Source organism: Heptranchias perlo, chromosome 14 (genome assembly GCF_035084215.1).
Source record: "Heptranchias perlo isolate sHepPer1 chromosome 14, sHepPer1.hap1, whole genome shotgun sequence".
Taxonomy (NCBI): domain Eukaryota; kingdom Metazoa; phylum Chordata; class Chondrichthyes; order Hexanchiformes; family Hexanchidae; genus Heptranchias; species Heptranchias perlo.
In genome coordinates, this window is record NC_090338.1 from 15,565,800 (window position 1) to 15,627,336 (window position 61,537).

Consider the following 61,537-nt stretch of genomic DNA (forward strand, 5'->3'; position numbering starts at 1 on the left):
CCCGACTTTCTATGCCGGTGTTTATGCTCCACATGAGCCTCCTCCCGCCCTATTTCAACTAACACTAGGAGAGGTGGTCAATCCCAGACTGTATCAGAGTTATGTGTCTCAGAGCCAAAGATCTGTTGAAGACACTTTCTTTTTCCAGGGGAATGGCCTCCAGGTGTCCTTAGTGGAACGATCGTCTCCCAATCCTCCCTCCTGGAGTAGATCAGGGGAGCATCACAGATTAAACTAACATATGTGATGCACTCGCCTAAATATGCTAATGAACCCATCCCTGGGATTTGGGACCTGGTCAGCATTCATTCCTAGAGGTGGCAGGGAGTCCTGCTCAGCCCTTGCTATGACTGGAACTCAAGACTTTTGGCCCCTGGCAATTCATGGTATAACACTCCTTTCTTTATAAAACAGAAGATTCTCCAATTTAACATGAGCTCTGTCATTTCAGATCGTCCAATAATATTTAAAATAATAGGTCCCAAGACTGACCCCTTTACTATCCCTCCCGAAATGTTTTTGAGCTTGATTAGTTCCCATTTTGGGATGCCCTCTTTTTCCTATTTTGAGCTAATTTTCTTTCTCAGCTTGAATGTGCACAACACCAATGATGTATGAACTGTGAGCTGAAAGGGAAGAGGAAGCTCATCCGTCTGTAGGTTTCACAAGAGACAACGTCAATTACTTTGTGCAGAGTAATGACTGAGAACCTCAGTTGTGCATCGCTGGACTTGGAGGTTTGCTGCTCAGTCTCTGGACTTCTTCATTAGTCTCTGCCCACAAGGTAGGCAATCTTACTGCAATCATACTTCTTCATAAAGGATTGATTTAAATGTGGTTTGAATAACACATTGCTCAAAGATCTTGTCCCTTTTTGACCTTTTACTCTTTCAAATCAGTTCTTCTGTTGCACCCTGTTCCTCTTTACACTAAACAGGGGCATCAACTGCTGATCTGTTTGGTTCCCTCTCCATAAAACTCCAATAAGGAGGTTTCTTACAACTAAATGACTGCATTTTACACATTTTAAGCTTTCCTGTTTGTTGGTACAAACATTTTTGTCTTTATCTTGATTTGTTTTTTCTGGTTTCCCAAGTGATGCTGTTGTACTGTTTGAGGTTTTCATTGTCCTTCAAAGTTCTGTTGGTTTTCAGTTCTTTGACTAATCAGTGGTGCCCAATTTTAGTTGAAAACATCTGTCAGTGAAGTGGGGAGTAAAAGAGTCAAAGAATAAAATGTAAGAGAACAGATGAATCATGGTGGAAAAACTTGATTGCCAGCCCTTAGTGTGGGCTTGACGACTGCCCCTACTTTTGGTTCAGCTCCTCCAGTGAATAAGATGCAGGAAAAAGCAGAAGCTCTAATTGACCTAAGGATCTGCCTGAAACCCGTTACCTTCTAATTGAGCTTGGAAAGCACAGCAATTACACCTTGCAGTCTTAAATCATCACATTAATTTATCATAGTTTCCCTTTATCAGCACAGTAATACATTGTGTGTGAGATGGTACAATGCTCCTGCCCTTATGAACCAGCCTCTGACCTACAGTGAGCAGCACCATATCAGATACACTACAGTAAAGAATTCTGTTTAGAAATCTATGAACAGAATCATTGCTGCCTATTTACAGTAATTTGGACAGATCGTTGAAGGATGTAGACGTGGTTAATCCAAAACTGTGACACTGAGATAACCATCGACTGCTTCAGGTTACTCACATGACCTCAGTCAGGACCAGTTAAACAAGCCCATGACAATTGCATTATTGTCCAGCATTTTAAAGATCCTTAAAGACATATTTTAGTTTATGTTTCAGAGTTGGCACGATACATTTTATTTGTAATTTCAAACATTAAAATTATTAGTTTCACATAAATTTCAGACCTAATGCTTTAGATATAAGGGGTTAATTTTAACGGGGAGCCGAGAAGATGGCAGGGGTGGAATTCCTGACAGGAAACCCGTAAGTACAGGTTTCCCAGACGTCCTAACGATTTTGACGTAAGGATGTCTTTCATTTTTTTTGTAGGTTTCCCTCCCAACAGGCCAGCCAGATTGACAGGCTGGCCGTCAGTCGGATGGGAGAATCAGAAGGCCCGGGAATCTCGGCCCCCAGGAATTAAAAATAAAAAAACTATCAAAATGGAGGCCCTAAGCCTCCTTAAAAGATTTTACTGATCAACCTGCCTCCTGAGAGCGGGCTGGTCGCCCGCCCATCGACCCGACACCATTAAAACCGGAAGTGGATGGGTTGGAGGCGGGTTTTACATTTTTAATTTTACCTTCCCACTCACCCCCAACCCACCCGACATCCAAGGTGTCAGCTATAGCTCAGTGGTAGCACTCTCTCCTCTGAGACAGAACATTATGGGTTAAAGACCAATTCCAGAGACTTGAGCACATCATTTAGGCTAATACTTCAGTGCAGTACTGAGGGGGTGCTGCACTGTCGGAGGTTCCGTCTTTCGGATGAGATGTTAAATTGATGCCCTGTCTGCCCTCTCAGGCAAACATTTAAGATCTCAGTGTCCTATTCGAAGAAGAGCAGTGGTGTTCTCCTACTGTCCTGATCAATATTTATCCCTCAACCAACACCTAAAACAGATGTTGGGTTAAATTGTTTAACCCCCAAAAACGGGCGCTGGGATCGTGATGCACGATTAATTCGCGCCTGTTGGTTGCAATGCAGGCAGCACGTAACATTCGTACTGTCCGATGATTTCAGTGATTGCTGCGTGCAACCAGCGCTATCTACATTGATTATTGGCTGCATACATCAGCAGGGGACTCCAATATTGGGAGAGGTCAGCACCACTTAAAGGCAGCTGCACCTCTTAAAGGCGCAGTGCACTGTGGCTGCAGGAAGTGGTGGAAGTGAATGGTGAGGTGAATCTGTGCTGCAATATAGTGAAGCATGGTGGAAACTCTGGAATTTTTAATAAGCAACAACTTGGCTGCTCAAAGTTAGCGGGACTCTGATATTTTCAAAATGTGAGATACTGGTCTGAATGGAGATCAGAAATTACACAAGTAAAACACAGATGCAGGTCTCGTCCCTACTTTTAAAAACAGTTAAAAACAGTTGTTGCGTTTTAAAATATTGAAAAGGTTTCTCAAAACTACATTCCATATCCTCCAATTTACACTCCAGACCCGGCCAATCTGAGTTTGTACCGGGCCTGTGAAAGACCGTGCACCAAGGTTCTCTGATGATGCACTCGAGGCCTTGGTGCAAGAGGTGGACAGAATGAGGGGCACCCTATATCCGCAGTGGGGCAAGCGGCCATCCAGACATATGCTCAAGAGGCAGCGGGAGGCAGTAGCGATGAGGTCAATGCCAGGAGCACAGCACCACAAGCATGGATGCAGTGCAGGAAGAAGTTCAATGACTTGACACAAGTGGTCAAGGTGAGTGAGTTCAACTGTCAAATGGAACCTCCTACCAACTGCACCATTAGCCTCATCCACTGGTCCACGCACTACACCCCCATCACCCACCGACCAACAAATTCTTTCAATCAGTATGACCTCTTCCAATCAGATGCTTCATATCATCCTCACAAATTATTCCTGTTGCAAGCCGCACACCCCAAACTCACAGGCCACACACACTGGCAGCTATTCAACCATGACAACCACATCACCCAAACATCTTGCAGGATGCTCATCGATACACGTCCCGCTTTCTTGCAGGAGAAGATGGCTCATAACAGGAGGCAGCAAGTGGCAGAGGCTCTATGGAACATGAACCTGCTGTCCTCTCTCAGATGACAGCATTAGTGTCCTACCCCTACCACTCTGCCAGTGCTCTTGTGTTGCCTGTCAGCTAGCCAGCCCACTCTGTATAGCGTATTGCAACTTTATTCAAGTATAGGAAACCTCCAAAAAGAGGTACAAATGCAGCAGCAGCCAGAATAAATAATCCATCAACTAACCAGTAACTCTTGCATGGTCTCTTTAAATAGCACTGGTGGGGGGATCTTCATGCCGTTTAAGACCTGTTCAGCTGTGAGAGGTTAAGACAGTGCGTTGGCTGGAGCATGGCATTCCAAAATAACAGCGGTCCCTTTAAATCAGCGTTGCACACTGATTAACACCATAATCTCCCTCCTTTATCTGCTGCTGGCATTTGTGAGGTGCGCCTGTGCAAACACCTTTACCAAGATGGTGTCCTGTGCACGTCACGCCAGAGGTGTGCACGTGCATCACGGACGCTATTTTCGGGGCTTAGGTGTCCGTGTAGATGCAAGGCCAAATTCCCCCCCCCCCCCCACGATCTGATCATTTATTTAATTACTGTTTGTGGGACCTTGCTCTGCACTATTTGGCTGCTGAGTTTCTTACATTACAACAGTAACTACATTTCAAAAGTGCTTCATTGGTTGTAAAGCACTTTGGGATGTCCTGAGGTCGTGAAAGTCGCTATATAAATGCTACAGGTATGGTTGAGTCAGAATGCTCTAACAAAGTGCAGGCACAGACACAACAGGCCAAATTCTTCTGTGATGTAATCTTGAATGGCTCAATAGAAAGGAGGGATGGCATTGACCATTATAGTGAGCAATTACCTTTATATCCATCAGAAAGAGTCTAATCCTGGAGGTTATCATTTACTTATTAAGTTTCTACCTGAGATGTAGAAGAACAAGAAGTGCTGCTGAGAGAATAAACACAAAGACAGAGATCTTGTGGATGGAATAGTGTCTCTTCAACTTCATTCTAACTCAGCTCCACACGCACACACCGTGCGCACATGCATTAGAAAGAAAGAACTTGTATTTATATACTGCCCATGACATCAAGGCAGCATTTAACCAAGTGCGCCACCAAGGAACCTTAATAAAACTGAAGTCAATGGGGATGTGGGGGCTCTCCAGTGGCTGGAGTCATACACGGCCAAAGGAAAATGGTTCTGGTCGTTGGAGGCAAATCATCTCAACCTCAGGATATTGCTTGCCACCATATTGGAAGCAGAGGAGGCCATTTAATGCCCATAAATCTGGCGCTGAGCGTTCGAATTTCCAGGCCTTTAAGTTCCAGCCTCAAGATAGACTGCTTCCAACTCCAGGCTGCTGATTTGAATCACATGCAATCTCATTTACAAATAATTTCATTGCTTAATACAGTGTGCACCAACCTGAGGGAAGACTACCAAATAGATCACACAACTGATGTGAAAAATGTAGTGGTGCACAGGTATGAGGGAACTAAACTCACTTTAATTAGACTCAGTTTTATTGATGAGCACATCGGGCTATAAATTGGGCCGCGTATCACCTGTTGTGTAGGCGCGACGCAGCCTCCTAAGGACCTAAAATGGCGTCCGGAATGTGAGCGCACACTTCTAGCGTGACGTGCGACAGACGCCATCTTGGTTAAGGCTTTCGCGCACACGTAGATAACGAACGCCGGCACCATGTAAAGTGGGGAGAATACTTAGTAGATCAGAGTGCAACACTGATTTAAAGGAACGTATGCGATTTTGGAACTCAATACTCTAACCAACACTATTTAAAAGGATCATACAGATGTTTCAGGTTAGTTGCTGGATTACTGGTACAATTGTACATGTTGGTTGAAGCTTCCTACATTTGGAGAAAGTTGCAATATTATATAGAGAGTGGTTTGGCAGGTCCTGCATTACTGTTGGTGGCATTTAAAGCAGTATACGAACAAGGTTTCTGCCAACCATGGGTGGCCCTGCTCGGACTCCCGCTGGGCATTGAACACAACTGGGAGCATGTAGAGAGGCCACACAGAGCAGGTCAATCTGCGAGGTGAGGGAGGCGGGCACTGAGCAGGACGCCATATCCAATGAGGGCCTTCAGGGACCAATTCTCTTACCTCAACCTGAGTGAAGATCATTGCATCCAACATCATTGGTTCACGAAAGAGGTTGTGATGGAGATATGTCAACTGCTGCAGCCACAACTGCAGCTTCAGACGGCAAGGACAGCATTGCCTGTGGCTGTGAAGGTAACTGTGGCGCTGAACTTTCACAGCTCTGGATCCTTTAAGGCTGCTGCTGGTGATATGAGCAACATCTCGCAGTTTGCAGTGCACTGCTGCATAAGGGAGGTCATGGCTTCACCATGGTGCAGGGTGCCATTGACTGCACACATATTGCCATGAGTGCTCCACATCTCAAACTTGGCTTTCTTCATGAACAGAAAGGGGTTCCACTCCCTCAATGTGCAGCTGGTGTGCGACCACACGCAGTGCATCATGCAGGTCAATGTCCACTACCCTGACAGCAGTCATGATTCCTTCATTCTGCGGCAGTCCAACGCCCCACCTATCTTTCAACCGGCACGGCAAGTCAAAGGCTGGTCACTGGGCAACGAGGGCTATCCCCTCATGAGGTGGCTCATGGCTCAGGTCAGGAACGCATGCACACGTGCACAGCAGGCCTACAATGAGAGCAATGCGGTCACACGGAACATCATCGAGTACACCATAGATGTTCTAAACCACACTTCCGCTGTCTGGAGGAGCCCTGCAGTACTCAGCTGAGTGGGTGTCAAGATTTGTCGTCATATTCTGCATGCTGCACAACCTCGCCCTTATGAGAGGACAGCCCTTGCCACCACCTATCCGGCAAGACCCTGAACCAGAGACAGAGGGAGAGGAGGAAGAGGCAGGGGAGGAGAAGGAGGAGACAGAAAAGGAAGTGGAGGAAGAGGCAAAGAGGCAACAAGGTGGACAGATACTATCTACCAGGGCTCTGCGTGCTCACTTTATTAATGAGCGATATCAGTAACATCACCAACAGTCCTACGCTCCTCACCATTCCTCTCCCACATGACCATCCAATCATCCTTCTTATGATTACACTTTGCTTCTTCCTGCAGCTCATCACATAAATAAAAACAACCACCAACTCCGACTTCAAATACAAATTTATAAACTAACACATGAAATGATATAAACAACATTACACTTTTCACCCTTGTGCATTCTCTTAATCTCTGTTGTTCATGCTCCATTCCCAGTGCTCCAACAAGGTGCATCCCCTGTGGCTGGAGCATGGGTGGTGGAAGGCTGCTGACCTTCAATTGAGGAGCGTGCAGATGGCCGTGGAGGATGACCTTGAGCAGCTCTGGTTCGGGATGACTCGATTTCAGACTGCACCATCTCGGCATGGGCTGCAGCAGTCTGGTCTGGCTAGCTGACGGGCAAGAGCAAGGGCACTGGCTGAGTGGCAGGGGTGAGAGCAGGAATGCTGTCATCCTGAGAATGAGAGGCGATCTTATTGAAACATATAAGATTGTGAAGGGGCTTGATCGGGTGGATACGGTAAGGATGTTCCCAAGGATGGGTGAGACGAGAACTAGGGGGCATAATCTTAGAATAAGGGGCTGCTCTTTCAAAACTGAGATGAGGGAAACTTCTTCACTCAGAGGGTGGTAGGTCTGTGGAATTTGCTGCCCCAGGAAGCTATGGAAGCTACATCATTAAATAAATTTAAAACAGAAATAGACAGTTTCCTAGAAGTAAAGGGAATTAGGGGTTATGGGGAGTGGGCAGGAAATTGGACATGAATTTAGATTTGAGGTTAGGATCAGATCAGCCATGATCTTATTGAATGGTGGAGCAGGCTCGAGGGGCCGATTGGCCTACTGCTGCTCCTATTTCTTATGTTCTTATGTTCTTATGTTTGTGTTCCATGGAGCCAATGCCTCTGTTCTGGGGCGGCGCCTCAGCAATCCTGGTGATCTGCTAGACTGCTGTGACGCCCTGGAAGCCCCGTTCCACAGTCGAACCCAGAGCTGCGATAGCAGCAGTCTGAGCTCTAAATGCAGCAGTTAGACCTTGGACGACAGATGTTTGTGCTGCAATGGAAGCTGTGACATCGGTCATCAGAAGCTGCATCATGGTGGGTTCCACAGATGTGCTGATGGAGGTGACCACCCGTTCCATGTGGGAAAGGATGGGCTTCAAGCTCTGTGCAAAGCCCTGCGCTAAGTTCGAGGTGGACTCCCCCATGCCCCGTGACATTGCACACAGGCTTTCTGGCAGGCTTTTCAGTGCACCAAGCATTTGGCTGTGTATTCCCATTGGCCTGGCCCATCGAAGTCATCATCTGATTCCTCGGCTTCAGAACTAGTGTGCCACCTCGCCCTCCAGCGAACTGGCACCTGCGGTGTCCGTTCCCCCCGCCCCAGTTCCTGTGCACTTGTGCCCGGTGTTTCACCACATGCAGATCCCTCCTCTAACCTAGCCTCTAAGCTACACATAGATTCAGTCTCTGAGCTGCTGGATGCGAACGGCAGATCAAGTGACCTTGTGGCTTCATTATCACGGTCTTCCTCCTCCTCCACCTCGGACGGTGCCGGCTCCAGTTCTTGGGCATCTCCAATGATAAAGGGAGACGGGATGAGTTGTGAAGCGGGGGTGGAGAAAGTAAGACGTGCGTGCTGACACCATCTGCAGCACGTGAGTGGGGTGAGGGAGATGTGGGAAACGAGAAGTAGTATTAAGTATGTAGAGACCCTCATCAGCGAGACCTTCAGCGCCGCCAGTGGCCACGTCCGCGGCGACGGCCCACCCAATGATCCCCAGCACTGTCTCCTCCGTGGGGGTGAGGACGTGTAGGTGTGCCTGTCCTCCCCCAGGTCTTTACTGCTGCCAGCTGTTATGCGCCAACTTCTGCAGCAAGTCAGAGGGAAGTGTTTCTGCAAGGTGTTTGGGTGATGTGGCTGACATGGTTGAATAGCTGCCAGTGTGTGTGACCTGAGAGTTGTGGGTGTGTGGCTCACAATGTGAGGGTGAGATGCAGTATCCAAAGTGCAGCCTTGCGTACGGATGGAAAGTGTTTGTTGGTGGGTGGGTGACGGGGGGTATCGTGCATGGAGCAGTGGTGCAGTTGGTAGGATTTGCCACTTGCCACTTGCATTCACTCACCTTGACCACTCGTGTCAAATCATTGTAATTTCTCCTGCACTGCATCCTCGTGAATGGTGCAATGTTCCTGGCATTCACTTCCAGGGCTATTTTCTCCTACTGGCTCCGCAGCTGGTGTCTGGAGAGCCTCCTGCCACCCTACGGGTACAGGATGGCCCTCCTCGTGTCCACCTTGTCCACTAAGACCTCTGGAGCGTCATCGGAGAACCTTGGTGCAGGCTCTCTCACCGGTCCAGCATTAGACTTTCCTTCCACCACTGATTGAATTGACAGTGCACTTCCTCTTTAAAAGCTGCCTTTAAGTAGTGCTGGCCACGCCCCATATCGAGCCCCTTGCTGGTGCGTGCAGTCCCTCAACAGCTCAGGTAGTGCTGGCTGCTCGCAACAATCATGCAGATTATCAACCGTACGAATCTCAAGTGTTACTTACATCTCAATAATCGGGCGCGGGTTAATCGCAAACTGCAACCCCCGCGCCCAGTTTTGGGGGTTAACCAATTTAATCCCCAATGTAACACTTCCCACGTCATGTCTCAAGTTACTCACACAGTGTCTCCCACAGTATTATTTACTGAAAGCAATCTATCTAATTTGCATTTGAATGAATCAACACTTTCTGCTTCCACCGTCTCCTTCGGACGTTTGATCCATAGATTTACACTCACTGCACTAACAGGGTATAAATTCTTCTTTGGGCGGTGGCGCTAAACAGGCGATAGTGAACGGCCGCCTGTTTCACACTCGGTCCAATTTTCTTTTCCATTGAAGTCAGTGGGAGACAAAATCAGGCAGTAGAGCAAAAAAAAGTCACCGATTCGTTCTCACCCGTTCTGCTTCTCTGCCCAAAATCAATTTACAGCCCACTGCTTCCGCAGATTAGTTTTGAATTTACCCCTTTTCAAGCACAGGTGGTGTTCTCTGGTTCCACTGTTCTGAAACAGCTTGTCATGGTCTACACTATCTCGTCCCTTTAGAATCCTAAAAGCAGCAATCATAAGAACTCTCAGCCTTCTCTTTTCCAGTGTGAACATGCTCAATTGACATAATCGCTCCTTATAATCCAATCCCTCCATTCCCTCAATCATTCTGGATGCTCTCTTTATTCTCTCAGCAGGTGCAATATCCTCTTTGTGTTTCGGTGACCAGAACTGGACACAATATTCTAAGTGCGGTCCCACCAATCATTTAGAAAGCGGCAGGATTACCCCACTATTTCGATACAAGATTGAATTTTTAATACATCCCAACATCTGATTTGTTTTACTCACTGCCACTGAACATTGTTGGAATAGCTTCAATTTGTTGGCCCAGATTTTGCTGGAGCAGGGCATCCAACGGCGTCTCTCGTTAGTCAGACTTAACCCTCCACCCTTCAGCACAAAACATTCTTGGCCACTAAGTTGCTGAAAGTGCGAGCTGATAACGTCACAGCGAGGGAAACAGGGCTTCTGGGACCTGAGTGAACAGGGTATCTCCTTAACCAATCAGATTGAAGGATTGAGAAATAAAGAGCACAAAGACTGAGAGGAGAGTGCAAATTAGAGTGGGTGAATTCAATGTCAAATCAGGTTCAGAAAGAGAAATAAAGAGAGGGAAAGAAAGATTGGATTAAGAGAGGGAGAAAAAAGAGAAAGAAAGGAAAAGTAAAAAAAAAAAAAAATTTGACATTTTTAAACATCGACAATTAATACCTGAAGGAATGAGACTTCACACTTGCAATACTTAGGGCTCGATTTTCGCACCCCCGAGTGGGTGCGTTCGTGGCGGGGTGCCACTTAAAGTAATTATTAAGGTTTTTCAGGTCGTTTAGAGACCTGATTAACATGACATTTTAGGAGGGGTGGGATTTTGCAAATAACTGGGACTGTTTCCCGTACTGGGGGAAACACTCCCAGTTCAAATGGATGTGTTGCAGCCATCAGCCTGTGGCAGCTGCAAAGGTCCATTTGACAGGTGGTGGGGGGAGACCCTCACTCATTGCAGGAGGCCACTCTGTCACTTTGGACAAAGTTTGGCCTCCACCACCCTCCTCCTAACAATAAAATTCACCCACTTGCACATTTACCCCGGTGTCCAGACACATTTACCTACCTTGCGGACCCCCTCAAACGTACATCTTCCGGATGGGGGCTGCCATGGCTGCAGTCATGACCTCTTTGGAGGACGAACAGCATCACCAGCCTCGCCGGCAACGCTGTCCACCTCTGACACGTGGAGCTCCACAAAACAGTGCTGTGACACATCCACCTGTACAGCAGGAGGGTGGGCAACGGCAGAGAGAGATGCGTTGCAGAAGGCACTACCCTCGCCACAGGGACTACAGACCGAGGCTCAGCTTCCTGGACCTCTCTGAGCAGCAGTGCACACAGAGGCTCAGATTCATTCGACATGTAGTCCTGGAAATCTGCAGCCTCCTTCATGCCGAGCTGCTCCCGGCTGGCCCGAGCACCATCTTCTTACCTGTCGCTGTCAAAGTCACCACTCTCCTCAACAACTTCTCCTCCGCATCCTTCCAGGGTGCCACTGGGGACATCGTCGACGTGTCTCAGTTGTCTGCACAAAAGAGCCCTGCAAATACACCTACACCCACTCTGCAGTGACACAATGGGTGGCATCAGTTGTGGGTCTTCATCGTGATCCTCAGGAAGGGCATTATTGCACAAACAAGACAAAATTCGCAAAGACGTGGCAGTAGTGGTGACAATATAATATGTAATGTGAGTTGATCAGAAATTAAATGTAGGTTAAAACCATGACAAACCCTCAAACACCCTTGTGCATCCCCTTCATGCTCACGACACGTTTGCCTTACGCTTCCTACTGCACGTATGTGATGCATGCCCTGTGGCTGCAGCACAGGTAGTGGCAGGTTGAGTGAGGCTGACCGTGAAAGAGATGCATGAGAGAGTGAGTATGAGATAGAGCCATGAGATTATATCAGGTTTGGGTTGAGTGGTAGTGGCGGGATGAGTACTGGCGAGGTGAGTATGTGCAGGTAAGATGAGGATGAGCTTTGAGTGGGTGTGAGGAGTGATGTGACAGAGTAGTGTTGGCAGTGCTGAAGGAGATGTGGGGTGGGGGTGGTGATGTGGCAGACGGAGTGTAGGGGAATGAGTAAGTGTACTCACTTTGGCTGACCTACTTAGGTCATTGAAGCGCCTCCTGCACTGTATGCAGGTGCATGATATGTTGGTGGTGCAGGTGACCTCCTCTGCCACCTCGAGCCCGGCCTTCTTGGTGGCAGAGGCAGGCCGCTTCCTCCCGCCCGCCGGGGGAAGATCTCTGTCCTCCCCCTCCTCCTCACCCCATCCAATAATACCTGGAGTGAGGCATCATTCCCCCTGGGCTGCTCCATGCTGTATTTTTTCCTGTTTCCTGCAGCATCAGTCAGTGGAGGACTGCCCCTTTAAATAGGGCTCCTCCAGCTGACAGTCTATGCTGCGCATGCGCAGTCCGCCCACCGCGCAGCTTTCCAGCGCGAAACCCGGAAGAACAGATAAGTGGCTCCAATCAAGCTGCAATCGCGTGCTGAGCACCCCGATTTCACTGGGCGCGTTACCCCCGCGCTCACTCGTCCCCCCACTGCGAACCTGCCGCCCTCCTAATATCGGACCCATAATGTTCAGTTTCAGAGAGGTTGATTGGCAGAAATGAACAATTATCATGTTGTTAAAAAGGTACTTGTGCTTGAAATGACAAGACTTAACTTTCTGTGGCGAATTTAATTTGTAACCACCGCGCAAATACAGCAACTTCACGCCATTCAATGGATTTCAATGGTAAGGCAGCAGGGAGATGCAGTTTCTGCAAAGCAAACAGCGGAGCCCAGTTGCCCTGGAGAAGATGGTGGTGGGCCTTCTTCTTAAACCACTGCAGTCCATGTGGTGAATGTACTCCCACAATGCTATTAGATAGGGAGTTCCAGGATTTTGTCCCTGCAACGATAAAGGAACAGTGATATATGTCCTAGTCGGGATGGTGTGTGACTTGGAGGGGATCTTGGAGGTGATCGTGTTCCCATGCACCTGCTGCCCTCGTCCTTCTAGTTAGTGGAGATCGCAGGTTTCAGAGGTGTTGCTGAAGAAGCCTTGGCACCCTGTAGAAAGGACACAATGCAGCCACAGTGCACCCATGGTGGAAGGAGTGAATGTTTAAGGTGGTGGATGGGTTGGCGATCAAGCAGTCCACTTTGTCCTGGAAGGCGTTGAGCTTTTTGGGTGTTTTTGCAGCTGCAGCCAACCTCGCAAGTGGAGAGTATTCCATCACATTCCTGACTTATGCCTTGTAAATGGTGGAGAGGATTTGGGGAGTCAGGAGGTGAGCCATTCGCCACAGAATACCCAGCCTCTGACCTGCTCTAGTAGCCATGGCATTTATAGGGCTGGTACAGTTGTGTTTCTGGTCAATTGCAACCCCCAGGATGTTGATGGTGTGGGATTTGGTGATGATAATGCCATTGAAAGCATGTTATTATATAGACATGATCAATAAATGGAGCAGCAGTGAACAAGAAATATTAATTGCTGTTCATTCATTCCCTCAAGCATATAAAATTCATACATTTTCTGATCAGTTTTATTTAACTTTGTGTATGTGAAAATTATGGTGGAGAAGTGAAGAGCAAGTGCCTCAGTTTTACTTCGAGTGGTTTTCAGGTAAAATATATATATCTATATGTATATTTCTTACAGGCAAAGTGACTGAATCCAAGAGAAGTGTCTATGATTTTTCTGCAGCAAAATGCCAGCTGGTTTGATGTTAAGTTTCTTTGTGTTTCTACTTCGGTCTGTTTTCACTCAGAGTAAGTGCCTTTTTTCCACCAATCACATTCATATTGTTTGACTTTATCATCGTGTTTAATGAAATCACGCATCTATTATTCAGAAAGCAAGTAAGGTCTTTATTTTCATGTTCCTGCTCCTTTAAACAGGATGAGTAAGTTCGCTTTTCAGATTCAAGCAATAGAAAAACTTAATGTAATAAAAAATGTTAGCATATTTCTCATTGCTCTTCAACTCCTTTTCCCGATCTATCTATCACTCTGTTTATCCATTCATCTGTCCATCTACTCTTACAGCAAACTTCATCACACAGCAAGTTGTCACATTTCAAAGTGTCACACTCACTCTGTGGAGCACTTTCTGTATTCCATGATATTTGATATTTGATAATTCAACAGCCTAACAGCTAGCATCTGATATAGAATGGTTTCAAAAGTAATGAATGTGTAAATATTAATAAATGTTTATAAAATTAGGAATTATTGAGAATCTTTTGTTGTTTGAGCCTGTACAACTTACAAAAGTTACGGTTTGGTAAAACATAATTTGAAAAGGTTTGAAAGTTTGTCGCTGCTGCTCAGTTTGGGTTACATCTGGTTTAGTGTCCAAACTTTGTGTTTAAACTTTACAGTGAATACAATGTGCACGGAGCTATTTTATTTTTGGTATTTGTGATGTGAGTTGCTATTTAATCAAGACTCACAGATAATGGGTTTCACTGCTTTAGATAACTTCCCTTATGAAAATGTAGATAAAATAATGGTTAAAATAAGTATTTTATTCATTTACTGTTCCCCTTGAAATGAAGGATAGATGATGATTCGAAGGTGGAAATGCAGTCCAGGGAATGGTAGTGATGAACTCCTGACTGAATGATGTAACTAATGTCACCAGAGGTCCCCTAGAAGTATCTGAATGCACAAACATTAAGTGCCTTTCTCACTTTCACAGCCACATTTGTAACCTCCCTAAATCTGTAACCTCCTCCAGCCCTACAAACCTCCGAGATAAGAACATAAGAACATAAGAAATAAGAGCAGGAGTAGGCCAATCGGCCCTTCGAGCCTGCTCCGCCATTTAATAAGATCATGTCTGGTCTGATCCTAACCTCAACACCTCAGAGATCTCAGTGATCCTCCAATTCTAGCCTCTTGCACATCCGTGATTTCAATCTCTCCACCATTGGTGGCTGTGCCTTCAGCTGCCTCGTCCCAAGATCTGGAATTCCCTCCCTGAGCCTCTCTACCTTTCTACCGCTCTCTTCCTTAAGATACTCCTTAAAACCTACCTCTGTGACCATGCTCTTGGTCACCTGTCCTAATATCTCCTCATGTGGCTGAGTATCAAATTTTGTTTGATTATACCCCTGTGAAGCAACTTGGGCAGTTTTATTACATTAAAGGCAATATATAAACGCACATTGTTGTTGTTGTCGTCGTCGTCGTCGTCGTCACATTGCACAGATAAGGCGAAGCACCTGGTGGAAAGAGGATGCAAGTCAGGTTCCAAGAGTTGGTTTATCTTTGGGCTTGATATTAGGAGGGCGGCAGGTTCGCAGCGGGGGGTCGACTGGGTGTGTGGCTAACGCACCCAGTGAAATCGGGGTGCTCCACACGCAATCACAGGCTAATTGCAGCTACTTACCTTTGCTTCCAGGTTTCGCGCTGGAAAGCTGCACAGTGGGCGGACTGCGCATGCGCAGCACAGACTGTTAGCTGGAGGAGCCCTATTTAAATGGGCGGTCCTCCACTGACTGCTGCAGAATATAGGAAAAGTTACAGCATGGAGCAGCCCAGGGGGAAGGCTGCTCCCAGGTTTAATGATGCCTCACTCCAGGTATTATTGGATGGGGTGAGGAGGAGGGGGAGGACAGAGATCTTCCCCCCAGCGGGTGGGAGGAAGCGGCCTACCTCTGCCACCAAGAAGGCCTCGAGGTGGCAGAGGAGGTCACCTGCACCACCAACATATCGCCCACCTGCATACAGTGCAGGAGGCGCTCCAATGACCTAAGCAGGTCAGCCAAAGTGAGTACACTTACTTATTCCCCTACACTCCGTCTGCCACATCACCGCCCCCACCCCACACCTCCTTCTGCACTGCCAACACTATGCTATCACATCACTCCTCACACCCACTCAAAGCTCATCCTCATCTTACCTGCACTTACTCACCTCGCCAGTACTCATCCCGCCATTACCACTCAACCCAATCCTCATACAATCTCATGGCTCCATCTCATACTCACCCTCTCATGCATCTCTTTCACGGTCAGCCTCACTCAACCTGCCACAAGCTGTGCTGCAGCCACAGGGCATGCATCACATATGTGCAGTAGGAAGCGTAAGGCAAACGTGTCGTGAGCATGAAGGGGATGCACAAGGGTGTTTGAGGGTTTGTCATGGTTTTTACTTATATTTAATTTCTGATCAACTCACATTACATATTATATTGTCACCACTACTGCCACCTCTTTGCGAATCTTGTCTTGTTTGTGCAATAATGCCCTTTCCTGAGGATCACAATGAAGACCCACACCTGATGCCACCCTTTGTGTCACTGCAGAGTGGGTGTAGGTGTATTTGCAGGGCTCTTTTGTGCAGACGACTGAGACACGTCGGCGATGTCCCCAGTGGCACCCTGGAAGGATGCGGAGGAGAAGTTGTTGAGGGCAGTGGTGACTTTGACAGCGACAGGTAAGAAGATGGTGCTTGGGCCAGCCGGGAGCAGCTCGGCATGAAGGAGGCTGCAGATGTCCACGACTACATGTCGAGTAACTCTAAGCCTCCGTGTGCACTGCTGCTCAGAGAGGTCCAGGAAGCTGAGCCTCGGTCTGTGGACCCTATGGCGAGGGTAGTGCCCTCTGCGACGCATCTCTCTCTGCCGTTGCCCTCCCTCCTGCTATGCAGGTGGATGTGTCACAGCACTGTATTGTGGAGCTCCACGTGTCAGAGGTAGAAGGCGTGGCCAGCGAGGCTGGTGATGCTGTTCGCCCTCCGAGGAGGTCATGACTGCAGCTACGGCGGGCCCCATCCGCAAGATGTACATCTGAGGGGGTCCGCAAGGTAGGTACATGTATCTGGACACCAGGGTAAGTGTGCAAGTTGGTGAATTTTATTGTTAGGAGGAGGGTGGTGGAGGCCAAACTTTGTCCAAAGTGACAGAGTGGCCTCCTGCAATGAGTGAGGGTCTCCCCCCACCACCTGTCAAATGGACCTTTGCAGCTGCCACAGGCTGATTGCTGCAACATGTCCATTTGTACTGGGAGTGTTTCCCGCAGTTCGGGAAACAATCTCAGTTCATTGCAAAATCCCACCCCTCCTAAAATATCAGGTCAATCAGGTCTGTAAACGACCTGATGTACATGTTTAATTACTTCAAGTGACACCCCACCGGCTTTAATTGCCGGCGGGAGTCCCACATGCGGAGGCTGCGTGTGCATGTCAGAGCATCACTGGGGAACTCGGAAGTGGGCGGGTTGGAGCCGGGCTCCGGACCCCCCCCCCCGGAATCCTCGATTTTTGCAGCCCCCCCGCTACGAACGTACCCGCTCGGGGGTGCGAAAATTAAGCACTTTGTAACAGTGTGTTTTTAGACAAGGGGAGGTCGGACGCAGGAACCACCTGACATCCCCACACCTCAAGGAACCCTGTCACAGGACTAATGGGGTGGAGTCCTGACATAAATGTATCCTTCCCCAATTTCTCTCCCGCTCGCTCCTGTCCACCCCGATACTGCCCCCTGTAGACCAGGAGTCGCAAGGACATGTGAAGCCTATATTTTCTGCAACATGGAATTTAACCAACTGCTCAATCAAGGACCCTTGCCAGATTCTTGGGATTGTCATGGAATTCAGTGGCCTGCTCCCTGCAGATTGTTGTCACTTCGCTGAGTATGTGGACCCTAATATAGACAGCTTTATTCAAATTGTATGTAGTGGCCAAATGTTACTAGATGTTACATTTTCCATCAATAAGAATAAGAATAAAACCGGACGGACCACCCGGCATCGGACCACTAGGCACCGGACACGACAAAGGCAAACCAAGCCCATTCGACCCTGCAAAGTCCTCCTCACTAACATCTGGGGACTTGTGCCAAAATTGGGAGAGCTGTCCCACAGACCAGTCAAGCAACAGCCTGACATAGCCATACTGACAAAATCATACCTTTCAGGCAACATCCCAGACTCTTCCATCACCATCCCTGGGTATGTCCTGTCCCACCGGCAGGACAAGCTGACCAAAGGTGGCGGCACAGTAATATCCAGTCAGGAGGGAGTGGCCCTGGGAGTCCTCAAAATTGACTCTGGACCCCATGAAATCTCATGGGCAAGGAAACCTCCTGCTGATTACCACCTACCGCCCTCCCTCAGCTGATGAATCAGTCCTCCTCCATGTTGAACACCACTTGGAGGAAGCACTGAGGGTAGCAAGGGCACAGAATGTACTCTGGGTGGGGGACTTCAATGTCCATCACCAAGAGTGGCTCGGTAGCACCACTACTGACTGAGCTGGCCGAGTCCTGAAGGACATAGCTGCCAGACTGGGCCTGCGACAGGTGGTGAGCGAACCAACACGAGGGAAAAACATACTTGACCTCGTCCTCACCAATCTACTTGTCGCAAATGCATCTGTCCATGACAGTATTGGTAGGAGTGACCACCGCACAGTCCTTGTGGAGATGAAGTCCCGTCTTCGCACTGAGGACACGATCCAAGGTGTTGTGTGGCACTACCACCATGCTAAATGGGATAGATTCAGAACAGATCTAGCAGCTCAAAACTAGGCATCCATGAGGCGCTGTGGGCCATCAGCAGCCACAGAATTGTATTCCAGCACAATCTGTAACCTCATGGCCCGGCATATTCCTCACCCAACCATTACCAACAAGCCGGGGATCAGCCCTGGTTCAATGAGGCGTGTAGAAGAGCATGCCAGGAGCAGCACCAGGTGTACCTAAAAATGAGGTGCCAACCTGTTGAAGCGACAACTCAGGACTACATGCATGCTAAATAGCGGAAGTAACATGCTATAGACAGTGCTAAGTGATTCCACAGCCAACGGATCAGATTAAAGCTCTGCAGTCCTGCCACATCCAGTCGTGAATGGTGGTGGACAATTAAACAACTAACGGGAGGAGGAGGCTCTGCAAACATCCCCATCCTCAATGATGGTGGAGTCCAGCACGTGAGTGCAAAAGACAAGGCTGAAGTATTTGCAACCATCTTCAGCCAGAAGTGCCAAGTAGCTGATCCATCTCGGCCTCCTCCCGATATCCCCACGATCACAGAAGCCAATCTTCAGCCAATTCGATTCACTCCACTTGATATCAAGAAACGGCTGAGTGCACTGGATACAGCAAAGGCTCTGGGCCCCGACAACATCCTGGCTGTAGTGCTGAAGATTGTGCTCCAGAACTAGCTGCGCCTCTAGCCAAGCTGTTCCAGTACAGCAACAACACTGGCATCTACCCGACAATGTGGAAAATTGCCCAGGTATGTCCTGTCCACAAAAAGCAGGACAAATCCAATCCGGCCAATTACCGCCCCATCAGTCTACTCTCAATCATCAGCAAAGTGATGGAAGGTGTCGTCGACAGTGCTATCAAGCGGCACTTACTCACCAATAACCTGCTCACCGATGCTCAGTTTGGTTCCGCCAGGACCATTCGGCACCAGATCTCATTACAGCCTTGGTCCAAACATGGACCAAAGAGCTGAATTCCAGAGGTGAGGTGAGAGTGACTGCCCTTGACATCAATGCAGCATTGACCGAATGTGGCACCAAGGAGCCCTAGTAAAATTGAAGTCAATGGGAATCAGGGGGAAAACTCTCCAGTGGCTGGAATCATACCTAGCACAAAGGAAGATGGTAGTGGTTGTTGGAGGCCAATCATCTCAGCCCCAGGACTTTGCTGCAAGAGTTCCTCAGGGCAGTGTCCTAGGCCCAACCATCTTCAGCTGCTTCATCAATGACCTTCCCTCCATCATAAGGTCAGAAATGGGGATGTTCGCTGATGATTGCACAGTGTTCAGTTCCATTCACAACCCCTCAGATAATGAAACAGTCCGAGCCCGCATGCAGCAAGACCTGGACAACATCCAGGTTTGTGCACATAAATGGCAAGTAACATTCGCGCCAGACAAGTGCCAGGCAATGACCATCTCCAACAAGAGAGGGTCTAACCACCTCTCCTTGACATTCAATGGCATTACCATCGCCGAATCCCCCACCATCAACATCCTGGGGGTCACCATTGACCAGAAACTTAACTGGACCAGCCATATAAATACTGTGGCTACAAGAGCAGGTCAGAGGCTGGGTATTGTGCGGCGAGTGACTCACCTCCTGACTCCCCAAAGCCTTTCCACCATCTACAAGGCACAAGTCAGGAGTGTGATGGAATACTCTCCACTTGCCTGGATGAGTGCTGCTCCAACAACACTCAAGAAGGTCGACACCATCCAGGACAAAGCAGCCCGCTTGATTGGCACTCCATCCACCACCCTAAACATTCACTCCCTTCACCACCGGCGCTCTGTGGCTGCAGTGTGCACAGTCCACAGGATGCACTGCAGCAAATCCCTGGTGTTCACGGTAGGGGAAGACACATTCTGTCACGCTGACCTACAGCCAGATTATGGCAACGTGGGAAATCCTGCCTCCCTTTGTTTTTGGTGCTCCTTCGACAGCACCTCCCAAACCCGCGACCTCTACCACCTAGACGGACACGAGCAGCAGGCACATGGGAAAAACACCACCTGCACATTCCCCTCCAAGTCACACACCATCCCAACTTGGAAATATATCACTGTTCCTTCATCGTTGCTGGGTCAAAATCTTGGAACTCCCTCCCTAACAGCACTGTGGGAGAACCTTCACCACACAGACCGCAGTGGTTCAAGAAGGCGGCTCACCACCACGTTCTGAATGGCAATTAGGGATGGGCAATAAATGCCAGCCTCGCCAGCGACGCCCACACCCCATGGACGAATTTTAAAAAATATCGCCAGAGCAATGCTGGAACACAAAGCACAGCAGCATATTCCCGGCATCCAGCGTTGCATGGTGTGCGGGAGGGGATTTAAGTTTCAAAGATGTTTCTGAAGCAAATCAATTCATCATGAGATGATCAATCACACGGCCAAATTTGTAATTTTTCAAAAGTTGCCCCTCCTCTTCAGCTGCCTCGCAGGTAGCCAGTCCTGATCTGCTGTTGCACGTGCTCGAGAACTGCAGCAATCTTCTTCCTCCCTCTCCCAGGTGGGTTCCTCGGATCAAAGCACGAATCCTGCTGGGAGCTGCCATAATTATGGAAATTAGGCTGGCCTCAGGAAATTCCCTGGTGTTTGCGGTAGGGGAAGACAGAGTCTGTCACGCTGACCTACAGCCAGATTATGGCAACGTGGGAAATCCTGCCTCCCTTTGTTATAGGTACTCCTGTGGGTAGCCTGGTCACCGGTGGTCCAGGAGAAGCAACAACTTACTGTGCATTGCACAAGAGGAGAGGAGACCACCTTTGGAGATCACTGACTTGATTTTTGATCCTGAAGTGATATGATTGCAACAGTATCGTATTCAATTTTAGGAAAATACTGATTATTGTGATGATATTCCAAATTTCTTAACAATATGGGAGCAACGATTCCCCTTCCGCACTCCCGGTAAATGCTGGAAATACATATTGTGAAATTGGACACCACCAGCCCACAAAGTCAGAGTGCAGTGGCATAAATTTACCCTCTAATGTCCTAAAGTATCATTGGATTAGGCCTGATTATTCCAGACAGACAGCTCTTCACAGGGGTGTGTCTGTGTCATTGCTGAAACCATTGAATATAAAAAAGTGACTGTAACTAAACAAAGTCCAATATTAATAATTCCAAACATGGGATTAAGGAGTTGTGATTTGATCGTAAAATGTTTACATTGTTATTCTTTCTAGCAGGAAACCCAAATCATATTTATTTTTTGGATGAGAGAGATGACGTTTCATTAAAAGGACCAGACAATCCTGGAAATGACCATGTTGTCTGGGAATGGAAACCACACTCAGGGCAACCAATCCAGGAGATGGCTACTTTTTACAAAAGAATTTCGGGCTGGTGGAGCGTACAATGGAGCGATCACTTTAGAAACAGCAACTTGTACTCGAAGATACAGCTAGATCCTGGGACCATTGATCTAAGAATTAGAAATTCCAGATTTGAATTTGCGGGATTGTTCATCTTGACTCAGAAATGGTCGAGAATTATCCTGAAACAGTATGAAATATTTGGGGTCAGAGGTGAGTGGGACAAAGACTAGAAAAGGTTCAAGAATATGATTCTCTGTAAATAATTTCATCTGTAAAGATAAGAGATTGCCAGGATCACGTGAGATTTATATCACCCAGTGCAGAGTGCATCTCTCATTAAAACAACCAGGGGGAAGATTTTGTTCATTATTTCTCCTGACATTTTGATAATTTCACCAGAAATAGCAAACCAAGGAAATCTGTCCACCAGAGAGTATTATGGTCTGTACAATGATGCACTCTCTAACACGTACTGAATTCTTTCACTAAACCAATGGATCACTTGTAGTAATAGGCCTCAGGATTATGGAACAAGTGTAGGATTGTCCAGTATAACTGCTCCTGATTGCTATTCGATGTGTCACTTAGTTGAGGTCCCAGAGGATGTCAAGTGTCCATGGAACTTGTACTCTGTCAAGGAGTTAACACCTTCAGGGAATGAGGGAGAAACATGGCAATGAAAAATAGATAAACTGTATCAACTCAATAATATTTAAAACCATTAGTACAAATTAATCAAAAAAATTAACTTCTGCCAACTAAGAATATTACTAAACAATGACATATTGTGGTTGGTTGATGTGTTTAACATCTAAATGAGGCTCAGGTCACTGTCAAATGAAGTTGATACAAAATATAATCCAATCATGAAGTGTCACAGAGGCGAAAATATGATCCTGACTGTACTCGCCCTGGACCATTGCTCCTGAGGTGTAGACCCCAAATGAACCAGAATGAGTTGACCATAATAGAAAATCAACTCATTTACAATTTTTAGTGCTGCTCATGGTAAACAGTGCATGGTACACGGGGAATGCCACATGGGTCGGGCACTAGGGTGTTGGGCGTCAGCAACCAATTGATGCCATTATTTTTTTGGCCTGGACTTGGAAAAAAGTCCCTGTTGAAGATTTGATTATGACTTGTCATGTTGTCGGTGGGACTGAAAGTAAGGGTGGGCATTTTTAGAACAAGCCTCTCCTGAAGTGCTGTTCCATTTTCGATGCACAATGATTGGAGCCGTGTCCAGATGCATTTTGGGAGCCCCATAATTTAAATCACTTCTGGGGCTGTAATGACCTTTGATGAGGATTTTGTGCATAGATTCCCAGTGCATGTATCGGGAGGTCTTACTGAAGTGTGCTCGGCACATTGAGAACACAGTAGGCTTTGAGCCTATTCCATGTCTGATAATATGGTCGCTACATTTCCAGCACACCCTCCTCTGATGAGTTTCCATCACCTGTCCATTGTGGTGTGGGCATCCCACAAATGCCATCGAAACTGTGTAACCTTGACCTGACCCAGGATATTCCGGCAGGCTCAGGAGTAAAGGTCACCGGCCCCGCTCTGCCACACTTCTGCTGGTGGAGCAGGACTGAGAATCTTCGGCCCCACTGTGTTATTCTACGGCTTAGATGCACCTGGGTGTAATCTGGTCTGACCCTTTAATGAAACAAGGTACAAATGCTGATAATGGGTACATCTTAATGTCAGTTAGAACTTAATTGTTCCAGCATGCAACTACTTACAGTAAACTGTACAACGTCTGTTTTATCTGTTTTTCACAGTTGAGTCAAACCCACAGAGTGCTGTGGTGGGCAGTGACATTATACTCAGCTGCACCATCTCCAAACTCTCAGATACAGTCAGTCTTCAATGGAAACAAAGCGACTCATCTCAGCAGAACAGGAGGAACACTGATCAGATCCGAATAAAGAACACAGTCTATTTCATCATCAGACATGTTGCAGTAGAGGATAAGGAGTTGTACGTGTGTGAAGTGCAGACAAATGGATCCATCCTTATCAAAGGAAAAGCTGATTTTTCCATGACCCAATGTAAGTACAGTTATCTTACAGTCGATCTTGAACTTTTACTAATATAAAACTGTTACATACAAAGTGGAGTCATACATGTCAAACATCAACACTTCATGCTGACAGTCAGCATGTGGGTTCCTGGTGCACATATCAGTATTGAACAAAATACTGGCCTCTCTCCCCTCAATGCCACCCCTAACTGAGTTCTGCTGCTATTTGAAGTGATTCTAGCTGCTGCATACACTAGACTTCAAATAGATTTAATCGAGGTGTTCAAAAGTATGATTTAGTGTGTATGGATTTTCATGAGGCATTCAATAAGGTATTTCACAAGGTGTTTGTTACAAACATTCAGGTTTATGTTTTGAGGAAAGGGACCTCTTTCAGATAGAAAGGTGGTTCAAGGGCAAGAAGTAAAAGGCTGGTGTTCAATGAACCTTGCTCAGATTAGAGAAGGGCTTGAAATCTTGTGCCACAGAAGTCAGTCCTAGTCTCACTTTTGTTCTCTGTATATGGATGTTTTGTGCTGGAAGTAGGGAGCACAATATCAAAAAGGATGCAAAATCACAGAATTCGGCAAACAGCAAGAAGGATTGAGAAAGAGAGGATAATATAGACAGGTTAGTAGAATGGGCAGACAGGTGACAGATGCCGGTTAATATGGAGAAGTGTGTGGTCATGCATTTTGGAAAAAAATCAAGGAATGAGAGTTTATATTTAATGAAAAAATGTTGAAGTGGGTGGAGGAACAAAGAGACCAAAGGATTTAAATATATAATTCCCTGATAGTGTCAATGCAGGTAGATAAAGCCATAAAAAGGCCAATATTATTTTGTGTTTTCTAATTATGGGCATAAAGTACAACAGTAAAGGAATAATAATAAACTTGTGCACAGCAATTTTTAGGCTGCAGTAAGAGTGCAGTTTTGGGTCCACCATTATAGAAAGCACATTGAAGCCATAGAGAGTGGACAGTGTAGATTCTCCAGGGTGACACCAGAGATGGAAGCTATAGTTCTGAGAAGAGAATTGAGATACTAGGACAATTTCTACTGGAGCAGAAAAAGTCAAGAGGAGATTTAAAAGAGATTTATTTGATTGGAAAAATAGGGAAAGATTATTTCCTCTGGTTGGGGACTCAGTGCCAAGAGAACATCAATTTCAAACTGTAGTAAGAGAATGAACGGAAAGATTAGAAGAAATTTAATTTTGCAGAGGTTTGTTGGAGCATGGAATGCTTTGTTACAGGGAATAGTTGAGGCATGGACAATTGCAGCTTTGAAAGGAAAAGTAGCTGAATATGTAAATCAGAGGAAGGTGCAGAGCTATGAGGAGAGAGCAGGATAGTGGAGTTAGTTTGAATTTCTGTTGTCAAGGGTCACAGTGGGCTGAATGATCTCCTTCGTGCTGTAAAATTCCATGGGGGTAATTTTGACATTGTTCAAATTCTGAAGCCGAGTGGTCCTGGCGGATCCCAAACTGAGCATCGGTGAGCAGGTTATTGGTGAGTAAGTGCCACTTGAACCATTGTCAATGCTACCTTCCATCACTTTGTTGATAATTGAGAGTAGACTGATGGGACGGTAATTGGCCGGTTTGGATTTGTCCTGCTTTTTGTGGACAGGACATAACTGGGCAATTTTTCACATTGTTGGGTAGATGCCAGTGTTGTAGTTGTACTGGAACAGCTTGGCTGGAGGCGGGGTTAGTTCTGGAGCACAAGTTTTCAGCACTACAGCCGGGATGTTCTCGGGGCCCATATCCTTTGCTGTATCCAGTGCACCCTGCCGTTTCTTGATATCATGTGGAGTAAATAGAATTGGCCGAAGACTGGCTTCTGTAATGGTGGGGATCTCCAGAGGAGGCCGAGATGAACCATCCACTTGGCACTTCTGGCTGAAGATGTTTGCAATCCTGCAGCCTTGTCTTTTGCACTCATGTGCTGGGCTCTGCCATCATTGAGGATGAGCCTCCTCCAGTCATAACCAGAGAATCACCTGCAATGGCTTCCCTTCCCTCACCTGCACCATTACCTCTGGAGTCCCCAAGGATCTGTCCTTGGACCCCTTGTATTTCTCATCTACATGCTGCCCCACAGCGACATCATTCGAAAACACAATGTTAGGTTCCACATGTACGCTGACGACACCAAGTTCTACCTCACCACCGCCTCTCTCAACCCCTCCAATGCCTCTCATTTGCCACACTGCTTGTCCGACATCCATAAATGGATGAGCAAAAATTTCATACAACTAAATATTGGGAAGAACGAAGCCATTATCTTTACTCCCAGCCACAAACTCTGCTCCCTAGCCACTGATTCCATTCCTCTCCCGGGCTATTGTCTGAGGCTGAACCACACCGTTCACAACCTTGGTGTCCTATTTGACCCTGAGATGAGCTTCCGATCACCTATCCACTCCATCATAAAGACCGCCTACTTCCATCTCCGTAACATCGCCCATCTCCATCCCGTCTCAGCTCATCTGCTGCTGATGCTCTCATACATGCCTTTGTTACCTCTAGAATCGTCTATTCCAATGCTCTCCTGGCCGCTCTCCCAACGTCCACCCTCCATAAACTTGAGCTTATTCAAAACTCTGTGGCCCATATCCTAACTCGCACCAGGTCCCGTTCACCCATCACCCTGTGCCCGCTGACCTAAATTGGCTCCTGATCCGGGAACGCCTCAATTTTAAAATTCTCATCCTTCTTTTCAAATCCGTCCACGGCCATGCCCCTTCCCATGTCTGTAACCTCCTTCAGCCCTACAACTCTCCAAGATCTCTGATCTCCTCCAATTCTTGCCTCTTACTCATCCCCAATTTTAATGCTCCACCATTGGCGGCCGTGCCTTCAGCTACCTAGGCCCTAAGCTCTGGAATTCCCTCCCTAAACCTCTCCGCTTCTCTACCTCACTCTCCTCCATTGAGATGCTCCTTAAAAACTACCTCTTTGACCAAGCTTTTGGTCACATGTCCTAATATCTCCTTATATGGCTCAGAGTCAAATTTTGTTTGATAATGGTCCTGTGGAGCGCATTGGGACGTTTTATTACGTTAAAGGCGCTATATAAATAAAAGTTGTTGTTGTTGTTGTTGTTGGAAGCCATATTTGGGCCATCGCAAAATTCGACACAACCTGCAGCCGCCACCTGCAGGACTCCATGTTACTGACCGAACCTCTGAACACTGGGCCTGTGATGTCATGGTCTCATCCACGGCACAAAAATCTCATCATATTAAAAATCAAAAAAGTTTCATTTTTATAAATTTCCACTGCCTTTTGTGAATTGAATTCATCCAAGCTTTACCATTCTTAAACAGTTCATAGCTTTGAAAAAATGTTATCAAATGCAGTTATGATGATCAAAACCCAATTAGTTTTATATAATTGTGGGCGGTAATTATTCTGGCTTTTCTCTGTCTCTCAGTAACTGTAAAATTCTCACACTTTGTTCTCTGTCTTTCTATTGCAGATTTAGATGGTGAGAATTACACACTTTATCGATCAGGCACAGGTCACAGTGAACTCCGCCTGATTTGCTATGATTATTATAATAATTATGATCATTCTTACGATACTGCTGAATGGACCTGGAGGACACTTCATCTTCAGAATCAGGAGAAAAAAATAGCATCTGCTTCGAAATCTGAGCTCATCAATGTAAACAGGACCTACTTTGGGAATCGACTGGTTCCCACAATGGCAAATTTTAATGGCAAGAACTTCAGTCTCAGGATTGTCCCTGTACTGTTTGAAGATGCCGGAGTTTACACATGTTCTCTGGGATCAACTAAATATGTGATCATTAAACTAATCACAGTTAAAGGTAGGAGGCAGAATTTTGTTGTTTTGAATGATAAAGTCATTGTTTAAAATCTAAATGATTTTCTTGTTTACACAGTCACAGCTGAACCATCTGATGGATTGACTGAGGGAGACACCGTTACCCTGACCTGCTCTGTCTCTGATGTCACTGAATCAATCAGACTTGTTTGGATCAATAGTGATGGCAAAACTGTTGGAGAAAAAACATTGAATGGATGGAATGGGGAAGAGAAATCATTGAGACTCAATATTCAGAAAGCTGACAGAGGCAGAGGGAACTGGATATGTGCTTTGTTTTATCAAAACAGGCCCCTGGTTTTAGTCCCGTACTATCTGGAGCCCAGTGGTAAGTGGCTCATGTTTTGCTCTTTATACTTATATTCTCGATAGAATATTCTTGTCACTTATTGGTCTTTTTTCCAGAAGTAACCCATCCTTTAAATCCTGTGTGTGAGGCTCTACCAGTGGTGCAGAGCCTCAGAAAATTTACCTTGAGATAACTCAGCACAGCCTGGGATCGAGTCTGGAAACTTCCTGGTCTGTATGTCTCAGCTACGTTCTTGGTAAACACACTGAGCCAGGGCAGGCATTTATTTTTTGACAGCAAAATGAAGCTGTTGCCATTCGTTTCCTGAACAAAATCAATCAGAATGCCGAGGCAGAATGTCCAAATAAATCACAGCAAAATGTAATTCCCAGCTGCAAACATTGCAATTGAAACTCTCCACTCTTCAGGCTCAGAGAAACTCTTCTTTTCTGCCTCTCTCAGCTGATCCTGGAAACATCTGTGTCTCATCACTCTCATTCTAACTTAGGGCCAGTGCATTGTGAGTGTAAAAGCAGGAAACTCGAGGCTGCAGTGTCACTGGTCCTCATTATAATATGTATAAATGAGCTCATTTGGGATCTACACAGGCAGATCGTGGGAAAGGTAAAAATGTTCAAGGGGAATCGGGCGGATTGATTTTGGGGTGGAAAACCAAAGGAAACAGCTTCTTCCCCATTTCGCTCGCAGAGTCAGTGAGTACTGTTTGGGAGTTCCATTTTAGGTACAAACCTGTTCATACGTCCAGCCTTTTATAAGATTATACAAAAGAGACATATGCTGGAATTGGGAAAAGCAGAGACAATGCCACCCTATTGCCAAGCCTAGCACCCACCTTATGTGAGTGTGTGAACACGCATTATGCAGATATCTTGTGTTGACAGTGTGCTAATTTTTACAATGTTTCTGTACATTTGAAAAGTGGGTGAACAGTTGTTAGAGAGCTGGGCATTTTCGCACTTTGATGCTCCATCAAACTTGCAGTGAAGTGCTGATAGCATGAATTGGAAGGTAAGATTATAAAAGAAGGCAAAGTGTGAGCACGTTTACCTTAGCAACCCTTGGGAGATCAGCAAATGTCTTCCTCATCTACTCCTAGGATCACTAAGCAATGTCTAAGATGGGGATGAGGAGGAAGCAGAGGAGGCAGAGGCTGTCTTGATTTTTTGGTCAAAACATTCCATGGACACTTTGCTTTTGTTATCGAGGATCACAATGGAGGCTGTGGGAAAGAGAGGTCTGAAGAGGTGGTATATTGTGGATGAGGAGAGATTGAAGTGGTGCAGGATGACCCTGGAGTGTTAGGGATATTTGCTCACAGGGCGATATTATGAAATGGTCCAGAATATGCTCCCCACCATATGGAGGGTGAGAAAGTTCACCTAAAGTTCTGGACCTTTTTTCGTTTGTCACCTGTATCACACTAGTTATCTGTGGAAAACCAGAAAATAGATGAGTTTGAAAAATGCAGCTGGCTATTTCCAAGTATATATTTCCCTCCTTTTCCTTATCCACACACTGCTCCTCGGTGACATCATGCACAGGATCAACTTCCATATGTATGTTGAGGACACCCAGCTCTCCCTCTCCACTTTTTCCCTTGAACCCAAGACTAACATTGATGCAACAGCCTTCAGCCACTGTCTGGAATTACCACAAAATCTCTCCACCTCTTCATTTCTCTGTGCTCGTTTAAATATATTCTCTAAGCCAATTTTTTTGAATGTTCAGTCGCATCTCCTCATTTTCACCCTCTGAGATCTCTGCGCTCCTCCAATTCTGGCCTCTTGCACATTCCCGATTTTCATCGCTCCACCATTGACGGCCTTGCCTTCAGCTGCGCAGACCTAAGCTGTGGAATTCCCTCCCTAAACCTATCCGTGTCTCTACCTCGCTTTGCTCCTTTAAGACACTCCTTAAAACCTGCCTTTTTGACCAAGCTTTTGGTCATCTTTCCTAATATCTCCTTATGTGGTTTGGTTTAACATTCTTTTTGAATACACTCCTGTGAAGTGCCTTGGGACGTTTTACTTCGTTAAATGCGCTATATATTCAAGTTGTTGTTGTTGATGTTGTTCTATTTTAATGCTTTCATCTATTTTCCCACTCTTTGTAAAGTACCTTGGAACATTTTCTTCATTAAAAGTGCCAAATAAATGTAAGGTTTTGTTTTGTTAAAGCTCTGAGAGCTGAGGGAATGTCAGAAAAACAATAATTCATTATAATAACTATATAGGAAAGTGAATATTTTCTATACAGTTTATTACTGGGGTGTGTATGTGCTGTGTCACTTCTGAAATCATAGTATGATACTGCACAGAAGGAGGCCATTTGGCCCATTGTGCCTGAGTTGGCACTTTGGCAGAGCTAACCAATTAGTCTCACTCCCCTGCTCTTTCCCCATAGCCCTGTAAATATTTTCACTTCAACTATTTATCCAATTCCCTTTTGAAAGTTACTATTGAATCTGCTTCCACCACCCTTTCAGGCAGTGCATTCCAGATCTTAACAACTAGCTGCGTAAAAAGTGTTTCCTCATGTCACCTCTCATTCTTTTGCCAATCACCTTTACGAGATTCGTGTCATCTGCAAACTTTGAAATTATCCCCTGTATACCCAAGTCCAGGTCATTAGTCTCCACGCTGCCATTGTCCCTTTAATCCCATGGGCTTTACTTTTGCTAACAAGTCTAATATGTGGTACTTTAGCAAATGTCTTTTGAAAGTCCGTACATACATCAACCGCAGTACCCTCATCAACCCTCTCTTTCATCAGAGAGCTCAATCAAGTTAGTCAAACATAATTTTCCTTTAACAAATTCGTGGTGACTTTCGTTTATTAGTCCATACTTTTCGTTCATTAATCCGTGTGCCAATTAATTTTGTCCCAGATTATGGACTCTAAAAATTTCCTCACCACCAACGTTAGGCTGACTGGCCTGTAATTGCTGGGTTTATCCCTCTCCCCTTTTTTGAAAGGGGTGTAATATTTGCTGTCCTCTGGCAATGCCCCAATATCTAAGGAGGATTGGAAGATTGTGGCCTGAGTCTCTGCAATTTCTACCCTTACTCCCCTCAGTAACCTAGGATGCATTCCATCCACACTGGGTGAATTTCTACTTTGAGTAGGGCCAACATTTTGTGTACCTCCTCATTATCTATTTTTATCCTATCCAATATCACTACTACCTCCTCCTTTACTGCTACCTTGACAGCATCCTCTTCTCTCGCGAAGACCGATGCAAAGTATTCATTTAGTACCTCAGTCATACCCTCTCCGTCCACAAGGAGACCTCTTTTTTGTCCTGAATCGGCCCCTCCCTTCCTTTGACTAACCTTTTGTTATTTTTATGTTTATAAATGACCTTTGGGTTCCCTTTTATGTTAGCCGCTAATCTATTCTCAGATTCTCTCTTTGCCCCTTTAATTCCCTTTTTTAAATCTCCTCTGTAGTATTCAGATTGGTTCTTTACTGTATTCTGAACCTCACAGTCATCATAAGCCTCCTTTTTCTGTTTCATTTTAATTTCTATAAGGGTATTATTGGATAAGGGTCCATTCTGGGTGAATGGGATCGCGATGCGCTAACACCCCGCGCCCGACGGACCCTGAGCAGGCAAGACGCAAGTTTGGACCCAAGGGACCACTGACCTGCAATCAGTGTTCCTTTCCGGGCCTTGCATGTGGAATCAATGCAATTTGCACTTTCCACCACCAGAGGGAGAGCAATCTCTTAAAGGGAGGATGTTTCTTCGAAATCTCATGAAGGTAGCTGGTACCTGTTATTTGCTGAAAATAACGGTCTACTGTCTGCATGGAGTCTGAACAGAGATCAGCCATCGCACACGTAAAACACAGATGCAGATCCCAGTACACGCTGATGTGTTATTTAAAAACATTGAATAAAGGTTGCACACTCCTCAATCCCACATCCTCCAATCTGCACGCCAGACCTCACCAATCTGCCGATCTGAGTTGGTACCAGGCCTGCGAAAGTGCATGCATCAAGGTTCTCTGCTGATGCACTAGAGACCTTGGGTGCAAGAGGTGGACAGAAGGAAGGACATCCTATATCCAAAGGGCGGGGTGGGGGGTGCAAAAGGCCCTCCAGACATATACTCAAAAGGCAGTGGGAGGCAGCGGGGGACGAAGTCAATGCCAGGCACACAGCATCATGAACATGGATGCAGTGTCCGAAGAAGTTCAATGCTTTGACATGATTGGTCAAGGTGAGTGAGGTCAACTGTCAAATGGCATCTCCTACCAATTGCACCACGCATGATACCCTCCATCCCCCACATACCAATAAACTCTTTCCATCAGCACTCAACTCTTCCAATCAGTTGCTTCCTCTCACCCTTACACAGTACCACTGTTTCAAGCCGCCCACCTACAACTCACAGGCCACACACACTGGCAGCTATGCAACCATGACAGGCACATCACCCAGACACACGTCTCGCTTTCTTGCAGGAGAAGGTGGCACATATCAAGAGGCAGTAAGTGGCTGTGGCATTTAGCCCCTCGAGCCTGTTCCACCATTCAATGAGATCGTGGTGGACCTGTGACCTAACTCCATATACCTGTCTTAGCCCCATTTCCCTTAATACCCTTGGTTCACAGAAATCTATCAATCTCAGATTTAACATTTGCAAGTGAGCTAGCATGAACTTCCATCTGCAGAAGAGTGTTCCAAACGTCTCCCACCCTTTGTGTGTAGAAGCATTTCCTAACTTCACTCCTGCATGTCCTAGCTCTAACTGTTGGCAATGTCCCCGCATCCTAATATTGAAGTCTAGTAGAACTCCCATAACAGTTACAAATGTCTCAGCAGCCAGAAGCAATAATCCAGCCACTAACCTGTAAATCCTGCATGGTCCTTTTAAATAGCGCTGGTGGGGGGATCGTCCAGGCACTCGAAGACACGTTCAGATGGTCGGGGTTAAGTCTGTGTGTTGAGTTGAGCATAAAGTCCCAAAATGGTGTCTGTCACTTTAAATCAGCGTTGCTCACTGATTGAAGCCATTTTCTCCCTACTTTACATGATTCCAGCGTTCGTTATCTGCGCCTGCGCTAACTCCTATACCAAGATGGCGTCTGGCGCACGTCACGCCGGAAACGTGCATCCAAGGCGCCATCTTGGATGTCGGAGAGGCCGTGTAGCACCGAAATAACGGGCGCTACGAGGCCCAATTTAGCTCCCCTTATCTTTAGTCATTTAGAGAGCTCTAGCTTTGGATTCCCTTCCTTTCCTCTTTGTGGGAATATGCCTACTCTGTACCCGAACCATCTCCTGCTTGAAGGCCTCCCATTGTTCAATTACTGATTTGCCTACCAATTTTTCGCTCCAATCAACCATGATTGAATCTGCTTCCACCATCCTTTCCGTCAGCACATTCCAGATCATAGCTACTCGCTGCGTAAAAAAGTTTTTCCTCATGTCGCATTTGGTTCTTTTGCCAATCACCTTAAATCTGTGTCCTCTGGTTCTCGACCCTTTCACCAATGGGAACAATTTCTCTTTACTTACTTTATCTAAACCCTTCTTGATTTTGAACACTTCTATCAAATCTCCTCTCAACCTTCTCTGCTCTAAGGAGAACAACCCCTGCTTCTCCATCTATCCATGTAACTCATCCCTGGAACCATTCCAGTAAATCTTTTCTGCACCATTTCTAAGGCCTTCACATCTTTCCTAAAGTGCAGTGCCCAGAATTGCACACAATACTCCAGTTGTGGCCGAACCTGTGTTTTATAAATGTTCAACATAACTTTCTTGCTTTTGTACTTAATGCCTCTATTTATAAAGCCCAGGATCCTGTATGCTTTTTTAATGGCGTTATAAGATAATAAATGGAACAGAAAATTCTAGTCTGGAGCAAAAACTCTGGAGTCGTATAAGAGGCAGTTGGGTGCTGTGATGCCGAGACTGTCAGATTACATCAAAGTATTAGCTGGATGGACTGACTATCTTCCCTCATCCCTTGTCTTTATTTATCCTGATGATAACAAGGTAAAGTCTATGAGGGTTCTGCCAGAAAATGAAAAGCGAAAGTGTAGTGTTAGGTGATTTAAATCAGTCAGGCAAAATTAAAAGGGGGGAAAAAGTCATGGTACATGGCTGAAATAAAGAATAGAGAGAAAAGAAACAAAAATAAGCATCAGATGTATGAGATTAAACAAACCCACTGCATTGAAGAAAGCAAAAGCCTATGGGCCTGTTAAACTTACCCAGCTGGCTGTGAATGCAGCTCGATCACCAATGCTGATTGTGCCAGATTCTCACACAGATCTTGTGATTCGTTGAGCAGTGGGAATTCCTAAAGAGTATCTTTGATCAGCAGCAAACAGCAATTAACCACCTCAACTACACCTGTACACGCACTTTGTGTTATTTATGGGCTCAACAATATTACAAGGCAAGATTTCACAACTAGCAGCACAGTGTGTGAATCCTGCATTAGCTCCCACACTAGAAACCCCCCCAGAGGAAATTGGGGTAGATGTGATCTATGGGATGGCCACCCGATGGTGCTGACAGGAGGCCCGGTCCATGTTGATGGACAGGCCTCATTAGCATCACCCCGGCAGGCTGTGACCAGAAATCCAATGGCCCCTACCGCCTGACCAAAGGCTGGGAGCGCTCAGGCTGCCCAGCGTCAGGCCCGGGCGAAGATTGTCACGGACACAGTGACTGCAGGAATGAGGGGGAAGGGGGAGCTAAACCATTCCCAGCCATTTCTGGGGTATTAACACCCTGATTCCACCGGGCCAGAGGCCTCAAAATTCAACCGCTCACTCCCTGAACAGTGGGATTATGGGTCATTGAATACAATAGTAAATTGAGGATTGCAAGCCAGATATTAGTGAAGAAATTTACATTGACATAGAGAGCAAACAAAAGACAAATGATTTTGCGATAACATTGTTGATCACGTTCAATGTTTTGTTTAATAATTTAAAATTATATTTGATAATCTTGATCATGAACAATGCCATGGGAGATCACCCAGTAGAGTATAATTACACTGGGAGTCTGAATACTGATAAAGTTGTTAGAACCATAGAACCATAGAAAAGACAGAGCACAGAAGGGGGCCATTCAGCCCATCATGTCCGTGCCGGCTCTAATCCCACCTTCCAGCACCCGGTCCGTAGCCCTGCAGCTTACAGCACTTTAGGTGCAGGTCCAGGTACTTTTTAAAAGAGTTGAGGGTCCCTGCCTCTACCACCAATTCAGACAGCGAATCCCATACACCCATCACCCTCTGGGTAAAAAAGTTTTTCCTCATGTCCCCTCTAATCCTTCCACCAATCAGCTTAAACCTATGTCCTCTAGTTCTTGAACTCTCCGCGAGGGGAAACAGGTACTTCCTGTCTACTCTATCTAGGCCTCTCATAATTTTGTACACTTCAATCAAGTCTCCCCTCAGCCTCCTTTGCTCCAAGGGAAACAACCCCAGTCTATCCAATCTCTCCTCGTAGCTGCAATTTTCAAGCCCTGGCAACATTCTTGTAAATCTTCTCTGCACTCTCTCCAGAGTAATTACGTCCTTCCTGTAAAGTGGTGACCAGAACTGCGCACAATACTCCAGCCCAAACCCACGACCTCTACCACCTAGAAGGGCAAGAGCAGCAGGCACATGGGAACAACACCACCTGCATGTTCCCCTCCAAGTCACACACCATCCCAACTTGGAAATATATCGCCGTTCCTTCATTGTCGCTGGGTCAAAATCCTGGAACTCCCTTCCTAACAGCACTGTGGGAGAACCGTCACCACACGGACTGCAGCGGTTCAAGAAGGCGACTCACCACCACCTTCTCAAGGGCAAATAGGGATGGGCAATAAATGCCGGCCTCGCCAGCGATGCCCACATCCCATGAACGAATAAATAAAAAGCTGTGGCCTAACCAGCGTTTTATACAGTTCCCTCATTACATCCCTGCTTTTGTGTTCTATACCTCGGCTAATAACGGAGAGCATTCCGTATGCCTTCTTCACAACCTTATCTACCTGTACTGCCACCTTCAGGGACCTGTGCACATGCACTCCAAGGTCTCTCACTTCCTCTACCCCTCTCAATATATTTCCGTTTACCCCGTATTCCCTTTTACTGTTTGCCCTCCCTAAGTGCATTACCTCACACTTCTTCAGGTTGAACTCCATTTGCCACTTTTCCGCCCACTCCACCAACCCATTGATATCTTCTTGGAGTCTACAGCTATTCTCTTCACTATCAACTAAATGGCCAATTTTTGTGTCGTCTGCAAATTTGCCAATCATGCCCCCTATATTCAACTCCAAATCATTGATATATACCACAAACAGCAAGGGACTCAACATTGAGCCCTGTAGCACACCACTGGAAATGGTTTCCATTCGCAAAGACATCCATTGACTTTTACCCTTTGTTTCCTGTTACTGAGCCAATTTTGGATCCAATTCACTACATTTCCCTGTAGACCATGGGCTTTTACCTTTCTGACCAGTCTGCCATGTGGTACCTTGTCAAATGCCTTATTAAAATCCATGTCGACCACATCCACTGCACTACCCTCATCAATCCTCCTTGTCACTTCCTCAAAGAATTCAATCAGATTTTTAAGTCATGACCTTCCCAGAACAAATCCCTGCTGACTATCCTTGATTAAACCATGCCTTTCCAAGTGACAGTTTATCCTATCTCTCAGTATTGATTCTAATAGTTTGCCCACCACCGAGGTAAGACTGACCGGCCTATAATTGTTCAGCCTTTCCCTCGTACCCTTTTTGAACAATGGTACTACGATTTGCATTCTTCCAGTCCTCTGATACCTCCCCTGTATCTAGTGAGGATTGGAAAATGATCCTCAGAGCATCCATTATTTCCTCCCTGGCTTCCTTCAATAGCCTAGGAAACAATCCATCCGGCCCTGGTGACTTATCAACTTTCAAGGATTCCAGTCCCTCTAGTACTTCCTCTCTCGTTATGTTTACCTTATCCAATATTTCACGCCTCTCCTCTTTAACTACTATGTTTGGATCATCCCTTTCCTTTGTGAATACGGAGACAAAATATTCATTTAAAACCATACCCACATCCTCTGCTTCTACACACAAGTTACCCTTATCATCCCTAATAGGTCCCACCTTTTCCTTAGCTATCCTTTTGTTCTTAATGTACTGATAAAACATCTTTGGGTTTTCTTTCATCTTACTAACTAATATTTTTTCATGCCCTCTCTTTGCTTTCCTTATTTCCTTTTTTATGTCATCCCATTCATTTACATCATGTACTTACCTCATCTAGTGTTACAATAATATTTATTTAAGAATTTGAAATAAAATATTGAATTAAATGTACCATGGATAAACATTACAAGAACACATGGTAGCACAGGTAGATATTAATAGTTTCATCAAATTTGCACCTTTTCAAAAAAGGGGTTTTTCTGGTAAATGCCGGTTACAGATCTGTGTTTCACACCATGACGGTTAATGTTTCCCCAGACAGCACAGCCAGGATTGGGAACTCACCGACTGGGGAATCTCAGGTATGAATCTGGATTCTGCCAATCTGGTCAAAGCAACATTTTTACTTCCAGTTTGTGTCAGTTTAGCGAATCAATGACCCACTATTGTGTTTATTCACTCCCTTTTCATTCACTCAGATCTGCTCACATTAATTCAAAACCATTGCACCAACAAGAGTCTGATGAAAATAAACAAATCTAAACACACAAAATGTGACAAAAAATAACAATGTGGACTTGGTCTTGACAAATATTTGGCACTCTGGCTCCCAGTGTTTAAACAAGAATGTTTTCACTTTCCACATCTTTTATAGATTGACTGGCAGGAGTGTTTTAATATTAAACAAGATGGAGAGTGAAACTGAAAATATCAACTTTGTCCTTCACAGTGAGACTTCCGGTCATTTGGACCATCACAGTTTCGGGATACTTGTTTGTTAAACTGGGCGTTGCTATTGGACTAATTTGCTGCTTGAAGAGGATGAACAGAGTAAGAATATCTTTAAGCTTTCCAATAAATCAGTAATTCGTGTCGAGCTGGCACTTGACACTGAGAAAACTCACATTCTTTGAACAGATATTATGCGGTTTCAAGCTTTTCTTTAAAATTTCAATTAAATACTTTACATTGCACTGAATTTATATGAATCATAAATTAGCACATTTAAAGAAAAAAATTATCCCACATTCGGTGAAATCTTGTTGCTTTGACTATTTTTCCTGATTCAAATGGCAATAACTTCCCTGCTCCCACTCTCCATCGGTCTCTGAGGAAGGAATCAGGGAAATCTCGAAGGGGGTTGCCTGATTATCAATGAATGGACATTGATCAAACCAAGAGCCCAATATTTTAGTTTTAATATTATTCATTTACTATCACAAATTTGCATCTTGGAAATTAGTAACTGGCATGTTGTCAGAAACCAATATTTGAACAGTTGTTTGAACAAGCTCGACCAGTAAAAATTACAATGAATCGAACAGTACGACTGTATTTAGTGAAAATTAATGATCATAATAAACTTTACAGCAGATCACAGCTCAGGGACGGACTCATCGATTTAACTTTGATCCAATCCTCTTGATCAGGACCTCACTGGTTATAATCCCTGGATTATTACCCGAGCCACGTGCAAATTGACGTAGGGATAAGCAGATTAGGGAGGTGAACACGTGAATGAAGGAGTGGTGTGAGGAGGAGGGGTTCAATTTCATGGGACACTGGCACCAGTACTGGGACAGAAAGGAGCTGTACCATTAGAACAGTCTCCACCTGAATTGGGCTGGGACCAGGGTCCGAGTGGAAAGGATAAATTGGGTGGTCACAAGGACTTTAAACTAGTAAATGGGGGGGAGGGCTCAGGTGGAAAAGGTTGTATAAATAATAATTCTAAAACAAGCGAAAAGGAAGAGAGTAGAGTGATAGTCGGTAATTATGCTCTCCGGACTACAGGTAAAGGGAAAACTAAACTATGTAAAGTAATTAAATTAGGAGAGAGAAATAAGAAATGTGTGGGAAAAAGAACATGAGAGTAGAAGGACAGGTTCAGGTCTGTGGCCCGAATAAACGTTCTTTATATAAACGCATGGAGTATAAGGAACCAATTGAATGAATTGCAGGCGCAAATTCAACTTAGAGGATATGACATGGTAGCCTTTACTGTGAAATGGCTGCAAAATGGGCAGGACTGGGAACTGAATATACCAGGTTATAAGGTCTACAGGAATGATAGGAAAACTGGTAGAGGTGGAGGAAAACCTTAGAGATAAGGATGAAATTACTTCAACGATAAGAGAGGATATAATGAGAGGTAAGCAGGCAGTGGAGACTTTTTGGATAGAAATAAGAAATAGAAAAGGATTTAAGACTGTAGTGGAAGTTGTGTTTAGGCCCCCTGGTAGTAGCTGTGAATTGGCAGAATGTATAAATGCAGAGATTAAACAAGCATGTAGCAAAGATACAGTGGTTTTAATGGGGGATTTTAAATTTCATATTGATTGGAGTAAGCGGACGAGTTCATGTCAGAAAGGTAGCGAATTTCTTGAGTGTGTTCAGGACAGCTTTCTGCAACAATATGTCCAAGAACCAAAAGGGGGCAGGCCATATTAAATTTAATAATGAATAATGAGCCAGATTCAGTTAACAGCCGAATGGTGAGTGAATATTTATCTACTAGCGATCATAATATAATTGAGTTTAACATTGTGCTTGAAAGGGAGAAACCCGTATGAGCTACTAAGATTCTAAATTTAGGTAAGGCCGACTTCAACGGGATAAGACAGAGACTGTCCACAATAAACTGGGCAAATCTGTTAATGGGTAAAACAACAGAAGATCGGTGGGAGGTGTTCAAAAAAGAATTTAACATATGTGGAAACAGTTTATATCCCTAAGGAGCTAAAGCTCTACTTGCCAAAAAAGCAGCCATGGATATTCGAAAAGGTAGGGACAATATTAAACTAAAAGAAAAAGCATACAAAAATGCAAAAACTAGCACAGATCCTGACGACTGAGAGAGATACAAAGTACAACAAAGGGTGACAAAACAGATAGTAAGAGCTACAAAAAGGGAGTGTGAAAAGCAACTTGCAAGGGATATGAAAATCAACACAAAAAACTTTTACAATTATATTAGGAAAAAAAGGGTTGTCAAGAGCAATGTGGGCCCCTTAAAAACTGATAATGGTGATATTGTAAATGAAAATAAGGAAATGGCGGACATGTTAAATAATTACTTTGCATCAGTATTTACAGTAGAGGAAGAGGATAGCATGTCAGACACTCCAAGGAAATTAATTTTGAATCAGGGACAGGGACTCACCATAATTAACGTAAGCAAATTAACAGTCTGAAGAATATAATGGCACTAAAACGTGACAAATCTCCAGGACCAGATAGTTTCCATCCCAGGGATTAAAGGAAGTTGGTGAGAACATTACAGAAGCCCGAACTATAATCGTCCAAAGTTCTCTCAATTCAGGAACCGTTCCTTTAGATTGGAAAATTGCACATGTCACTCCGCTATTTAAGAAAGCTGAGAGAGAAAAACCAGGGAATTATAGACCAGTTAGCCTAACATCTGTTGTCAGGAAATTACTAGAGTCTATAATTAAAGGTAGAGTGACTGAACACCTTGAAAATTTTCAGCTGATCAGAGAGAGCCAGCATGGATTTGTAAAGGGTAGGTCATGCCTGACGAACCTGATTGACATTTTTGAAGAGGTGATGAAAGTAGTGGACAGGGGAATGACGATGGAAGTTATTTATATGGACTTCCAAAAGGCATTGGATAAAGTCCCTCAAAAGAGACTGTTAGCTAAAGTTGAAGCTCGCTCATGGAATTGAGGGCAAATTATTGACCTAGTTAGGAAATTGGCTGAGCGGCAGGAGACAGAGAGTGGAGATAATGGGCAGGTACTCAAATTGGCAGGGTGTGACTAGTAGCATCCCAAAGGGATCTGTATTGGGGCCTCAACTATTCACTGTATTTATTAATGACTTAGATGACGAGATAGAGAGTCACATATCGAAGATTGCCAATGACATAAAGATAGGCAGCATTGTAAGTAGTTTAGATGGAAGCATAAAATTACAGAGCGATTTTAATAGATTAAGTGAATGGGCAAAAATGTGGCAAACAGATTTCAATGTAGGCAAGTGTGAAGTCATCAACTTTAGACCTAAAAAGGATAGATCAGAGTGCTTTCTAAATGGTGAAAAGCTCGAAACAGTGGAGGTCCAAAGAGACTTAGGGATCCATGTACAGAGATCATTAAAATGTACTTCAGGGAAGGAAACCTGATTCCCTTACCCGGTCTGGACTATACGTGACTCCAGACCCACAGCAATGTGGTTGATTCTTAGTTGCCCTCTGAAATGGCCTAGCAAGCCACTCAGTTGTAAAATCTCGCTAAAAAAAGTCATAATAAGAATAAAACCGGACGGACCAACCCGGCACCGGACCACTAGGCACCGGACACGACAAAGGCAAACCAAGCCCAGTCGACCCTGCAAAGTCCTCCTCACGCACATCTGGGGACTTGTGCCAAAATTGGGAGAGCTGTCCCACAGACTAGTCAAGGAACAGCCTGACATAGCCATGCTCACAAATCATACCTTTCAGCCAACGTCCCAGCCTCTTCCATCACCATCCCTGGGTATGTCCTGTCCCACCGGCAGGACAGACCCACCAGAGGTGGCGGTACAGTGATATACAGTCAGCAAGGAGTGGCCCTGGAAGTCCTTAACATTGACTCTGGACCCCAAGAAATCTCATGGCATCAGGTCAAACATGGGCAAGGAAACCTCCCGCTAATTACCACCTACTGCCCACCCTCAGCTGATGAATCAGTCCTCCTCCAAGTTGAACATCACTTGGAGGAAGCACTGAGGGTAGCAAGGGCACAGAATGTACTTTGGGTGGAGGACTTCAATGTCCATCACCAAGAGTGGCTTGGTAGCACCACGACTGACCGAGCTGGCCGAGTCCTGAAGGACATAGCTGCCAGACTGGGCCTGCGACAGGCGGTGAGCGAACCAACACGAGGGAAAAACCTACTTGACCTCGTCCTCACCAATCCACCTGTCGCAGATGCATCTGTCCATGACAGTATTGGTAAGAGTGACCACTGCACAGTCCTCATGGAGACGAAGTCCCGTCTTCGCACTGAGGATACCATCCAACATGTTGTGTGGCACTACCACGGTGCTAAATAGGATAGATTCAGAACAGATCTAGCAGCTCAAAACTGGGCATCCAGGAGGTGCTGTGGGCCATCAGCAGTAGCAGAATTGTATTCCAGCACAATCTGTAACCTCATGGCCCGGCATATTCCTCACTCTACCATTACCAACAAGCCAGGGGATCAACCCTGGTTCAATGAGGAGTGTAGAGGAGCATGCCAGGAGCTGCCTAAAAATGAGGTGCCAACCTGGTGAAGCTACAGTTCAGGACTACATGCAAGCTAAACAGAGGAAGCAGCATGCGATAGACAGAGCTAAGCAATTCCACAACCAATGGATCAGATCAAAGCTCTGCAGTCCTGCCACATCCAGTCATGAATGGTGGTGGACAATTAAACAACTAACGGGAGGAGGATGCTCTGCAAACATCCCCATCCTCAATGATGGCGGAGTCCAGCACGTGAGTGCAAAAGACAAGGCTGAAGTATTTGCAACCATCTTCAGCCAGAAGTGCCGAGTGGATGATCCATCTTGGGCTCCTCCCGATATCCCCACCATCACAGAAGCCAGTCTTCGGCCAATTCGATTCACTCCATGTGATATCAAGAAACGGCTGAGTGCACTGGATACACCAAAGGCTATGGGCCCCGACAACATCCCGGCTGTAGTGCTGAAGACTTGTGCTCCATAACTAGCCACGTCTCTAGCCAAGCTGTTCCAGTACAGCTATAACACTGGCATCTACCCGACAATGTGGAAAATTGCCCAGGTATGTCCTGTCCACAAAAAGCAGGACAAATCCAATCCGGCCAATTACCATCCCATCAGTCGACTCTCAATAATCAGCAAAGTGATGGAAGGTGTCGTCGACAGTGCTATCAAGCGGCACTTACTCACCAATAACCTGCTCACCGATGCTCAGTTTGGGTTCCGCCAGGACCACTCGGCTCCAGACCTCAATACAGCCTTGGTCCAAACATGGACAAAAGAGCTGAATTCCAGAGGTGAGGTGAGAGTGACTGCCCTTGACATCAAGGCAGCATTTGACCGAGTGTGGCACCAAGGAGCCCAAGTAAAATTGAAGTAAATGGGAATTAGGGGGAAAACTCTCCAATGGTTGGAGTCATACCTAGCACAAAGGAAGATGGTAGTGGTTATTGGCGGCCAATCATCTCAGCCCCAGGACATTGCTGCAGGAGTTCCTCAGGGCAGTGTCCTAGGCCCAACCATCTTCAGCTGCTTCATCAATGACGTTGTCTCCATCATAAGGTCAGAAATGGGGATGTTCGTTGATGATTGCACAGTATTCAGTTCCATTTGCAACCCCTCAAATAAGGAAGCAGTCCGAGCCCGCATGCAGCAAGACCTGGACAACATCCAGACTTGGGCTCATAAGTGGCAAGTAACATTCGTGCCAGACAAGTGCCAGGCAATGACCATCTCCAACAAGAGAGAGTCTAACCACCTCCCCTTGACATTCAACGGCATTACCATCAACGAATCCCTCACCATCAACATCCTGGGGGTCATATTGACCAGAAACTTAACTGGACCAGCCATATAAATACTGTGGCTACGAGAGCAGGTCAGAGGCTGGGTATTCTGCGGCGAGTGACTCACCTCCTGACTCCCCAAAGCCTTTCCACCATCTACAAGGCACAAGTCAGGAGTGTGATGGAATATTCTTTGGATGAGTGCAGCTCCAACAGCACTCAAAAAGCTCGACACCATTCAGGACAAAGCAGCACGCTTGATTGGCACCCTATCCACCACCCTCAACATTCACTCCCTTCATCACCGGCGCACTGTGGCTGCAGTGTGTACCATCCACAGGAGCAACTCGCCAAGGCTTCTTTGACAGCACCTCCCAAACCCGCAACCTCTACCACCTAGAAGGACAAGGGCAGCAGGCACATGGGAACAACACCACCTGCATGTTTCCCTCCAAGTCACACACTATCCCAACTTGGTAATATATCGCCGTTCCTTCACCGTCGCTGGGTCAAAATCCTGGAACTGTCTGCCTCACAGCACTGTGGGAGAACCTTCACCACACGGACTGCAGCAGTTCAAGAAGGTGGCTCACCACCACCTTCTCAAGGGCAATTAGGGATGGGCAATAAATGCTGGCCTTGCCAGCAATGCCCACATCCCATGAACGAATTTAAAAAAATGTCATGGACAGGTACAGAATATAATCAAAAATGCTAATGGAATGCTGGCCTTTATATCTAAAGGACTAGAATACAAGGGGGTAGAAGTTACGCAACAGCTATACAAAGCCCTAGTTAGACCACACCTGGAGTACTGTGTTCAATTCTGGGCACTGCGCCTTGGGAAGGATATATGGAGGGAGTGCAGCGTCGATTTACTAGAATGATACATGGATTCCAAGGGTTAAATTACAAGGAGAGATTACACAAACTCGGGTTGTATTGCCTGGAATTTAGAAGTTTAAAGGGTGATTTGATCGAAGTTTTCAAGATATTAAGGGGAACTGATAGGGTAGGTAGAGGGGAACTATTTCCACTGGTTGGGGAGTCTAGTACTTGGGAACATAGCCTAAAAATTAGAACCAGGACTTTCAGGAGTGAAGTTAGGAAACACTTCTACATGCAAGGGTGGTAGAAGTTTCGAACTCTCTTCCACAAACGGTGGTTGATGCGAGCTCAATTGTTAATTTTAAATCTGAAATTGGTGGATTTTTGTTAACCAAAGTTATTTAAGGATATGGGGCTAAAGCGGGTATGTGGAGTTAGGTCACAGATCAGCCATGATCTCATTGAATGGCGGAACAGACCGAGGGGCTAAATGGCCTACTCCTGTTCCTATGTTCCTATCCATCACTTCCAGTCCAATGTTAATTAATGAAGGATAAGCTCTTTATTTAAAGCACATTTCTTGCCTCTTGTCAGATATCAAACAGCGGGAATCCACACGAGGCAACAGGAAATGAAACAGATGATTCACAAGAAGCTGTAACGTTACAGACCCTGAACCCTGATACTGATCAGAAACCTGCCGTCTCTGCAAACTAGATCGATCCAACTTGGAAACTTTGGGGTAGAGTTTCCGCTTTGGGCACAATCGAGAAATTCCGCCCAAAATGCGCTTGAAATTGTGACTGTTAGGTCACAGTTCAAGTTTCCGCTAAAATTCATTTGCATAATCACAAACATAATATCTACCATGAATACTCTCCACTTGCTTGGATGAGTGCAGCTCCAACAACACTCAAGAAGCTCGACACCATCCAAGATAAAGCAGTCGGCTTGATTGACACCCCATCCACCACCCTAAACATTCACTCCCTTCACCACCGGCGCACAGCGGCTGCAGTGTGTACCATCCACAGGATGCACTGCAGCAACTCGCCAAGGCTTCTTCGACATCACCTCCCAAACCCGCGACCTCTACCACCTAGAAGGACAAGAGCAGCAGACACATGGGAACAACACCACCTGCACGTTCCCCTCCAAGTCACACACCATCCCGACTTGGAAATATATCGCCGTTCCTTCGTCGCTGGGTCAAAATCCTGGAACTCCCTTCCTAATAGCACAGTGGGAGAACCGTCACCACACGGACTGCAGCAATTCAAGAAGGCGGCTCACCACCACCTTCTCAAGGGCAATTAGGGATGGGCAATAAATGCTGGCCTCGCCAGCGACGCCCACATCCCATGAACGAATAAAAAAAAATATCTACCATGGACCGGCACAATCGGGCAGCGTAATAGAACGTAATTATTTCCTTTTTTTTATTTCCATTAAAAGTTATTCCTTGATGTATTTAAGAATGGGATCCTGGTGCAGTTTTATTAATGTAGCTGAAAATGGGCTTATCACCAAAAATAAGCTTTTATAACAAGGGTGTCCAGGCCTCCACCTGTGAGTAACCTGATTTAAAATCACTGAAAATTACTTAAAAGAACTATACTGAACCATTTAAGAGTTTCATTGGCCTACACTAGTCAGTTTCTCAGTAAATTCAATATTTTTCAATTTGAAAAAATTTGTACAACATGCCTACTAGTGCCTGTGCGCCTAAGAAAATGAGCACAATATGAAGAGCCTTCCCGAACCAAGGCAAACGGCGGAATCCGCAATTTCGACCTGGAGGCGTGACCAGTTTTGTGGACGAGGCCTGATTCCGGCAAACTGAATAGTGAACGAACGGAAAAGATCACGGAAAACACAAGCATAACTGTTTCTGGGAGTAACTCACTTACATTTTATACTCCCCAATCGTTTGCGCTGGTTTGGCCGATTGTGCTGGAATCTGGGCACAAAACTAGTGGAAACAAACGGAAACATTACCCCTTAATTGTATATTTGTGGTTTTATTCTGGATTTATTTTGTGCTAATTTTCTTATGTTGCTGGATTAGTTTATATCCCAAAGTGTACATTTCAATAGTTTGCCAGTATCTGTTATTTTACTTTACAAGTACTAACTTTCCAGATCACTGTATGAAATTGCAATGGGTGGAAAATGATGCGGACGTTCGCCTGAATTCCTTATCTCCACTCGTGGCAGGCGAGGCTCCACGCAGGAGGCACAGTTTTATAACTGTAGGGTCTGATGGTGACCCAGTGATGGAGCCGTGTGTGGAGCTTGAAGTGTTGGGACCTGGATTTGTGACTGTGGGTCCCCAATGAGTGATCTCAGCTGGATTCTCTCTGCAGATGAGCTGAATGGAGCTGAGCTGCTACAATTGAGAAGGAATCAGTCCATATTGGTGTCTCCCGGGCACCTCCCAGTACCTGTTCACATAATGAAATGACGGAATCTCAGGAGAAGGTTGTCTCCATGCTCTCATCCAGGGAATTGTTTGCATCAGAGAAAAGATTAACAGAAAGAAAAGGCATGAATAAAAGTTGTGGAAAAGTAAATATGCAAATTAAAGTGAGAATGATTACATCTTTGGTAATAGTTTTCATTACAAATGTTTAACGATATTTCATAATACCTCCATCTGTCACTCACTAGATTTTGACATAACCAGCAGGGAACATTCAGTGGGTTACGGATCCTTCCTGTTTCTATGCTGAAGTTACCGTTTTGAGCCAGTTTCCACAGCTTTATTTTCACATTTACTATTATAAAATAAAATCTACAAAAACTTGACTACATTTAAAATCATTCCTTAGAATTCTATTTGTGTAATTCCCATCCGTGTGATTCCGAAAGGCATACAGTCTCATTCTGCTCATTATGGATTTTGGGCAGATTGCAGAAGGATGCAGCAGGGCTTGATCCAGAACCGGAGCAATAAGACAATAAACTTCTAATGCTAACTGATATTGTGGCCTATCCAGGGCAGTAAAAGCAGCCCATGATGAAATCTGCATTACCCTCCCTTTGGGACAGAACTTTTATTTATATAGTGCCTCACTCCTCGGAATCCCCAAAGCACTTTACAGCCAATGGTTTATTTTTGAAGTGTGGTCACTTGTTGCTTTTTGTGGGCACTTGTGGCAGGCAACTTTCCCACAGTGAGGTCCCACAAAAAACAATCAGATAAATAACCAGTTAATCTGTTTTTGATGGTGTTAACTGAGAGATAAATATTGGCCAGGACACTGGAAGAACTCCTCTGCTCTTCTTCAAATCATTCCATGGGAAATTTTACATCCACCTGAGCAGGCAGGCAGGACCTCGGCTTAACATTTCATTTGAAAGACGGCTCCTCCAACAATGCTGTACCCTTTCAGTCGTGTACTGAAGTTTCAGCTTAGAGGATGTGCTCAAGCCTTGGAGAGGAGCTTGAACCTACGACCGTCTAACTCAGAGGTGCAGCGCGGATTCACCAGAATGATACTGGGTCTAAAAGGGTTAAATTGTGAGGACGAGTTGCATAGACTAGGATGTAGTCCCTTGAATATAGAAGAATAAGGGATGATTGATTGAGGTGTTTAAAATGATTAAAGGAGTTGATATGGTAGATAAAGAGAAACTATTTTCTCTGGTGGGGAGTTCCAAACAAGGGGGCATAACTTTAAAATGAGAGGTTCAGGGGTGATGTTAGGAAGCACTTCTTCGCACCAAGGGAAGTGGAAATCTGGAACTCTCTTCCCCAAAAAACTGTTGAGATTAGGTCAATACAAAATGTTAAAACTCAAATTGATAGATTTTTGTTTGGTAAGGGTATCAATGAATATGGAGCAAGGGTGGGCAAATGGAGTTGATATACAGATCAGCTATGATCTAATTGAATTGTGGTGGAACAGGCTCGAGGGGCTGAATGACTTAATCCTGTTCTCATGTTCCTAACATGAGTTCGTGACTATTAATTTTTGTATTCTGAGTTCTAATTAAAACTTACCAAATAAAACTCTGATACCTAGCTAAAATACATGGGTAAGATGGGTATAGAGGGATATGGGCCAAGTGCAGGCAATTGGGACTAGCTTAGTGGTATAAACAGGGCGACATGGACATGTTGGGCCGAAGGGCCTGTTTCCATGTTGTAAACTTCTATGATTCTGTGATTCTATTTCACATAAGGACTGTTAAGTGACAGCCTTGGCTCAGTGGTACATAGAAGCAGGAAAATATCAATTGTCCCAGCATCCACAGCCTTCTGGAGAGCGAGTTCCAGATTTCCACTACCCTTTGTGTGAAAAAGTGTTTGCTTGTGACAAGATATGTTTTGCAAATGGCACCTCTTCAGCACTGCTATAAATAGAAAACTATATTAATTATTTTCAAAGATTGTGAGTGAATTGGTGCATTCTGTTATATCAGGATTGAAGTACAATGAAAAATACAAGAGAAAAGTGGATTATTTAAAAACATGATTTATTTTCCCCAATTTCCCAACTTGTGAACCAGTTGTCACGAAGTGACTGTCCTCCCCCTCCCCCTCCCCCTCCCCACTCCCCGCGTTATTGCCAGCCAGTATATCTCATCTGAAGCTCCTTCTCTAGACAGACTGTTTCATGTCAGTTTAATCTAATTGTAAGCTGCTGCCTTAGACCATGTACACTGAAGTTCCTGGAGACTTTTTAGCATTTTCTTTTAAATTAATCCAAATGAAAGGAAATATTATTTGATATAGAAGAGACCAATTTTGTACTTTTCATTTTAAAAATAAATAGAAATAGAAAACAAAGTCTAAAGAATGAAAATATGAGGTACGTAATGGAAATTAGGTTAAACAAGAATTTTCTGGCCCTGTCCCACACCAGCCATTCTGGACAGCAGACCGGCTACCATGAAGGTGAGAGCTGGGCTCAGGATTCCCTCAGACCCATTCCACTGCCTGTTGGTCCTTCTTCCCCTTTGTTTTACTTTCTCAATCCCTTCTCTCTGTAGAACTGTATCCAATTCTCTCTTCAATCCATGTCTACCATCTGATTCAATGGTCTTCCCTGGTAACTTATTCCATGAATAATATCCTTTCAGTGAACAAATTCTCCCTGTCCTCTCTTGCTATTCAAAACTTAATTTGTGCCAGCTGGTATGTGCGACCCTCATCATACTGAACAATTTGTATGGATCAATTGTGTCTGTCCCCTTCAGAATCTTGAAAATTTCCAGTGGACAACCTCCAGGTGTGAATTCCTCAACCTTTCCTGATAATTAAATTTTTGATCTCCAGAATCAACTTTGTTTCTCATCTCTGTAATCTTCCAAAGGCAATAATATCCTTCCTGTAAGTTGGTGACCAAAGCCTTACACAGTAGTGGAGAAAGGGGTCTATCCAGTGTCTTATAGATTTTGCCTGAAAGATTTAAGTCCATCTGAATCTGGTTATATTGTTATTGATTTTCTTTCTCTCATCTTCTATCATTGGGAGCGCTCGACTCCTGATTCTCCCTCCTGGAGTAGATCGGGGAGCATCACAGATTAACGTTACAGATGTGATGCACTCGTCCAAACAAGCTAATGAACCCATCCCTTGGATTTGAGATGGGGTCAACATTCATGGCTAGAGGCACCAGGGAGTCCCGTTCTGCCTTATTATGGCTGGAACCTTAGAATTTCAACCCCTGACAATTCATGGTAACAGAAGATTCTCTGATTTACCATGAGCTCTGCCATTTGAGATCTTCCAGTTTTAAAATAACAGTTCCTTAGACTGACCCCTTTGCTACCCATCCCTTGAGCTTGATAAGTTCTCATTTTTTTGAGCAAACTTTCTATCTCAGCTCGAATGTACACAACACCAATGATGTATGAACACCGGGCTGAAAGGGAAGAGGAAGCTCGCCTCTCCTGTAGTTTCACAAGAGACATCGTCAATTACTTTGTGCAGAGTAACGACTGAGAACCTCAGTGTGTTGTGCATCGCTGGACTTGGAGGTTTGCTACTCAGTCTCTGGACTTCTTCATTAGTCTCTGCCCACAAGGTAGGCAATCTCACTGCAATAATACTTCTTTATAAAGGATTGATTTAAATGTGGTTTGAATAACTTGTCCCTTTTTGATCTTTTACTCTTTCAAATCAGTTCTTCTGTTGCACCCTGTTCCTCTTTAGACTAAACAGGGGCATCAATTGCTGATTTGTTTGGTTCCCTCTCCATAAAACTCCAATAAGGAGGTTTCTTACAACTAAATGACAACATTTTACACATTTTAAGCTTTCCTGCTTGTTGCCTGTTAGGTGCAAAGATTTTCGTTTTTACCTCAATTTGTTTTTTTCTGGTTTCCCAAGTGATGCTGTCGTACTGTTTGAGGTTTTCATTGTCCTTCAAAGTTCTGTTGGTTTTCAGTTCTTTGACTAAGCAGTGCTTTCCAATTTAGTTGAAAACATCTGTCAGTGAAATAGGAAGTAAAAGAGTCAAAAAATAAAAAATAAAAAATAAAATGTAAGAGAACTTAAGAGAAAAACTTGATTGTCAGCCCTGAGAGTGGGCTTGACAACTGCCCCTACTTTTGGTTCAGCTCCTCCAGTGAATAAGATACAGGAAAAAGCAGAAGCTCTAATTGACCTAATGATCTGCCTGAAACCCGTTACCTTCTAATTGAGCTTGGAAAGCACAGCAATTACACCTTGCAGTCTTAAATTGTCACGTTAAGTTAACATAGTTTCCCTTTATCAGCACATGAATACATTGTGTGTGAGATGGTACAATGCTCCTGCCCTTATAAACCAGCCTCTGACCTACAGTGAGCAGCACCATATCAGATACACTACCAGTAAAGAATTCTGTTTCAAAATCTATCAATGGAATCATTGCTGCCTATTTATAGTAATTTGTGCGGATCATTGAAGGATGTAGATATGGTTAATCCAAAACTGTGGCACTAAGATAACCATCTACTGCTTTGGGTTACTCACCTGACCTAACAAGCCCAACAAGACTGGGAATGAAGCTGGGCAGGTGGAGGGGGTGTCAGTGGGAGAGCATTTTGGTGGTAGTGATTAGAATTCAGTTAGATTTAGTGTAGTTATTGATAACGACAAAGATAGACCAGGAGTAAAAGTTCTCATTTAGGGAAAGGCCAATTTTACTCAGCTGAGATGTGATTCAGCAAAAGTGGACTGGAAACAGCTACTTGAAGGTAAATCGGTGTCAGGGTAGTGGGAGGCATTCAAGGAGGAAATAGTGAGGGTTCAGAGCAAATATGTTCCCAAAAAGAAAAAGGGTGGGATTCCCAAATTTAGAGCCCCCTGGATGGCAAGGAGCATACAGGGTAGGATAAGGCAAAAAAGCAAAGCTTATGTCAGATACCGAAAGCTCAATACTGCAGAAAGTCTAGAAGAGTGTAGAAAGTGCAGGGGTGAAATTAAAAAGAAAATTAGGAAAGCAAAGAGAGGACATGAAAAAATATTGGCAAGTAAAATCAAGGAAAACCCAAAAATATTTTACAAGTACATTAAGATCAAGAGGATAACTAAGGAAAGAGTAGGGCCTATTAGAGACCAAAAAGGTAACCTATGTGTGGAGGCGGTACATGTTGGTACAGTTTTTAATGAATACTCTGCGTCTGTCTTCATATCACAAAAGAGGGGGACGAGGCAGCCATTGTAGTTAAGGAGGAGGAGTGTGAAATGATAGATGCGATAAACATAGTGAGAGAAGAAAGAAATAGGAGCAGGAGTAGGCCAATCGGCCCCTCGAGCCTGCTCCGACATTCAATAAGATCATGGCTGATCTGATCCTAACCTCAAATCTAAATTCATGTCCAATTTCCTGCCCGCTCCCCATAACCCCTAATTCCCTTTACTTCTAGGAAACTGTCTATTTCTGTTTTAAATTTATTTAATGATGTAACTTCCACAGCTTCCTGGGGCAGCAAATTCCACAGACAAGGGGTTTAGTTTCTTTGATTCAGGCGGTTAAGAGAAGCAAGGGAGGAAATAGCGGAGGCTCTGACTATCGTTTTTCAATCCTCTCTGGCAGCAGGTGTGGTGCTGGAGGACTGGAGGACTGCAAACGTTGAACCGTTGTTTAAAATGGGAGAAAGGGATAGACCGAGTAATTACAGAACAATCAGCCTAACCTCGGCGGTGGGCAAATTATTGGAAATAATTCTGAGGCACAATATTAATCAGATCAGAGAGATGAATGCATGGCTTAAAGATTGGTGTGGGAGAAGTGGGTTTCGATTCATGGGGCATTGGCACCAGCACTGGGGAAAGAGGGAGCTGTTCCGTTGGGATGGGCTTCACCTGAACCATGCTGGGACCAGTTTTCTGGCAAACCGAATAACTAGGGCGGTAGAGAAAGCTTTAAACTAATTGGTGGGGGTGGGGGGGAGGGCTCAGGTGGGGCGAAGTTTAGATTGATAAAGAGAAAAGACAAGGAAGTAGTACAGGAAAGTGATGGGGGTAATGATAAACAGAGTGTGTCAGGAAGAGACAGAGCGTACAAACATAAGAGTGCACTAGCAAATGGGGCTTGGGTAGGAAAGAATGGTGAAAAGTCAAAATTAAAGGTTCTTTATCTGAATGCACGCAGCATTCGTAATAAAATAGATGAAATGACGGCACAAATAGAAACAAATGGGTTTGATCTCGTGGCCATTACAGAGACGTGGTTGCAAGTTATCCAAGGTTGGGAGCTAAATATTCACGGTTGTTTAACATTTCAGAAGGATAGGAAAAAAAGGTAAAGGTGGTTGAGTAGCTCTGTTAATAAAGGATGAAATTAGTATAACAGTAAGAAATGATCTTGGCTCAGAAGATCAAGATGTCAAATCAATTTGGGTGAAGGTAAGAAATAGCAAGGGAAAGAAATCACTGGTGGGAGTAGTATGTAGGCCCCCTAACAGTTGCTACACTGTAGGGCAAAATATAAATCAGGAAATAAGGGGGGGCTTGTAAAAAAGGTAATGCAATAATCATGGGCGATTTTAACTTTCACATAGATTGGGAAAATCAAATTGGCAAAAACAGCCCTGAGGAGGAGTTCATAGAGTGTATTAGGGATTGTTTCTTAGACCAATATGTCAGGGAACCAACCAGGGAACAGGTCATTTTGGATCTGGTAATGGGTAACGAAACAGGATTAATTAATGATCTCAATGTAAAGGATCCCTTGGGAAGCAGTGATCATAACATGATAGAATTTCACATCCAGTTTGAGAGCGAGGATCTTTGGTCTGAAACTACTGTATTAAACTTAAATAAGGGCAATTATAAAGGAATGAGGGCGGAATTGGCTAAAGTGGACTGGGTAAACAGATTAGATGGTATGATGGTGGATAAGCAGTGGCAAACATTTAAAAAGATATTTTATGACTCGCAACAAAAATATATCCCTGTGAGGAGGAAAGACTGCATAAAAAGGGTGAACCAACCATGGCTAACAAAGGAAGTCAAGGATGGTATCAGGTTAAAAGAAAAATCATACAACATGGCAAAGATTACTGGTAAGCCCGAAGATTGGGAAAACTTTAAAAACTAGCAAAGGATGACTAAAAGAATAATAAAGAGGGAGAAAATAAATTCTGAGAGTAAACTAGCAAGAAATATAAAAACTAACAGTAAAAGCTTCTACAAGTATATAAAAAGGAAGAGGGTAGCTAAAGTAAACATTGGTCGCTTAGAGGATGAGACTGGGGAAATAATAATGGAAAACAGGGAAAAGGCAGAGAAATTGAACAGATATTTTGTATCTGTCTTCACAGTGGAAGACACTAATAACATAACAATAATAGTAAAAAATCAAGGGGCAAAGGGGACGGAGGAACTAAAAACAATCACTATCACCAGAGAAAAAGTATTAGGTAAACTAATGGGTCTGAAGGCTGACAAGTCCCCTGGACCTGATGGCTCGCAACCAAGGGTCTTAAAGGAAGTGGCTACAGAGATAGTGGATGCATTGGTTGTAATCTTCCAGAATTCACTGGATTCTGGAAAGGTCCCAGCGGATTGGAAAACCGTAAATGCAACACCCCTTTTCAAGAAGGGAGTGAGACAGAAAGCAGGTAATTATAGACCAGTTAGCCTAACATCTGTCATTGGTAAAATGCTAGAATCCATTATGAAGGAAGTAGTAGCAGGACATTTGGAGACTCATAATACAATCAAGGAGAGTTAACGTGGTTTTACGAAGGGGAAATCATTTCTGACAAATTTATTAGAGTTCTTTGAGGAAGTAACGGGCAGGATGGATAAAGGGGAACCAATGGATGCAGTATATTTGGATTTCGAAAAGGCATTTGATAAGGTGCCATATAAAAGATTACTGCACAAGATAAGAGCTCATGGTGTTGGGGTAATATACTGGCATGGATAGAGGATTGGCTAAACAATAGAAAACAAAGAGCCGGGATAAAAGGGTCATTTTCAAAATGGCAATCTGTAACTAGTGGGGTGCCGCAGGGATCAATGCTGGGGCCTCAACTATTTACAATATATATCAATGACTTGGATGAAGGAACAGAGGACCCGATATTAGTAGGGAGACGGATTACCAGCGGGGAGTCGACTGGAACATGGGTAACCCGCCCAATAAAATTGGTGGGTTCCCCACGCGATCGTAAGTAAATTGAAGCCACTTACCTTGGCTTCCAGGTTTCACGATGGAAAACTGCGCAGCGGGTGGACTGCGCACCCGCATCATAGGCTGTCAGCTGGAGGAGCCCTATTTAAAAAGGCAGTCCTCCACTGACTGATGCTGCAGAAAGGAGCCAAAATTACAGCATGGAGCAGCCCAGGGGGAAAGCTGCTCCCAGGTTAAATAATGCCTCACTCCAGGTCCTACTGGATGGGGTGAGGAGGAGGGGGAGGACAGAGATCTTCTCCCCGGCGGACGGGAGGAAGTGGCCTGCCTCTGCCACCATGAAGGTCTGGCTCGAGGTGGCAGAGGAGGTCACCAGCACCACCAACATATCACACACCTGCATACAGTAGAGGAGGTGCTTCAAAGACCTAAGTAGGTCAGCCGAAGTGAGTACACTTACTCATTCCCCTACGCTCTGTCTGTCACATCACCGCCCCCAACCCACATCTCCTTCTGCACTGCCAACACTACTCTATCACATCACTCCTCAAACCCACCCAAACCTCATCCTCATCTTACCTGCACTTACTCACCTCGCCAGTACTCATCCCACCACCACCACTCAACCCAATCATCATACAATCTGATGGCTCTGTCTCATACTCACCCTCTGATGCATCTCTTTCAGGGTCAGCCTCACTCCATCTGCCACTACCTGTGCTGCAGCCACAGGGCATGCATCACGTAGTGTAGTGGGAAGCGTAAGACAAACATGTCATGAGCATGAAGGGGATGCACAAGGGTGTTTGAGGGTTTGTCATGGTTTTTACTGATATTTGATTTCTGATCAACTCACATTACATATTATATTGTCACCACTACTGCCACGTCTTGAGCATTCTTGACTGGCTTGTACAATAATGCCCTTTCATGAGGTTGTCCATGAACACCCTTGATGCCACTCATTGGGTCACCCTACAGTGGGTGTATGTGTAGTTGCACGACTACTTTGTGCAGGTGCCTGTTGCGCAGCACTGTGTTGTGTAGCTCCACGTTGCGGAGGTGGACGGCATGCCTGGCGAGGCTGGTGATGTTGCTCGTCCTCCAATGGAGTGATGAATGCAGCAATGGAACCGCCCCCCCCCATCCTGACGGTGTGAGTGTGAGGGGGTCCACAAAGTGGGTAAATGTGTTTGAACAGCAGAGTTTAGGGTATGATTTAATAATTTTGAGTGTGGAGACAACGGTGTGGCAGGGGAAACTTTGTCTGAGGTGACAGAGTGCCCTGCTGCAATGAATGAGGGTTTACCCCGCACCTGTTAAATGGACCTTTGCAGCTGCCACTGGATGCTGGCTGCAACATGTCTGTTTAAATAGGGAGTGTTTAATTAGGCTGTGATCGCGTGCGGAGCACCCCGAATTCACTGGGGGCGTTACCCACGCGCCCAGTCGGCCCCACGCTGCCAACCTGCCTTCCTCCTAAAATCGAGCTCTGGGTAGTCCAAAATCCACATCCTCCTAAAATCTCCAACTAATGAGGTCTGTAAACGACCTGAAATACCCAGATAATGATCTTAAGTGGGATCCCGCCGGCATTGATTGCCGATGGGAGTCCTACATGCGGGGGCTGCGTGCGCACCGATACGCGTCATTGGGGAACGCGGAAGTGGGCGGGTTGGAGCCGGGCTCCGGACCCGCTCCGGGAATCCCCAATTTTAGGAGCCCCCCCGCCACAAACGCACTCATTCGGCCATCCGAAAATTGAGCCCAGAGTGTCTTGTGGCCAAATTTGCTGATGATACAAAGAGAGGTAGAAAAGCAAGTTGCGATGAAGACACAAAGGGCTTGATCGCAGCCTAATTGAAGGCACTTACCTTGGCTTCCGAGTTGCGCGCTGGAAAACTGCGCAACGAGCAGACTGCACACCCGCATCATAGGCTGTCAGCTGGAGGAGCCCTATTTAAAAGGGCAGTCCTCCACTGACTGATGATGCAGAAAATAGGCAAATTACAGCATGGAGCAGCCCAGGGGAAAGGCTGCTTCAAGGTTTAATGATGCCTCACTCCAGGTCTTACTAGATGTGGTGAGGAGGAGGGGGAGGACAGAGATATTCTCCCTGGCGGGCGGGAGGAAGTGGCCTGCCTCTGCTACCACGGAGGCCTGGCTTGAGGTGGCAGAGGAGGTCACCAGCACCACCAACATATCATGCACCTGCATACAGTGCAGGAGGCGCTCCAATGACCTAAGTAGGTCAGCCAAAGTGAGTACACTTACTCATTCCCCTACACTCCGTCTGCCACATCACCGCCCCCACCCCACATCTCCTTCTGCACTGCCAACACTACTCTATCACATCACTCCTCACACACACTCAAAGCTCATCTTCATCTTAGCTGCACTTACTCACCTTGCCAGTACTCATCCCACCACTACCACTCAACCCAATCCTCCTACAATCTCATGGCTCTATCTCATACTCACCCTCTCATGCATCTCTTTCATGGTCAGCCTCACCCAACCTGCCACTACCTGTGCTGCAGCCACAGGGCATGCATCACATATGTGCAGTCGGAAGCGTAAGGCAAATGTGTCGTGAGCATGAAGGGAATGCACAAGGGTGTTTGAGGATTTGTCATGGTTTTTACTTATATTTGATTTCTGATCAACTCACATTACATATTATATTGTCACCACTACTGCCACGTCTTTGCGAATCTTGTCTGATTTGTGCAATAATGCCCTTTCCTGAGGATCACTATGAAGACCCACAACTGATGCCACCCATTGTGTCACTGCAGAGTGGGTGTAGGTGTATTTGCAGGGCTCTTTTGTGCAGACGACTGAGAGACGACGGCAATATTCCCGGTGGCACCCTGGAAGGATGCGGAGGAGAAGTTGTTGAGGGCAGTGGTGCGACAGGTAAGAAGATGGTGCTCAGGCCAGCCGGAAGCAGCTCGACATGAAGAAGGCTGCAGATGTCCACGACTACATGTCGAGTGACTCTGAGCCTCTATATGCACTGCTCCTCAGAGAGGTCCAGGAAGCTGAGCCTCGGTCTGTAGACCCTGTGGCAAGGGTAGTGCCTTCTGCGAAGCATCTCTCTCTGTGGTTGCCCTCCTTCCTGCTGTGCAGGTGGATGTGTCACAGCACTGTGTTGTGGAGCTCCACGTATCAGAGGTGAACGGCGGGGCCGGCGAAGCTGGTGATGCTGTTCATCTTCCAAGGAGGTCATGACTGCAGCTATGGCAGCCTCCATCCGGAAGATGTACGTTTGAGGGGGTCCGCAAGGTAGGTAAATATGTCTGCACACCGGGGTGGAAGTTGCAAGTTGGTGAATTTTGTTGTTAGGAGGAGGGTGGTGGAGGCCAAACTTTGTCCAAAGTGACAGAGTAGCCTCCTGCAATGAGTGAGTGTCTCCCCCCTTCCCACTTGTCAAATGGACCTTTGCAGCTGCCACAGGCTGGTGGCTGCAATACGTCCATTTGAACTGGGAGTGTTTCCCCCAGTACAGGAAACAGTCCCAGTTGAGTTGACAATCCCACCCCTCCTAAAATATCATGTCAATCAGGTCTTCAAACAACCTGAGCTATGTAAATAATTGGTTTAAGTGGGATCCCGCTGGCTTTAATTGGCGGCGGGAGTCCCGCATGCGGGGGCTGCGCGTGCTTTAAGCATGTCACTGGGGAGCCTGGAAGTGGGCGGTTTGGAGCCAGCCACCCGACCTACCCCATGAATCCCCGATTTTCGGAGCCCCCGCGCCATTCTCGGACGTCCAAAAATCGAGCTCAAAGTGTCTGCAAAGGGATATTGACAGGTTAAGCGAATGGGAAAAAATTTGGCAGATGGAATATAATGTGGGAAAATGTGAGGTCATCCACTTTGGGAGAAAAAATAAAAAAGCAAAATATTATTTGAATGGAGAAATACTACAAATGCTGCGGTACAGAGGGATCTGGGTGTCCTCGTACATGAAACACAAAAAGTCAACGTATAGGTGCAGCAGGTCATCCAGAAGGCAAATGGAATATTGGCCTTTATTTGTAGGGGGATGGAGAATAAAAGCAGGGAAGTCATGTTACAACTATACAGGGTGCTGGTGAGACCACACCTGGAGTACTGCGTACAGTTCTGGTGCCCTTATTTAAGGAAGGACACACTTGCACTGGAGGCAGTTCAGAGAAGGTTCACGAGGTTGATTCTGGGTATGGAAGGGTTGTCTTACGAGGAAAGATTGAACAGGTTGGGTCTATTGTTTAGAAGAATGAGAGAAGATCTTCTTGAAACATAGAAGATTCTGAGGGGACTCGAGAGGGTAGATGCTGAGAGGATGTTACCCCTCATGGGGGAGTCTAAAACTAGGGGGCATAGTATCAGAATAAAGGGTCGCCCGTTTAAGAAGGAAATGAGGAGGAATTTCTTCTCCCAGAGGGTCGTGAATCTTTGGAATTCTTTGCCCCAAAAAGCTGTGGAGGCTGAGTCATTGAATATATTCAAGGCTGAGTTAGACAAATTTTTGATCAGCAAGGGAGTCAAAGGATATGGGGAAAGGATGGGAAAGTGGAGTTAAGGTAAAAATCAGATCAGCCATGATCTCATTAAATGGCGGAGCAGGCTCGAGGGGCTGAATGGCCTGCTCCTGCTCCTATCTCTTATGTTCTTATGGTCTTATAATCATCATTTAGAAAGGCATGGATTAATCAAGGACAGTCTGCATGGATTGGTTAAGGGAAGATTGTGTCTGACTAACCTGATTGAACCTTTTGAGGAGGTAACATGGAGGATCGATGAGGTTAGCATGTTTGACGTAGTCTACATGAATTTTAGCAGGGGTTTTGACAAGGTCCCACATGGCAGACTGGTCAGAAAAGTTAAAGTCCATGGGATCCAAGAGAAAGTGGCAAATTGGATCCAAAATTGGCTCAGTGACAGGAGGCCAAGGGTAATGGTTGACAGGTGTTTTTGTGACTGGAAAGCTGTTTCCAGTGGAGTTTCGCAGGGCTCAGTACTCGGTCCCTTGCTTTTTGTGGTACATATCAATGATTTAGACTTAAATGTAGGAGGCATGATTAACAGGTTTGCAGGTGATACAAAAGTTGGCTGTGTGGTTGATAGTGAGGAAGAAAGCTGTAGACTGCAGGAAGATATCAATGGACTGGTCAAGTGGGCAGAAAAGTGGCAAATGGACTTCAATCCGGAGAAGTGTGAGGTAATGGATTGGGGGAGGGCAAACAAGGCAAGGGAATACACAATAAATGGTCGGATACTGAGAAGAATAGAGGAACAAAGGGACCTTGGAGTACATATCCGCAGATCCCTGAAGATGGAAGGATAGGTAGATGAGGTGGTTAAGAAGGCATACAGGATACATTCCTTTATTAGCCGAGGCATAGAATATAAGAGCATGGAGGTTATGCTAGAACTGTATAAAAAACTAGTTAGGCCACAGCTCGAGTACTGCATACAGTTCTGGTCACCACATTACAGGAAAGAGATTTACGAGGCTGTTGCCAGGACTGGAGAATTTTAGCTATGAAGAAAGATTGGATAGGCTGGAATTGTTTTCTTTGGAACAGAGGAGGCTGAGGGGTGGTTTAATTGAGGTGAATAAAATTATGAGGAGCCGAGATAGAGTGGAAAGGAAGGACCTATTTCCCTTAGCAGAGAGGTCAATAGCCAGTTGGCAGAGATTTAAAGTAATTGGTAGAAGGATTAGAGGGGAGTTGAGGAGAAATGTTTTCACCCAGAGAGTGTGTGGTTCTGGAACTCACTGTCTGAAAGGGCGGTAGAGGCAGAAACCCTCATCGCATTTAAAAAGTACTTGAATATGCACTTGAAGTGTCGTAACCTACGAGGCTACGGACCAAGAGCTGGAAAGTAGGATTAGGCTGGGCAGCTCTTTTTTGGCCAGCACTGACAGGGTGGGCTGAATGGCCTGTGCCGTAACTATTCAAAGACGAGCAGTGGTGTTCTCCTGCTGTCCAGGTCAATATTTATCCCTCAACCAACATCTCAATCAGATGGGGGTTTAAATTGGTTAACCCCTGAAAACGGCGCTGAGGTCCTGGTGTGCAAGTAACCTGCGCCTGTTGGTTGCGATGCAGGCAGCAGGTAACATTCATACTGCCTGATGATTTCAGTGAATGCTGCGTGCAGCCAGCACTAATTACGTTGTTGATTGGCTGCATGCACCAGCAGGGGGCCCCAATATCGGGAGTGGCTAGCACCACTTAAAGGCAGCCTGCACCTCTTAAAGGGGAGGTGCACTGCAGCCGCAGGAAGTGGTGGAAGTCAATTGTGAAGTGAATCTGTGCTGCAATACAGTGAAGCATGGTGATGATGGGACCTCTGGAATTTTTAATGACCAACACCTTGGCCACTCAAAGTATGCGGGACTCTGATATTTTCAAAATATGAGGTACTGGTTTGAACGGAGATCAGAAATTACACAAGTAAAACCCAGATGCAGGTCTTGTCCTTA

General features: G+C 45.4%; 1 protein-coding gene across 1 annotated transcript; it reads left to right on the forward strand.

The window, feature by feature from the left end:
• Positions 1-697: 697 nt before the first annotated feature.
• LOC137332064 (uncharacterized) lies at positions 698-47,231 on the forward strand. Its single transcript, XM_067995788.1, has 8 exons — positions 698-784; positions 13,596-13,705; positions 21,630-21,971; positions 23,552-23,821; positions 27,282-27,635; positions 27,711-27,980; positions 37,864-37,964; positions 45,074-47,231. The coding sequence occupies exons 2-8, from the start codon at positions 13,645-13,647 to the stop codon at positions 45,194-45,196; spliced, it is 1,521 nt and encodes a 506-aa protein (XP_067851889.1). The 5' UTR covers positions 698-784; positions 13,596-13,644; the 3' UTR covers positions 45,197-47,231.
• The last annotated feature ends 14,306 nt before the right edge of the window (positions 47,232-61,537 follow it).

What these genes read in the sequence shown, in the direction of transcription:
- LOC137332064 (XM_067995788.1), top strand. Translation starts at nt 13,645, where the DNA reads ATGCCAGCTGGTTTGATGTTAAGTTTCTTTGTGTTTCTACTTCGGTCT. An exon ending in GTACTATCTGGAGCCCAGTG is followed by an intron (nt 27,981 to 37,863) that starts GTAAGTGGCTCA and finishes TGTCCTTCACAG; the next exon opens with TGAGACTTCCGGTCATTTGG. An exon ending in GCTTGAAGAGGATGAACAGA is followed by an intron (nt 37,965 to 45,073) that starts GTAAGAATATCT and finishes GCCTCTTGTCAG; the next exon opens with ATATCAAACAGCGGGAATCC.